The sequence below is a fragment of the Microcebus murinus genome, chromosome 21 (assembly GCF_040939455.1).
Source record: "Microcebus murinus isolate Inina chromosome 21, M.murinus_Inina_mat1.0, whole genome shotgun sequence".
Taxonomy (NCBI): domain Eukaryota; kingdom Metazoa; phylum Chordata; class Mammalia; order Primates; family Cheirogaleidae; genus Microcebus; species Microcebus murinus.
The window spans coordinates 35,167,846-35,239,154 of NC_134124.1; the positions used below are offsets into that span (position 1 = coordinate 35,167,846).

Sequence of the window (71,309 nt, forward strand, 5' to 3'; positions counted from 1 at the left end):
ATAATACAGTTTCTTACAATTAATGGCATTTTGAAGTTGATAAAATACACTATCTTACAGTCTTTCTGAGGATTTCAGCATCTGGGATTCTATGGGTCCATTTCTATGGTCTGTTGTTTCTAATTCATTGTCTCTTGTCTTCTTATAACTGACTTTTTCTGGACATTTTATTTTAAAAAAGATTTGTAGAAATAGTTTGAAGCCTAACATGACATTATTCTCCTTCAGAAAGGATTTTGGGACCTCTTAGCCTAAGTTTTAGGCTTCATGCTACAAAGCCAAAATGTAGTGTATTCCATGGCTGGCTTCCTTCTGATTTACCTTTATTTCTAGAAGGTGGCATGGCAGAGTCCCAGTCCAATGTGTGGGCTGGTTTACTAAGATCCTAGTCCTTGGTAGGTCCTGATTCTAAATTTTGTCCACTTAGTACTTTGAGGCTGACAAAAGGGCAATTCAGGCTCTCAACTGGTCAGATCGACAGATCCCTCCAGTGTAAATTTGGCCGTAAGTTTTTTGGTCACCAGTTAGGGCTCCTGGCCTTGGGACACAAATATCGTTAGATCTTTGGTGATTTGGGGAGATTTAAAAATAGTTTTCAGAGAGGTGGAGCAAGATGGCGGACGAGAAACACCGCCAGACACAGTGTCTCTGCAGAAAAGACAGATTCTAGGAGAAATTAGAAGAAAGAAGCAAGCAGACAAGCATACATCGGAGGAGGGTCGGAATGAGGGGTACCTGAGACCATGGGAGACTCCACAGGAGGAGGTTGGGAGGAGAACTGGAAGCAGAGACCTCCGGAGCAGCCTGGAGACCAGCGGCAAGGGTAGGTGGCGCAGGTAACTTTCCCCTCCCCTGCATCTCGGCCTGCTGGTGGCTCCCTAGCGGGTGGAGAGACCTGCGGACACCAGCCCAGAGACGGCCACCGCCAGTGAGCGGTAAGCCTGTAGCGGACACAGCACCAGGCTCCCAACTCCTGCAGGGCACCTCCCTGTGCACAGACCCCAGCCGCACGCTGGCGCCATATTGCCTCCTTCTCCCCTCTCCCGACCCTACCCGAGGCTGCCCAAAGAGACAATATAGCCCCCAGCCGGAGGCACCTGCAGGGAATGGGACCTTTCCTTTTGGGGCCCTATAGCTGACTGAGGAGTACTCAGATGCTGAGCTCCCTACCCGCCAGCCCTCCCAGGTGCTGCTGGCCTGGTGATGCCAGGAGAACGGGGCAGGCCCTGAGGCTGAGAGACATAGACCCAGCTTGGGCTCCCCGTGGGTGAATTAGGACTGGCACTCCTCTCCTTGGTGGGCTTAGGGATTGAACTCCGGGGCCCAGAGGTCAGACCTGCAGACCAGATCCCATGCACCCAGGTCTCGCATTGCCCAGGGCACAGAAGGGATATCCGTGAACAGCCTACTGAGGTGTGTGTGCCTTCAGGGGCAGATCAGTGACCTTGAGGCCAACCCTCCTCCCATAAGGGGGCCGTGTGCCCAGCCCAGGTTGTGATCCTGCGCTGGGAACCTCCCGGCCAGCATCACAGCCAGGGGAGGCCTGGTGGCGTGAGGTCTGGCCTGCTGGCAGAGGCCCAGGAGTAGCCGCGGAGTTGGGGAGGGTGGAAAGAAGCGAGGCCCTCTCCAGACTGCTGTCTCAGACAGCCCCACCCCCACACAAAGACTCTGACTGAGCGGGGGCCATTCCAGCCCCGCCCTGACAGCTTTTCCTGGAAGCAGAGAACAGAACTTTGACCCCTGATAATGGCATTGGTGGTGCCTGAGGGCAGGCTTACCCAATCCAGCTCCACCCAGACTCACTCCCAGACCAGCCCTCACTGAGGGAGAGAAAAGGACACACCTGGAAGTCCCAGGGCCTCACCGACCACCTGAGGCACTACAGTGCCTCTCCAGAGGAGCAAGAACTGGATACAAGACCCAAAAGCAACAGTGTAGCCTGTTCCTCCGAGCAAGCGCCACCTACTGACAGGGAGGACATTCTGCATACCCTTTTCACGGCACCTACCTACTCATCATACAGGGTGTGGTCGAATCTCACCTAGAAACACCACCTACCAACTCAGACACTAAACAGGGCGTGTCAATACCCAAACAAAAACCTAAAGGCAAGAAGCAACAACTGATCCAATGGGAAGAAATCAGCAAAGGAACTCCGGAAATATGAAGAACCAAACGGAAAGCACACCCCCAAAGAGGAGCACCAGCCTCTTAGAAATGAACACCAACCAAAATCAGGCCACCAAAATGACAGAAGAGGAATTTCGAATGTGGATCGTAAGAAAATTTAATGACTTGCAAGAACAACTGGATAACCAACACAAAGAAAACACAAAAAGACTCCAGGACCTAGAACAAAAATTCACTAAAGAAATTGAAACAATGAAGGAAAGTTTAATTAAACTCCTGGAAATGAAGAATCAATTCAGGAAACTACAAAACACAGTGGAAAGCCTCAAGAACAGGGTAGATCAAACAGAAGAAAGAATCTCAGAGATTGAAGATAACACTTTCCAATTAAATAAATCAGTCACAGAGATAGAGCAGAGAAACAAGAGAAAAGAGCAAAGCCTACAAGAGATGTGGGATTATGTGAAGAAACCTAATGTGAGGGTCGTAGGGTTACCAGAAGGGGAAGAAGAAAAACTCCAGGGTTGGACAAGCTACTTGAAGATATAATAGAGGAAAATTTCCCAGGCCTTGCTAAAAATCTCCAGATACAAGTTCAAGAAGTTCAAAGGACCCCTGCAAGATTCAGTGCAAACAGGAAGACATCATGACATGCAGTCATCAGACTGACCAAAGTATCAACTAAAGAGGCCCTTCTAAGAGCTGTAAGATGAAAGAAGCAAGTAACATACAAAGGAAAGCCAATCCAAATAACACCAGACTTCTCTACTGAGACTTTACAAGCAAGGAGAGACTGGGGCCTCGTTCTTACTCTTCTGAAACAGAACAATGCCCAGCCTAGAATCTTATTCCCTGGTAAACTAAGCTTTGTATATGAAGGAGAAATCAAGACATTCTCAGATAAGCAATGACTGAGGGAATTCAGCAAGACAAGACCAGCCCTTCAAGAAGTACTCAAAACAGTGTTACCCACGGATGAGCACAATAAACACTCACAAATGTAAATCTACTCAAAGCTAAAGATCAAAGCCCAGATACCACAATGGCTCAAGAGAGAAAACAAAGCAACAAAGTTCAACCCAACATAATGAACAGAAATCTGCCCCACCTATCAGTTATCTCAATAAATGTGAATGGCTTGAACTCTCCACTTAAGAGACAGGCTGGCTGAATGGATTAAAAAACACAAGCCAAGTATCTGCTGCCTTCAGGAAACACATCTAACCTGTAAGGATGCAGTTAGACTAAAGGTAAAGGGGTGGAGAACAATCTTTCAAGGAAACGGAAGCCAAAAGAAAGCTGGCGTGTCAGTACTGATTACAGATAACTTAGTTTTTATTTATTTATTTTTTTTAATTTTTTTTTTTTAAGACTACAAGAGTTAAAGTTTAATTCACACAGATTAGCTTTCTTTCAAAGGAAAACATTATGTGACAATTCACACTTGAACACCTGGTGTAACACAAACTTCCACTCTATCTGGCACAGACATATTCAACATGCTATATTAAGTATAATCTCCATTTTATTTTTTTCCAATGGGTAGTTTCTCTTCAGTCCTCAAGGACTCAACTCCTTACATAGGCTTTGGTGGAGGTCTTGGAGCAGCACCCGCAGGTCTAAATCTGGGTGGGGGTGTTCAGTCCTTGCGGGCTTCCTGAGAACGATTCCTGACTACCTTGCTGTGAATGGCACAACTCACACAGTAATGTAGCTTCACATACAGCTTGGGAAGCACATAGGCATCGAAGACACTCGCTTCAGATATGTCCCTGACAGCTGCAGCCTCCACTGTGTTCCGAATGACAAACTTCTTTATGGCCTTGTCTTTAGGCACGCGTCGGGCGCAGTTCGTGCAGCGAATAGGCTGCACATGGCCACGGCCCTTTTTGGCACGACCGTTGTTTCTTCTTTTCTTTGTCATCTTGGAAACGAGGATGCGAAAAAGGCTAACTTAGTTTTTAAATCAACAAAAGTAATAAAAGACAAAGAAGGTCACTATATAATGGTGAAGGGTACAGTTCAACAAGAAGACATAACAATTCTAAATATATATGCACCCAAACTTGGTGCACCCAGATTCATAAAGCAAACTCTACTTGATCTAAACAAATGGATAAACAGCAACACAATAATAGTCGGAGACTTTAACACCCCACTGACAGCACAGGACAGATCTTCCAAACAGAAAATCAACAAAGAAATAATGGACTTAAACAGAACTCTAGAACAAATGAGCCTGACTGACATTTATAGGACATTCTACCCCCAAACCACTGAATATATGTTCTTCTCATCAGCTCATGGGCCATTCTCTAAGATTGACCATATCCCAGGACACAAAGCATGTCTCAGACAATTTAAAAAATTAGAAATTATACCATGTATCTTTTCAGACCACAATGGAATAAATGTAGAAATCAATCCTAACAGGAGTTCTCATTGCTACACAAAGTCATGGAAACTAAACAACCTTCTGCTGAATGATCACTTCATAAACGAGGAAATCAAGATGGAAATCAAAAGATTCTTTGAACTAAATGACAAAGGAGGCACAAGTTACCAAAACCTGTGGGACATAGCTAAAGCAGTCCTGAGAGGAAAGTTTATTTCTATAAATGCCTATATCCAAAAGTCAAAAAGATCACAAATAGACAACCTAATGAATCATCTCAAAGAGCTGGAAAAAGAAAAACAGACTGACCCCAAACCCAGCAGAAGAAGTGAAATAATTAAGATCAAATCAGAACTAAACGAAATAGACAACAGGGAAATTATATGGAAGATTAATAAAACAAAAAGTTGGTTCTTTGAAAAAATAAACAAAATTGGCACACCATTGGCTAAACTAATGAAAAGCAGAAAAGAAAAATCTCTAATAAGCTCCATCAGGAACAATAAAGAAGAAATTACAACTGATGCCATGGAGATACAAGATATAATTTATGAATACTACAAAAACTTCTTTCACACAAAATGGAAAATGTGGAGGAAATGGACAATTTTTTAGAAACACACAGCCTCCCTAGGCTCAACCAGAAAGAAATAGAATTCCTGAACAGACCAATATCAAGTACTCAAATTGAAACAGCAATAAAAACCTTCCTAAAAAGAAAAGTCCTGGACCAGATGGTTTCACACCTGAATTTTACCACACCTACAAAGAAGAACTGGTGCCTATCCTGCAGAAATTATTCCACAACATCGAGAAGGATGGAATTCTCCCCAACACATTTTATGATGCGAACATAACTCTGATACCAAAACCAGGAAAGGATGCAACAAAAAAAGCAAACTATAGATCAATATCCCTTATGAATATAGATGCAAAAATTCTCAAGAAAATCCTAGCCAATCGAATCCAGGTGCTTGTCAAGAAAATAGTACATCACAACCAAGTGGGCTTCATCCCAGGGATGCAGGGATGGTTCAACATATGCAGATCTATAAATGTAATTCACTATATAAACAGAAGCAAAAATAAAGACCATATGATCCTCTCAATAGATGCGGAAAAAGCATTTGACAAAATTCAACACCCTTTTGTGATAAGAACGTTCAACAAAATAGGGTTAGATGGGGCTTACCTAAAAATGATACAAGCCATATATGACAAACCCACAGCCAATATCATACTGAATGGGGAAAAATTGAAAGCATTCCCACTTAGAACTGGAACAAGACAAGGTAGCCCACTATCTCCACTTCTATTCAACATAGTGCTGGAAGTCCTTGCTACAGCAATCAGACAAGAAAGCAGAATTAAGGGCATCCAAATGGGAGAAGAGATCAAATTCTCACTCTTTGCTGATGACATGATATTATACCTAGAAAACCCAAAGGATTCAACCAAGAGACTCCTTGAACTGATAAATGAATGTGGTAAAGTCTCAGGATACAAAATCAACACACAGAAATCAGAGGCACTCATATATGCCAACAACAGTACAAGTGGGAACCAAATCAAAGACTCAATTCTCTTCAAAATAGCAACAAAGAAAATAAAGTACGTAGGAATATATTTAACCAAGGAGGTAAAAGACCTCTACAGGGAGAACTATGAAACACTGAAGAAAGAAATAGCAGAGGATGTAAACAGGTGGAAGAATATACCATGCTTATGGGGTGGCAGAATCAACATTGTTAAAATGTCTATACTACCCAAAGTGACCTACAGAGTCAATGCAATCCCTATTAAAATACCATTATCATTTTACACAGATATAGAAAAAATAGTTTTACGCTTCGTATCGAACCAGAGAAGACCCCGTATAGCAAAATCAATCCTAGGCAATAAAAACAAAATAGGAGGTATCAATTTACCAGATTTCAAACTACATTACAAGGCTCTAGTAATTAAAATATCTTGTTATTGGCACAAGAACAGAGACATTGACCAGTGGAACAGAACAGAGAATCCAGATATAAAACCATCTTCATATAGCCAACTAATCTTCGACAAAGCAGACAAAAACATACACTGGGGAAAAGAATCCTTATTCAATAAATGGTCCTGGGAAAACTGGATAGCCACATGCAGAAGACTGAAACAGGACCCACACCTTTCACCTCTCACAAAAAACAACTCACGCTGGGTAACAGACTTGAACATTAGGTGTGAAACTATTAGAATCCTAGAGGAAAACGTTGGAAATACTCTTCTAGACATTGGCCTAGGCAAAGAATTTATGAAGAAGACCCCAAAGGCAATCACAGCAGCAACAAAAATAAATAAATGGGACCTGATCAAATTAAAAAGCTTCTGCACAGCCAAAGAACCTGTCAAGAGAGCAAACAGACAACCCACAGAACGGGAGAAAATTTTTGCAAGCTACACATCCGATAAAGGGCTGATAACTAGAATCTATTTAGAATTCAGAAAAATCAGCAAGAAAAAATCAAACAACCCTATCAAAAAATGGGCAAAGGACATGAACAGAAACTTCTCAAAATAAGGCAGAATAATGGCCAACAAACATATGAAAAAATGCTCAACATTTCTAATCATCAGGGAAATGCAAATCAAAACCACAATGAGATATCACTTATCTCCAGTGAGAATGGTCTTTATCAAAAAGTCCTAAAACAATAAATGTTGGCGTGGATGTGGAGAGATAGGAACACTCCTACACTGCTGGTGGGACTGCAAACTAGTTCAACCTCTGTGGAAAGCAATATGGAGACACCTTAAAGAGATACAAGTAGATCTACCATTTGATCCAGCAATTCCACTGCTGGGCATCTACCCAAAAGATCAAAAGTCACTTTATGAAAAAGACACCTGCACTCGAATGTTTATAGCAGCACAATTCACAATTGCAAAGTTGTGGAAACAACCCAAGTGCCCATCAATACATGAGTGGATTAATAAAATGTGGTATATGTATACCATGGAATACTCCTCAGCTTTAAGAAAGAATGGTGATATAGCACCTCTTGTATTTTCCTGGATAGAGCTGGAACCCATTCTACTAAGTGAAGTATCTCAAGAATGGAAAAATAAGCACCACATGTACTCACCAGCAAATTGGTATCAAGGGATCAACAGCTCAGTGGACATATAGGAACAACATTTATCAGGTGTTGGGCAGGTGGGGGGGGGCAGGAGGGGATGTGTATATACAAACACAATGAGTGAGATGTGCAACTTTGGGGGATGGTCACGCTTGAGGCTCTGACTCGAGGGGGTGGGGGGGGCATGGGCAATATACGTAACCTTAACACTTGTTTCCCCATAATACACTAAAATAAAAAAAATAAAAATAGTTTTCAGCCTTTTTGCTTGTCTTGTTATTAGCATATATCCTGCCATTAGTGTCGCATATGTACTTTTATTTATTTGGTTATTTAAACAGACACGGTTTTCACTTGGCCTGGGCCAGACACCTCTTAGCACGCTGCATGTAACAGCTCAGGCCTCACACGGGGCTGCGAGGTGCCCTGGCGGCTGTACTGTTCCTGTTCTTATTTCACAGACAAGGACACTGACGTACAGACAGCTTCTGTGACTCCCTCAAAGCTGGGAAGTAGCAGAACCGCGATGTGGACGCGGGCAGTCGCGCCCTTCTGTGGATGGCTGCCTACGGACATGTTCACGGCCCGTGCGGGTGCTGTGACGGGGTGTGGCGGCCAGTCCCTCTGCTGGCTGCCTGAGAGGGTCGTGCTTGAGTGGAGCACTGGTGGACACGTGGGACTGACCTAACCATGGGACTGGGTGGCAGACCGAGGAAACGGCACGCGCAAAGGTCCTGAGGTGGCAGCGTCAAGGAATGGCGAGAAGGCCATCAGGGAGAAGTGTGGCAGGAGGAAAGGTGGGAGGTGTGCGGTGGCTGTATCAGGCATTTTGGACTTTCTCCAAAGGTACCCAAGAAGCCTTTAGGGGATTTCTAAGGAGGTGAGTGACTTGGTTCCATGGCTGTGCCCACGCTGTGTGCGCCTAGGGCTTAGGGATGCACGAAACGCCTGGGGACAGAGGGGGTTTGTGGGCCTGAGTTGACCATTGCCCCAGGCCACACCAGAGAGAGCTCAGGATCACCGGGGATGAGGATTCCTCGGAAGAGAGTAGTCTGGGGAGTTAAATTCCCTTTTCTCTTCTCTCAGTTCTCTCCCCCCACCCGTCAGAGCAGAGAAGCGGTAGCCTCAGACCCCAGCGGCGCCCCAGGGTAGGTGCTCACTGCGGGAGTGTGCTGGTCCCAGGGCCACCGCGGCCCTCTGTGTCCTGGAAGGCGCCAGGCCTGTGGCCGGCCGGAGCAGCCCGTGGGGGCCCATAGGGGCAGAGCCACGAGCGGGGACCCAGAGGCAATGGCGTCCACTTCCAGAAGCTGCAGGCCAAAGCTCCAGCAGTTCCTTTGGGCCCAGCGTGTGCTGGGGAAGCGGCCGGGCCAGAGCCATCTCAGGCAGGCCGCTCCCGGCAGAGGGGTGGGGGCGGGGTGTGTGCCCGGTCACACCTGTTAGAAAGAGGCCGGGGGGTGGACCTCAGAGCAGGGTGTAAGGGGAATCATAGGGAAATGGGTGGCAGGGAACACTGGGAAAGGGCCTCAGTAGGGACAGGAGTCTGGGGAGGCCTTGCACAGTTGGGCGCCAGAGCAAGAGCTGCACGTCTGCCCGAGCAGGGGGGAGGCGGGGAGGGAGGCCTGAGTGGTTCTGAAGACAGGGGTGGGAGCCGAATGCGGTGGCTTCCTGCTTGTCCCCTACTGAGTCCAGCTCCTTCAGTGTTCAGGTGCAGCCAGCTCAAGCAGGGCAAGGAGCCAGCTGCTTCCCCCTTTCTCCTGGGAGTGAGTTTCCCGAGCTTGCTCCCTTGCACTTCTGCTCACTTACTGGGAGAGGGAGGGTCTCTGGGAAATTTCTGCTCAGCACCCCCAGAAATCTCTAACTAATTTTCCAATCTCATCTTCCATTAGAAACTTTCAGTTCAAGAATATTGAAATATCTTTACAGTCTGGATAAGTTTGTGATAAATTTAAGACATTGCCAACTATTTTGCAGAATAGCTATACCACTTTTCCACTCCCGCCAGCAATGCATGAGAAATCCAATTTCTTTACATCCTCACCAGCATTTGATATTGTCACTGTTTTTAATTTCATGTGTTCTAGTAGGTGTGTGTTGGTATTCCATTGCAGGATATGCCACAATGAACGTTTAGTCGTTCATAAGTTGATGGTCATTTGGGTTGTTTCCACCATTCAGTGATTATGAATAGTGCCATCATGAACGTTGTGTCTAAGTCTTCATTTGGACACCTGTTTTTAAGTCTTTAGGAGTGGAATTGCTGAGTCATATGGTCATTCTATGATTAACTTATTATTATTATTTTTTTGAGACAGAGTCTTGCTTTGTTGCCCAGGCTAGAGTGAGTGCCGTGGCGTCAGCCTAGCTCACAGCAACCTCCAACTCCTGGGCTCAAGCAATCCTGCTGCCTCAGCCTCCCAAGTAGCTGGGACTACAGGCATGTGCCACCATGCCCGGCTAATTTTTTTATATATATATGTATTAGTTGGCCAATTAATTTCTTTCTATTTATAGTAGAGACGGGGTCTCGCTCTTGCTCAGGCTGGTTTTGAACTCCTGACTTCGAGCAATCCACCTGCCTCAGCCTCCCAGAGTGCTAGGATTACAGGCGTGAGCCACCATGCCCGGCCATGATTAACTTATTGAGGAACCATCAAACTCTTTTCCATAGTGATTATACCATTTTACATTTTCAGCAGCAATGTTTAAGGGTTCCAGTTACTCCATATCCTTAATAATAATTCTTATTTCCTCTTTTTTTATTATGGCCATCCTAATGGGTATGGAGTTGGTATCTCATTGTGGTTTTTAATTTGCATTTCCCTAATGATTAATTATCTTGAGCATCTTTTCATGTGCTTATTGGCTATTTATATATCTTCTTTGAAGAAATATTTTTTTAATATCCTTTGCCCATTTTTGAATTGGGTTATTTGTCATTTTATTGTTGAATGTAAGGTTTCTTTATATAGTCCAGATACAAGTCTTTTATCAGGTTATGATTTCTAATTATTTTTTCACATTCTATGGGTTGCTTTTTCCATTTTCTTGATAGTGTCCTAGGAAGCATAAAAGATTTATTTATTTATTTTCTTTTTTCTTTGCCAGAAATCAGGCATGAAAGTTTTAAACTTTGATAAAACCCAACTTACCTATTTCTTCTTTGTTGCTACTTTTGGTGTCTTATCTAAGAATCCATTGCCAAATCCAAGGTCATGAAGACTTATACCTATGTTTTCTTCTAAGTGTTTTATAGTTTTACCTATTACATTTAGGTCTTTGATCCATTTTGAGTTAATTTTTGTATATGGTATGACGAAAGAGTCCAATTTCATTCATTTGCATGTGGCTATCCAGTTTTCTCAGTACCATTTGTTGAAAAGACCAGTGTTTTTGAGTGTATATCTTTGTATAGCTTATTTCAATGGTTTCTCTAGGTATATATATGTTATGTAACTTACTAAATCCTACTGGTGTCAACATTTTAGAAGTTCAACCAAAGTGTAAAGATCATATCTCCCTTCATGTTCCCTCCCCTCCCCCTATAGTCTTAAATATTAACTCTACATATATTGAGAATCATATTAGACAGTGTCATAATTTTTGCTTCACTGTCACACATAATTCATAAAACTCAAGAGGATAATGAAAGTCTATTGCACTTACCCACATTTTTGGTGTTTGCATGCCTTTCTTCTTTCCTGATGTTCCAAGATTGCTTCTTTTGTCATTTCCCATGTTTAGAAAGCTTCTTTTAGCCATTCTTTTTGGGTAGGTCTGCTGGTGACAAATTCTCTTAGTGTTCCTTCAGCTGAGAATGTCTTGATTTCCCCTTCATTCTTTTTTTTTTTGACACAGAATCTCACTCAGTTGCCCTGAGTGGAGTGCAATGGCATCATCATAGTTCACTGCAGCCTCAAATTCCTGAGCTCAAGCAATCCTCCTGCCTTGGCCTCCAGAGTGCTAGGATTATAGGTGTGAGCCACTGCTACTGGACCCCCTTCATTCTTGAAGGATATTTTTTGCTGGATATACAATTCTGGAATGGCAGTTTTCTTTTAGCACCTGAAAAGTGTTGTGCCATTTTCTTCTGGTCTCCATGGTTTCTGATGACAAATCTGCTGTCATTTGAATTGTTTTTTCCCTATTGGTTAATGTGTTGTTTCTCTCTGACTGCTTTTAAGACTTTGTTTTGAAAATTTGACTATGATGTATCTTCTCATGAATTTCTTTGGCTTTATCCTGTTTGGGGGTCTTCCAATTTCTTATATCTGTAGACTTTTTTTTCTTTTTTGCCAAATTTGGAAAAATTTCAAACCCTTTTCCAGCACCATCCCCTTTCTCTTTTTCTTTCCTTTCCTTTCACCTTTCCTTCCAGTGCTCCAGCAGCATGAATGTTAGATCTTTTGTTATAGTTACACATGCACCTCATTTTTCCCCGATATTTTTCCTCTCTGTTGTTCAGATTGGAAAATTTCTTCTGTTGCATCTTCAAATTCACTAATCCTTTCCTGTCCCATCCATTCTGGTGTTGAGCCATCCACTGAGTTTTTAATTTTGGTTATTGTATTCTTTTAGTGTCCAGATTTCCATTTGGTTCTTCTTCATATCTTCTGTTTCTTTGCTGAGACTTTTTATTTTATCATTCATTCTAAGAGTGTTCATAATTGTTTGTTAAAGCATTTTTATGATTCCTGCTTTAAAATCCCTGGCAGATAATTCTAACATCTCTTTCATCTCAGTGTTGGTGTCTGTTGATTGTATTTTCTCATTTTATTTGAGATCATCCTGGTTTTTGGTATGATGAGTGATTTTTGATTGAAACTGGGACATTTTGAGACATTATAAGACTCTAGATCTTATTTAAATCTTAGGTTTTAAGCAGAGGTTTTCTGACACTGCTGTGGGGGTCAGAAAAGGGCCCTTTCCTCATTATTGCCAGGTGAGGACCTGAAGCAGGGGCTTCCTGTTACTGCTGGGCGGGCCGGGAGTTCTAGTTTCCCATGTGGGAAACTGCCAGTGTGTGTGTGTGTGTGTGTGTGTGTGTGTGTGTGGCCTTGTTATTGCTGAGTGGTCGTGAGAGTCTTGACTCTACACAGGCCCCTGTGACTACACCCCGTGGGGGAGTGTGGGGGCGCCCTGTTGCCCTGTTACCCTGGGCTGGGGCTACAGAGTCTCCACTGACACAGCCGAGGGGGCCTCATGACACCCGCTTCCTCCTGGGTCTCTGTCGCCACCTGGTGGTGGGGTAGTGGAAGCTCGTTACAGCTTGGCCAGGGTGGAAGTCTTGGCCTTTGCTGGTGTGGACAGTTTTTTCTGTGCTGTTTGGCTGGAGCAAAGCAGTTAGTATCTAAAAGTTTTCTGTCTTGCCGAGTTTTCTCTCTCCTGGTTTTTTACTTAGATAGAGCAGGCTTTTCCTGAGGCCTTTTTAGTCTGCTCATTGCAATTTCTGGGTTGCTGGCTTCTCTAGCACCCGGTTTGGGATATGTAAAGCAAAACCAAGCAACCGACCAACAAACAACATCACAACCCAGGGGACCCACTGCCGTGTTGTTGCTTGGGCCCTGCAGGCCCCTGCTGGCTGCCTTCTCTCCACCTTTCAGAGTCTTCTGATGTTTGTGTTATATAAAATATGCAGGATTTTTAGTAGTATTTAGTGTGAAGAATAGGGAAAAGTATGTCTCCTCCAACTTCCTGGAAGTCCTAGAACAAGGGTATTTTCAGTTCTGTACCCATCAAAACCCTGAAATGCTTACTTCCCTGGGTTCTTGGGAGGATCAGGGACGAGGCATGTGAAACGTATAGCAAACAGTAGGTGCACAAGGGTTGGAGGAGGAGAAGATGCTGCAACTCGTATTCTTATTGTTTTGTTATTTCGGGAACACTTGCAGTTACTTTTCATTCAGGCTACTGCTAGATAACATTAGGTCTGAGATTTTTAATTATTGATTAGAAGTATTTTTTTCTTCCCTGAAATAAACTTGTTTGAGCTCTCTGATTTCTCCTCTGGTTCCCACCCCCATGTACGTGGTAGCTATTTTTGATTGAGCCCCTTCTGTGTGCCAAGTGTATACTAGATTCTTTATTTTCTCTCGCACACACACAGAAACCCTGAAAAGTGAGGAGCAGCTTGCGGGGCCGGGCGTGTTGGGGGATTGGGAGGGGTGTCCGGGCGGCGGCCGTGCTCTGGGCTGGGTGCTGGCAGAGAGCAGGGCCGGTCTGGCAGTCCAGCGATGCCCTTCATCTGGGAGGCAGGAGCAAAGGAGCACGAGTCCCTCAGCTGGGGCAGGAGCGGGTATTTGCTCATTTGTGGGGTTTCCCAGAGTCTGTCGGTGCTGGGGCCTGACTTAAGAGTGGTCTTTTTTTGTTCTGTCCCCTCACTGCGCAGAGCGCCATCCTCTGGCGTTGCTGTTCTGTGAAGTTGTGTACGTGCAGGACCCAACGGCAGGGCCTGGGGGGGTGGGGGCAGGAGGCCAGCTACCAGGCCGTTGGGGCTGCTTCCCTCCTTCCCACCCTCTCCTTCAAGCCCTGCTCTCCTCAGGGGACTCAGGTCTGAGAAGGAAAAGTCCTGCTTCAAATCTCTCAGGTGCAAGGAAGCCCAGAGCCTGCGACCTGCTTGAAGGTGGGGAGAGAAAGGGTGGCTGCCAGGAGCAAAGAGGGACTCAGACGGAGACACACGTTTCTGGTCCCGTGGGCTCCAGAGGGTTTCTGCTGTGTCTAACCGGGGTCCTAATGTCAGGAATGGGAGCCCCCAGTTTAGAGAACCTAGGTTCAGAGAAGGGAAATGTATGACCCAAAGTTTAGCTCGAGAGAGTCAACTTATGTTGAGAAAGAGGTACAATTTGCATTGATGCTATGAGTAATTTTTTTTTTTTTTATTGAGACAGGGTCTTGCTCAGGCTGGAGTGCAGTGGTGCAATCGTAGCTCACTGCAACCTCAAACTGCTGGGCTCGAGCAATCCTCCCACCTCAGCCTCCTGAATAGCTGGGATTACAGGCATGTGCCACTAAGCCTGGCTAATTAAAAAAAATTTTTTTTGTAGAAATGGAGTCTCACTATGTTGCCCAGGCTGTTCTCAAACTCCTGGCCTAAAGTGATCCACCCATCTCCCCCTCCCAAAGTGTTGGGATTGTAGGTGTATGCCACTGTGCCTGGCCCATAGGCCTGTATGTGCTGAAAAATAGTGCAACAAAATAGACAAAGCAGAAGAAAGAAATAGAAATAAGCCCAAGAGGGGAAGGGCATGCTAAACGCCCATCACATTCTTTAATAAATCAAATAGACAAAAGGCAAATACAAGCATGGAGCAATGGTTCTTGACCATTTCAGAGAACCTAACGAGCTCACTGAACCCTTCCCCAGAAGCGTACCTCTGCAGGTGCGTCAGTCTTCTGTACATACCCAGGCACTCGATACAGCCTCCGCAAGCTTCGTGAACCCTAAGCGAAGAGCCCCTGATATGGAGGACTTTAATCGTAAACTAGCCTGAGCTCAGGAATCAGACTTCAATTTCAATCCCAGCTCCACGCCTCTGGTTGTGTGACATCAGGCAATTTTGGAACCCTTTTAAGACTTAGTTTCCTTGTTAGTAAAATGAGGATTGTAAGAGACATTCCTTGCAGGGTCCTGGGGACTGAGTGAGGAAGTTCATGGGAGGGCTCGGCACAGACCTGGCACGCGGCGCCGTCGGTGGGTGGTGCTGTCACCTCATTACTATTAGGACTGTTGGGCGGAGTTAGAGGATGCACAATTTCGTGCTTTGCACATGACAAATATATCTTCTTTATGGTGCCCATGGACCAAGCACAAGAATGAATCCTATCTGAAGCCACTAAGAACAGTTAAACACAAAAGACAGAAAGCGTAGTATCCTTACCTGCTGACCACAACACAATACAATCAAGACATGAATAACACAAGTTTAACTTGTGTTAAAGAAAAAAAATCCCAATCTACTTAGAAATGGAGAAAAAACAAAACAAAAGCCCTTCTCCTAAGGAGATCCTGGACCCAAGAGAGAATCAGCAGATGTACCCTATTGTGATTAGGCCACTGTTGGGCTTTCTGCCGTGCGTCCCAGGGCCGGGGTTCCTTGGTTTTCTGGTGTCTGGCCACCCTGGGCCATCTTCATCTCTCAGCAGCATTAAGGCCAGACTTGGAGGTTTCCGCAGGCAGGGAGGGCAGGAGGGTCTGGGGACAAGGCCAGGGTAGAAGAGCTGCCCAGGCGTGAAGCCAGGACCATGATGACTTTGACTGTGGCAATGGGCCCTCATTGTGACATTAATCATAAGGAAAATGGATGCAGGGAGATAGAAGCTTGACAGATGGATGCATTAAGTGGAACTCGGGATAATTGGGAAGTCTTAAACGGAAATGGAGATCAATATTTTTTGCTTTGAATTGAATAGGCCAGGAGCCCAGAGACTAGAATCGGACATAGAACATCCAGTTATAGAATGGAAAGCAAGTAAAATAATAGAGACAGTGGAAGAAGGATGAAAATGATATAGAGTAAGAAAGGAAAAGGAATGATTTAATTAGAGCAAGATTAATAATTATGCTTATTTAAAAGCAAGCTAGCACAGGAAAGGGCTGGAAAAATGGAATGAAGAGTAGAAAGATGATGACTATGAATTAAAAGGTCATAAGTAATGAGGAGGCGGGGCTGCCTGCTCTCCTTAGGTTTTCTCACTGGCAGGAGGCATCTGGGGCAGGTCTGCGTCAGTGTCCTTTGTGAATGAGTAGACTGAACGAGAGGGGACCGCAGGCACTGAAGGCCACGGTGACAGGCGATTGAGATGCGTTTGTAACTCGGGTCCAGGTGGGGACCCCGGGGCAGCAGAGAGCGTGCAGGAGGAAGAATGAGACGTGATCATGGACCACGGCGAATGGAGTTTTGCAGGAACGCTGAACGATGGGAGCGAAGACCTTTTTATTTTTCAGGAAAGACCTGTGAGATTACATTTGAAATGAATCATTGTGGGCCAAAGAGAACCACCAATATAAGGACATGATATTTACAAGAGAATTATGGGGAAATCCTGCTTGTCGTGAGGATTGTAAGTGGTCCTTTTAAATCTTGCACGTGCAGTTGCTGTTGTAGCAGTCATTTATTGGCCAACATTAACTGCATGCCTGGTACGGTGGTCACCATAATGACAGGGGGTACGTAATGAGTGCCTGCTGAGCTCTGATGGAAGCTCTGTACATGCATTAGCTTATTCAGTCCTCACCACACTGTGAGGGAGGTGTTCCTGCTCCTCCCATTTTACAGATGGAGAAACTGAGGCACAAAGGAGTTACATAATTGTACAAGACTGAGCTGGAACCAAGGTTAGCCTAGTGAGCCACTTATCTCAGATGCAAAATTTAAGGGGGGTGCCCCCAAACTCTAATCAAGATAAATAATTATGCAATGTGTTTTAAAAATCAAAATTAATACAAAAACTCTATGATGAGCAAGTTATCAGAATTTTAAATAAAAAGGGGATCAACAAGGTCACACAGCTTGTAAGTGACAGAGCCAGGACCCTAACCCAGGCAGCCTGCCTGCAGAGCCCATGCTATTAACCAGTCCCGCCAACGTCATTCAAACTCGGCCAGCAGGGCCACATCTGTCTGTCTCCGCTTTATCCTGAGCGCCAGCCCAGGGCCCGGCACATAGTAGGCCTGTCGTTGATGTTTGTTGAAAGAGTGCTGAATGAAGACGTGGGCCCTGTCCTCAAGAGTGTTTGTGCGCAGCCAGCAGGCACCCGCCCCAGGGTTGTGCTGAGGGTTTGTTGTGTCTCACAACTCTACACACGTCTCATATTATTCCATGCCGTGATAGCCATCATCTATCTATCTATCTATCTATCTATCTATCTATCTATCTATCTATCTATCTATCATCTATCTATCCTCTATCTATCTGTCTGTCTATCTGTCTGTCTATCTATCTTTCTATTTATCCAGGCTGTAGTGAAAGATAAGCCATGGCATTGGGAGCCCAGAGGTAGAAGGATGACTTCAATGTCGCAACACTGTGACGAGCTTTAAGAAGGGGTGCATTTGAGCCAGACCTCAAAGGGTGCCCAGGATTTCTCAGGCAGGAACGGGGAGACGCTACCTAGCAACACGGCTGAACCCCCACGCACTGTTGCGTACAGAGAGCTTGCGTGCAGGATGATTTTATGACGTGATGCCATCTACGTACAGAAACCTCCTACTACGCACAGAGGTCTGTACTTGCATAAGGGAAGGTCTGGAGCAAGAAGACCCATCTCTGGGAGGCTGCGGGGGGCGGCAGGAGGCTGGTCGGTGGTGAGGGAAGCCTTCAGCCTTGTTTGCAATGTTCAACCTTTAAAAGACAAAGACGAGGCTTGGGCATTGCAAAGGCAATATATGTAACCAAAATGTTTGTACCTCCATAATATTCTGAAATTAAGAAAACAAACACAAGGCCGGGTGTGGTGGCTCACACTCGTAATCCTAGCACTCTGGGAGGCCGAGACAGGTGGATTGCTTGAGGTCAGGAGTTCAAAACCAGCCTGAGCAAGAGTGAGACCCTGTCTCTAGTATAAATAGAAAGAAATTAATTGGCCAATTAATTTTATATATATATATATATATATATATATATATATATATATATATATATATATATAATATATAGAAAAAATTAGCCGGGCATGGTGGCGCATGCCTGTAGTCCCAGCTACTCGGGAGGCTGAGGCAGGAGGATCGCTTGAACCCAGGAGATTGAGGTTGCTGTGAGCTAGGCTGACGCCACGCACTCACTCTAGCCTGGGCAACAGAGCGAGACTCTGTCTCAAAAAAACCCAAAAAACAAAAGAACACAAAAAAACCCCAAAGATGAAAGTTGTGCTTACTTGTGTAATTAAAACTTAATTTTAAAAGTAGGTTGAGGAGGATGTCTATGATCTGATACAGAGTAGTTTCCAAAATGTATCCTTAAGTACAAAAAAATTTCAGTATTTTTTAAATAAAAGTGGAACATGGAAGAGTAAACTGGAAAAAATGAACATGACTCTCTATGGGAGTAATGAATGGGGAGAAAACATAGGAGCAGAAGAGTCACTATCTTTTTATAGTTTTTGAGTTTGGAGCCATGAAAATGGTATACCAAATTAAAAAAATTTTTTAACTAAAATTTGTTTTTTAATTAAAAAAATTTTTTTAAATTTTTAATTAATATTTTTTTTTTTTTTTGAGACAGAGTCTCACTTTGTTGCCCAGGCTAGAGTGAGTGCCGTGGCATCAGCCTAGCTCACAGCAACCTCAAACTCCTGGGCTCGAGCGATCCTTCTGCCTCAGCCTCCCGAGTAGCTGGGACTACAGGCATGAGCCACCATGCCCGGCTAATTTTTTTTTTTTTTTATATATATATCAGTTGGCCAATTAATTTCTTTCTATTTATAGTAGAGACGGGGTCTTGCTCTTGCTCAGGCTGGTTTCGAACTCCTGACCTCGAGCAATCTGCCCGCCTCGGCCTCCCAGAGTGCTAGGATTACAGGCGTGAGCCACCGCGCCCGGCCTAATTAAAATTTTTTTAATTAAAAAATTTTTTAAATTAAATAAAAAATGGTAGGAAAAGTACCCCTAAACTTGAATAATACAAAGGGAAATAAATGGACGGGCCTGTCAGATTGGTAACAACCACACAGACGGGGGAAGTAATTCCAGGGCTGTGACTACACACCCTTAGTAGGACGTATTTGAAAGAGGAAGAGAACCGCAGCTAAATCCTGACTGAGTAGAGCTTTTGCTGTTGGTGGTGGCCCTGGAGCAGCCCTTGGTGGCACTGTGGCATGGAGTTGACGCGCGGACGTTGCTGCCAGCCAGCGTTCTCACCGTGGGAGAAGAGGGGTGCAGATGCGGAATGGGGAGACGCTTGTGTTGTGGAGTTGGAGCCGGAACAGTCGTCATGGGCGACCACTAAGGTGGAACTAAGATAGCAGTGAGGAGCCCTGTCCGCAGACCGTGGTTTCTGGAAGTCATTCCTCACCAGCTCCTTGAGGAAACAGGCAGGCACGGACAAGGTGTGCGCGCGGAAGGGCAGAGACTGGTGGGCATGAGCTGAAAGGACAGAAAGGACGCCGGGTCTGCTGGAAGAGTTTTCCCAGGGTCAACTCGGGGACCAAGGAAGTATCAGCAGAGTGATGGCACTGGGTTGTCAGGTGTTGAACGAAAAGCCCCGGGAGTTTCTAATGACACTAAAAAGGGGAAGGGAGCTGTCTCTCAGAGTCCAATGCCAAGTAGTAAATGTAGAAGCGGTGAAAGAATCAGGAAGTCACCAATTTGCAACCCATGGCTGACATGGACAAAGGCCATCGGTGAACGCTAAAACCGATAGACAAAAGGCTGCTGGAGCACAGAGTGTTCACGCGGCCTCGCACCCCGCCCACCAGTCACAGCAGGCAGTGGAGTGCGCTGGCGGACGCCACCTCCGCCAAGTGTGACGGCCATCAAGTGCCCGGTCAGCGCTCCCTTCCCGAGGACCCACCGTGGGGAGTCTGTCTGACGGACAGACCTTTGGATGCGGCGGGGTCCTCTCTGACGTCGCGCTCGACCCGGCCGGGACTGGGCACGCTGGGGTGCTAGAACCAGGCCGCTCCCGTCCTGACTGGGATCCGCCCGGGGCACTTGGCTTGGGCTCCCCGTGTCAGCCTGGCCACAACTTCGCCCAGGGCCAGGCCGCTCTCTGGGGCTCTTCCCGCACCCCCATTTCTCCCCCAGGTCTGCGGGGCACCGCGAAGGCGCCCCGGCCTCCTCCTTCCCTCTGACCTTCACGGCGCCCCCGACGAGTCTCTTGCACTTCCAGCCCCATCGTGGCATCTGCTCCGGCAGGGCCTGAACTGGCACAGCAAGTGACCACACGGCGTTGCCAGCAACTTCCGCCTGCCGACCTGTCCCTCACCCGTGCAGGCTCTGGTCCTGGGGGGTCACTTATTTCCCTGTGCCTCGTCTGTAAATTGGGAATAGGGATAGGACTTGCTCCCCAGGGTTGTCGTGAGGCCTAACTGCAGGAGGTGGCTTGGGTCGCATCCTTAGCGCGTAGTGCATGTGGCTCGCAGTGAGCACGTGGTGAGCGTCGGGGGCTCTTACCGCAGGGAGCCGCCACCTGGTGTCCTATCTGCGTGGACTGCCACAACGCACTTCCACAGGCTGAGCGGCTTAAAGAACAGACATTTATTTCTCCAAGTTCTGCAGGCGAAGTCCCAGGCTGAGGTGCTGGCAATCCGGACCCTGGGGAGGACTCTCTTCCTGGCTTGCAGACGGCCACCTGCTCTCCGCGCCCTTCTCTTGTGTCTCTTCTTATAAGGGCGTTAACCCACCACGAGGGCCCATCTCATGACGTCACCTAACCCTACTGCCTCCCAAAGGCCCATCTCCAAATGCCATCACACTGGGGGGTAGGGCTTCAACGTTTGAATTGTGGGGGCCGCCATTCAGTCCGTAGAAGTGGACACAGATGATGCTCGATAAATGTTACTCTTTTCCTTCTTTTCCTCCCTCCTTCCCATCCAGCAAACACGGCTGGGGCTTTGGGACCCTGGGTTTGATCCTAGTTCTGCTGCGGAGTAATTGAGTGACCTTGGCCAGAGCAGTAAACGTCTTGGGACCTTAGTTTTCTCTTCTGTAGAATGAGGCCTTGTGGCATGATTGTGAGGATCAAATGAGATGGCAACAGCATATGAAAAGACCCTGGCACATAGTAGGTGCTCATTAAACCTACTAATATGTGAGCTTGGGGCTGTTGTCACTCCCCTGGGCTCTCTAATCAGGAGTCCTACATTCCAGACTCCCGCCAGATGGGGGCACTCACTGCTTTCTTATTCCTCCCATGCTCAGGGGGCCATCCCTGGAAAGCAGGCCGACTCACCACCAGAGGGCTTGGTCACCTCTCTCCAAAGTGTCCTCAAGCCGACAGACAGAGAGGGATCCCGGATGAATGGCAAACCCATCAGCTTCTAATTTGTTTCTCAATCAGTTGCTCCCTCACGCGACATGAAGGGCAGACGCTGGTCTTTCCGACTCCCTACGGCCGGCTCTGCCACCCCTGTTCCAGGCCTCCTGCTGGGGACCCAGTCTTCCAAAGAGCATGCTCTGGGTGCACGAGTGAGCCCCTGCTGTATACCCCATGTAAAAGGGAAGCCGTCTGGCGCAGTGCAGTGCCCGAAGATGCTGGTGCTGCCGAAATCGCAATGCAACCGGCCCGTTCATCGCCTTCCGCTCCGGGAGCCCCACGGGGCCGCAGGTGCAGGGAGTGTTCAGCCCCAGCCTCGGCAGGCCAGTTTTCACTCAGCCACAATGCACGATGGTTTCGCACGGGGCCCGGACTGCCGTGGCTCTGCAAGGCCTGCTTCTGCGCAAGGGGGGCGGCAGGACTTGGGGAGTGGTGAGGAATCGGCTCCTCCGCGAGGAGTCCCGCCTGCCGGCAGTGTGAGAGCCCTGCCAGGGCCAGGGCAGGAGGCGACCTGCTCAGGGGCACACAGCTGGAAGGGGCAAGCTGGATTTGAACCCAGGCCGTCGGGCCCCAAGGAACCACAGGGTACCCCCGCACGCCCCCACCCCGTCCCAGACTGGCCGCCTTCGTGGCGTGCCCGTGCTGTGCCCAGGCCAGCGAGGGGCCCGTGGGAGGCGCAGGGAGCAGCCAGCCTTGCTGGCAAGGCAGGACACAGCACTGCGGTTCCCGCGTTATTTCCGCCCGCCCTCTGAAACCCCGATCCTAAGAGAGAAAGAGGCCGAGGGAAGGAGGATGGGGAAAGGAGCAGAGCTTCTTTTTTTCTTCCCAAATGGATGATTGAAAGAAAATACGGTTTCCTTCAATTTACATTTCAGTTTGGGCCTCTTAAAACTGTTCTTTTTCAGTGGTTTGACTAAATATATCTTTCTGTGAACATTTGCACAGATTTTTGGCTGCCTCGTAATCTTTTCCCTAATGACGGGTGCTGTGGACAGAGTCTGGGTTCTGGAGTCATGTTGACCTGGGCCTGAATTCTGAGTCTGTTGCCAGACGAGCTGTGTGACCTTGGACAAGTAACTTAACCTCTCTGAGTTTCATCTTCTTCATCTGTGAAATGGAAATGAGAGTCTTTCTCACGTGGTTCCTTGGACAGCTTTTAAAAGAATGCTTTTTGTTATGAAAAATTTCGAACATAAATAAAAACATAGAGACTAATACAGTCTGAAATCCCATGGGCACATCTCGCAGCCACGTCTTCCACCTCTGGCCACTCTAGTTGCATTAATTCTCTCACCCACGTTATCCTCTTCACAGCAGATTATTTTGAAGCAAATCATCATGCCGTTTGATTTGTAAATGTTGCAACATGTATCTCTAAAAGATAAGCTCTCTGTCTTATAAGAGAGAGGCTTTATAGGGCCTATTTTCTGTGGCCAGGATTTTTAATAAAACTTGTGGATGTGTTGAGAGCTTATGTGCCGTGCCGCCAGAGCCTTCAAGAATAATTATAATAAGCATTCCGGATGCTTTTACTGACTGTTGCTGCTGGGTTATTTGAGTGCTGCCGTGTGCAGGACTGACCACGAGACTGCCGCGTTCCTACTGGTTGCAGTTATAGCCCCGAGGACCATTGGCGGAGGACCTACTGTGTGCCGGACTGTGTTTTTATAGCCCTTTGAGGTAACATTGAGTGTCTGCATCTGTAGGCAAGGAAAGGAGGCACAGAGAGGTTGGGGGCTTTCCCAGGTCGCACAGTGGCCGCAGCGGCGGGAGTTTGATACGAAAGGCCGCCCGGCTGCGGAGCCCGTGCCCTCCTCTGTCCTGCGCTGCCGTCCACGGAGACCTGCGCGGCTTCTCTGTTTCGGTTATACATTCCTCGGGGTCAGGCCTCCACCTGAGCCTTCTGCACTTCCGCAGTCCTCAGCTGTCGGATGGTTATCCGAGGAAAGAACCTGCAAGTTGGTGTGCGGGGACAAAGCTTGTCATCATCATCGCGGTTTGCACGACCGGCAGGTGCATCTGCACGACCGGCAGGTGCGTCTACATGTCTGTACACGGGACCGTACTCAGCCCCTGTGGGGTGTGAAAGGCACAGTCTCTGCGCTCGGAGCTGCTGCTTGCACAATCTAGAGATCAACTCAGCCATAGCAGCAAGAAGGCGGGAAAGCAGATGGTGTCTCACTGCCTGTGAGGCCGATCCCTCCTCGCCCTGGGCGGCCTCCTGTTCCACATGAAGACAGAGATGCGGTACGAGCGGAAGAGCTATTTCTCTGTCCCCACTACTGTGCCATGAATGGTACTAGGTCTGGGAATATTGTGGGAAAGACGACGTGGGGCCTTTGAGGCCAGGACAGGAATTTGGATTTTACTGTCAGTGTGATGGGAAACCAGTGGACGATTTTAAAGCGTGATGTGATCCGACCTTGCCACCTTCTAGCAAGCAGAACCCTCCTCCGAGCCCCTTGCGTGGTGAGGGCTAGCACACCCAGCCGGGACCCTGGTGCCGCCAGGGCGCGCGCCCCTCCACGGCGAGCCACCCTTCTGGCAGGGGACGGGTCCAAACACGAGGCGAGGCTGGCTCTCCTGCTTCTGTTCTGCCCCCCAGCCTCCTCTGCAAGGGGGACAGGGGTCTTTCCAGAAAGCTAGACCACGGCCCTCCCTGTGGCTCCCATCGCCTTCTGGATAAAGTCTGGCCACTTTAGCGTGACCGACGGGGCCCCCATGAGCCGGGCTCTGCGCCCCCCCCCCAGCATCGCGTCCTACCTCTGCTGCTCACTCTCATGCGTCACATGCTCCGGAACACGGGGCCCTGCTCTTTCAGACCTCAGGGCCTCTGTCATGTCTTTCCCACTGTCTGCAATGCTTTCTCCCTCTGGCTGACCTCGTGAACTCTAATTATCCACTGAGGCCCAACTTAAAGGCAGATCCTGCCCCGATTTCCCAATGCTTGGCGAGGTGCCTGGTATGTAAGGGAGCACTCAACTAAAAAAAGTTGAAGCAATGAGAAACTTATCATTGTCGTTGAACAAGGATTCTGAAGGTAGGACAGTTCAGTACTGGTTGATTCATGTGGTTTAGGTCTGTCCTCTTTGTCATCTCCCTGCTGGTGATGACGCCCCTCATGGTTGCAAAATGGCTGCCACAGCTCCAGGCAAATCTTCACATGACATCCAGAGAGGAAGGGGTCATTTTGTTCCCTTAGTAGGAGGAAAGGTTTCTCAGGAGCCCCACTGCAGACTTCCCTCCAGGTTTCTATGGCCAGGATCGGGTCATCTGCACATTCTAAACTAATTCCAGATAAGGAATATGGGATTCCTCAAATCAATATGATTCACTCAAATCAATCAGATTCTCTCTTTGGAGCTAGGGAGGGATCCTCAGATGGAAATTAGGGTTTTATTAGCAAGGGAGGAGGGGAAAGGTTATTAGTTTGTGGCAGTCAGTCTCCAAGATGGTCCCCAGCAATCGCGCCTGCTGGTATTCACGCTCTGTGTTGCCCCCTCCCACCTGGGCTGGTTCGTGTAACCAGTGGCACAGGGCAGAAGTGCTGGTGTGTCATTTCTGGGATTATGTTATAAAAACTGGTTTCCATCTTGGCTGTTCTCCTGCTCACTTGTGTGCTCTCTCTTCCTCTTGGATCCCTCACCCTGGGGAAAGCCGTGTCGTGAGCTGCCCTGTGGGGAGGCCCACGTGCCCAGGGGCCAAAGCCTCCAGCCAGCAGCCACATGAGCATGCTGGAAGCAGATCCTCCAGCCCCTGCCGCGACCGGCCCTGGCTTAACTGCCATCCCCGAGAGACCGTGAGCCAGAACCACCCTACAGAGCTGCTCCTGGCTTCTTGACCCTTGGAAACCACGCAAGATAACACGTGCCTGTTGTTTTAGGCTGCTAAGTTTCGGGGGTGATCTGTTATGTGGAGTAGACAATGCATACAGCCGGCAGACGACAGTGGCTGGCATGGTGCCCCAGCAGCGCCTGTGTTGCCATCAGGGCATCACTTCACAACCTGCGTCTGTCTGTCCCTCCCCAAGCTTGTGAGTGCCTTGGTTCTTCCCTTGCTGTGCACAGGGTCTGCAGAATGTGTGTGCATGTGCGTGCATGCATGCGTGTGCATGTGTGTACGTATGTGTGCGTGCATGTGTACGTGCTGTGTGTGGAGTCAAGTCCACTGTTACTTTCAAGGCTCCTCCCTGCTGGGCTCTCCCTGGACTTGGGACAGTGCCTCATTTCCTCTGTGTCGCCGGGGCCTGGCACATGGCTTGGCACGGAATGGCCTCAGAGAATATGGAGAGAATCAATGAAATGAACGGGATGCTGGGGCGGAGGAACATGCTGACTGCCATGGCAACCACGGCGTGGAGAACTCACAGCAGCCGGCCCTGCTGAGGACCTGGAGGTCTTGCGGCAGCTGTATTGTGCGGTGGCTGAGGGAGTGGCAGGCAGTTTCCGTTCTCACCGTCCTGGAAAGATGGCCCCATGCGCAGCCAGAAGCAGGGGCAGGGCGGGGGAGGCGGGAGCTCCCAGGAGCAGAGCGCCCCTCCCCTGTCCTCAGCTGCCCCTCACCAGAGCTCCTCCCGGCTGCCTTTCGTTCGCCCAAGACCTACTGCGTGCCGGTCTCTCGGCTGAGCACGTCTGCCCAGCTCCGGTCAATAAGCCTCACGAGGGCACACAGAAGGTGCATAATCCACATTTCGTGAGTGAGTGCATGAATGAATGAATGAGTGAGTGACTCGCTGACTCCTCACATAAAAGATAAAAGGAGGTCAGCCATGGGAGAGCTAGGCAAAGGGAGGACAGGCAGAAGGGTGGGCAGGGTGGGAAGAATGTTCCGGGCACAGAAACAGCATATGCAAAGGTCCTGGGGTGAGAAAAAGCTTGCAGTTGGAACCCATGCCTCCCTGGCTCCATAAGTGGCTGGTCCACAAGGACGACCCCCTGTCCTCTGGGGTAAATCCACCTATTACTGCCTCTCTCGACATGAAAGGGACGGGGTTATGGGCCTGTATAGTATAGTGGATCGGAGCGCAGGCTGCCTGGGCCTGGGCGTGGCTGTGCCACTAAACAGCCACCTCCCCCAGACGTCTCACAATAACATTGCCACAAGACCTCTCAGGTCCTCAGCAGGGCCCACGCTGCTCTGAGTTCTCCACGGTGTGCTTGCCATGGGTGATCTGGGGCACTTGCCTCAGTCTTCTCATCTGCCAAATGGGGATAACAGCAGAACCTACCTGATGGGGTTTTTGTGTCATTAAATGGGCTCCCAGGTGCAAAGTACTTAGAAAAAGTACTTAGAATATGTCCGGTGTTACTATCTTGTAGGAAACAGGGTAGAGCAGAGTCACATCCAAACTGGGTGCTGGGGAAGGCAGCCCTGCTAGGGGCAGAAGGGCAGGGGAGCGCTGGCATGCCCTGCTGGAGGTGGCAGCGCGGCCAGGCCTGTTCCAGCCTCCCTCTGCCAGGTACCCCACCCCTCTGCACTGAGCGGAAGGGACCTTGGTGCAAAGATTTGTCCTTACACGGGCCCTGGGCTCTGAGTGCTGGTGACGGTGACGGTGTGCCAGGCCTATTGTTCCCATTTCCAGACAGTTCCGGGCCACGCCGAGCGAGGCTGTGTCAGAGGAGCTGGGGAGAGAGACAAAGCTGCTATTTTAAGGCAGCAGCGGGAGCTCCGAGGGTGCCGCCTGTGTTCTCTGTCACAGGCTTGTCACGGGAGCAGAGCAGGCTGGGAGCTCGGCAGCTGGGGAGGGGACGGGCCACAGGAGGAGGGCAGGGGCCCTGGGCTGACTCACAGGCGGACTCGGGAAAGCCCGGTCCGAGAGGAAACCAGACGCAGGGGGCCTCAGTGGGGCGTCTGTGTAGGGCAGGGAAAAAATGGTTAAAATCACAGGCTGGGCAAATGCCCTTAGAGATCATTTAGGCTAGTGGCTCCATTACACAGATGAGCAAACTGAGGTGGAGAGATGTATGTGCGGTCGAGGTGCAGGGGTTCCTTTCTTTGTAAAGCAGTAGGAGTGTTTTGTTCTGTTTTAAATAACCACCATATTAAATAGTTAAATAACAGATGGCACATTAATACTATGGCCCTCTGTAGTATTTAAAAAGAACAATTATCAGGAAAAAAGTGCCCTGAAAAAAAAAAAAAAAAAGAATAAAAAGAACAAAATAGTCCTGTGTGAACCCGCTTAGGTTCTAAGACGTGTTAAGAGAAAGTTGCAGAAGAATGTGTACAGCATGTACTTGTTAAAAAACAAAGGCAAACCAAGATTTCATATTTTAGTGGTCCGTGTGTGTATATCAAGGCTTTGAGAAAGTTCTGGAAGGATGTTTGCCAATGGAGGAGGGCGGTCACCTTCCAGGGGTTGGACAAGGAGTGTCAGGCAGAGGGACCTTGACTTCAAAGGGACTGTTTGAATTGTTAAGAGAATTTTGTCATGTCTTCCTTTCGTAATTAAAACTCAGGATACATAAAAATTTAAAAAAATAATTGTTGTCAAAAGGCGTGTTTGGCCCTGGGGTTGGATTTGGCCGGAAAACATTTCTCTCCTGGGTATCAAACCCAGAGAAGCCCTGACCTCTCCTCGCCGAGGCCTCGCCCCGCTCCCACTCCCCCGCCATGTGACGGGTTTCATAAAATACGGAAAAATGATGAAAATGCTAATTAAGAGACATCCACTCGACTCCTTTTGCCCGAAGGAAGGCCGTGGGAAGAAGCTTTTTCTCATGATGCCTCGGGCTTCCTGGAAACTCCCGGGGCCTGGGGGCAAGGCCTGCGGGGTGACCAGCTCCCAGAGAGGTGGCGGGAGGTGGAGGGGCCCCACTTCCTCCTCTAGACGGGTCTGTCTCTCCCTCGTCTACCCTTCGCCTGAGGCAGGCACCTGGGCGCTGCCTTCCCGGAAAGGTGCGCCGCGGCCGTTACTGGGGCGTGCTCACCCATCTGCTAGTGTCTCAGAGTTAACTGTCAGGAGCGCGCACAGCAGCACACTCCCCTTGCAGGGAGGCGGGGGAGATGAGGAGGCTGAGGAGTCACTGTGGAGGAGGCTGGAGTCCCTTGAACGGCCCGGTCTCCAGACGTAGCCGCTGTTACTGGCCTGGTGTGGATCCTTCCAGACCTTTCCCTACGCATGAACACCTGGTCATTTGCACTCACACGGCTCCGTTGTGTTGCTGTTGCTGTGTGTGGAGGGTTGTTACGTGGGACCCCAGCCGGCAGGCCGGACCTGTCGGGCGATTATTCGACATCGTATTGACAGTGCGACATCCTTGCACTGAGAGCCCGGGGGTGGCGCCGCCTCTGCCCGGCCCTCCTGGCCGGCCGCCGGGCGCACGGGAGGTGCGGCGGGGCTCCCTCCCCGGCTGCCGTCTCCAGCACCGCCTGGGCCTCGCACGTGGACGCCATGTGAGACGCACGAGGAGGCTGGTCTGATCCTAGCGGTGCCTTGGAAGGGAGGCTGGGGCCAGCAGAGAGGGAGGGACCCGCCAGGGCCGCTCGGGCGGTAGGGGAGGCAGCCAGGAGGGCAGAGCCGGGCGGGTAGGGGAGGCAGCCAGGAGGGCAGAGCCTTGTCCGTGGCCTCCGCTGGAGAGGTGAGAGGGAGGAGCAGGCAGAGGGGAGGCCGGGACTCTGGAACGCGCCCTTGGAGGAAGCGGCAAGTTTTGACCTGAGGGCGCAGGCCCTCGAGGGCCCTGAGCGGGGAGGCCCGTGTCGGGGCCTGGTCCCGGCCTCCGGAGGCTGCGTGTCCCCTCGCACGACAGCCAACCCGGTCCCGCCTGCGCTGAGAAAGGACAGCTGTGGCCAGTCTGGAGGCCGCGTCCGCGAGGGAAAAGAGGCCCCTTAGGCAGCAGTGGGCCTCCCGGCCCGCCGGAAGCAGGAAGCCCGCTTACCCGGCTTCCGTGGAGCGAGCGTTGAGCGCGGGCCACGTCCTGGCCGGCCACTTCCCACGTGGCGTCTGTGGGCACGGCCCCTCTGGAGCTTCGCCTGGCAGCCCTAGGCTGTGTCCCGGGCGAACGTGGGCTCAGCCAGCCCTGGGCCATCAGGTCTTCAAACCCGGGCCCGCCCTGTGCAGGGCGGTGGCGCTGGTCTCTGCAGGAGCCTTCTGTTTGACGCACGTTCAGGGATGGCTGGGCGCCAGTGTCGGTTAGGGTTCTTCGGTTGTAAGCGACAGAAGCCCCTGCCACTCCACGGTCCAAGGGCCGTGTGCTCTGGGACCTCCTGGCTCTGTCACTTCGTGGGTTGGCTCCTTGGCGAGGCCTCTCGCCGGGCACCCTTCCCTCTGCGGTCCCACCACGGCAGCCAGCTGCGCCCACAGTGACATCTTCCTCCCTGCAGGGGGACTGGGAAGGACAGACGTCTCTCCGGCGTTTCCGCGAAGCCCCGAGTTCCATTCTGATGTGTGTCTTGAGTCTCGGGGCCTCGCGAGTGGGCAGGGTCAGCCAGGCCCCGGGCACTGTGAGTGGCCAGGCCGGTCGCGGGTCAGCCCGGAGCGGGGTCATCAACTGCCCTGACTGCCACACGGCTTGAGGGTTGCAAAGGAGAGTGGGCAGCCAAACCCTGTGTCCTCGAGCCATAGGAGCATGGCGGCCCCACCCCCACCCCCGCGCCCGCGCGGCTGGAGACGCGGTGAGTTTCGGCAGAGCGCCGTGAGGACGGGGCTCCCCTGCCCACACGCACAGCAGCGCTGGGCTGCCTGTCCTGGAAAACGGGGTGCAACCGTCACAGCGCTTTAGCAGTTGTCCTGTGGGGACCGGAGCTCCTAGAACCTGGATTTCCCAAGAGAGGACAGTATCTGTCACTTCATGAAGGCAGACACAGGAAAGTCATGGCTTGCCTAAGTCACAGGCGGCTCCATGGCCGAGCTGACGGCAGAACTCAGGACTTCCGACTCCTAGGGGGGCTCTCGCCCAGGAGAACACCTGTCAGGCGTGTGATGCATTGCACTGAAGGTCACACCTGTGTGTAGGGTGAATAAACACTCTGAAGGGAGGTGACTGGAGTGTGGGCCACAGGGGTCACCCCCAGACGTCTCTTCTGTCCTGCAGGCTGGTGGGGGGTGCCAGGGTGGGAGGTGCCAGTGGCACCTGCCAGTCGGGTGTGCTCCCGGCCCTGGCCCGGCAGCCTGGGCAATCCCAAATGCCCCTAAATGTGCAGTGTTGTCTCTGTGGTGTCACAGAAAGAGTGTGGGCGCAGAGCCAGGCTACCGGCCCCTTGCTAGCCGTGTGACCTGTGGCAGGTTGCTCCTGTCCATTGCCTCCTCGGCTGTGTAGTGAGACCCGTGGCCACCCTGCTCTCTAGGAGGGTGTGGGGAAGGAATGTGATGAGACAGGAATGTGTGCCGTGTCCAGCATGGAGCCTGTCCCTGGTTAGGGACAGCTGTGCGTGGCTCCCAGGGGGACATGGTGCAACCCTGGGCACATGTTTGCCTTCGGGGTAATTCCAGGCTTTAGTCTCAGGTCTGAGGAGTTCTGGGAAGGAACGAGGAATCTGCTTTGTGTCTCCAGGTGAGCTGGAATTGCTTCTAGAATGATCCGAGCCAGCCCGGGCATGCTGTCCCTGGGGCCAGATCTGCCCAGTGGCCACCCACGCTCCTGGGAGGCTGGTGCCCAGCCCTGCCTCTGGGCTCACTGGGGAGGCCTCTGGGCCGCCCGCTGAGATCAGCTGCAGGATTAGGACCTGGTGACTCATCCCCAGAGAGGGAGGCCAAGTCTAGGGCCCAAGACAATGCAGAGAAAGACTTCTTTTTATCCCAGCGATCATGAGAAGATCCGAAGGGACCCACGCATCATCAATTATTCATGGGCCTGAAGGAACCCGCGCAGAACGCCAGCTGGGGAGCAGGGCGGGCGGTGGGGCGGGAGGCGGGAGACGCCTCGGCCCAGGGCAGCTGCAGTTCCCTCCCTGAGCCTGGGACGAGCTGGGCGAAAGCATTCTGAGGTGACATGTGCCACCCCTTCCTAGAGGACTTGCACTGAAGGGAGGACGAGCCGTGGCAGGCCCGCTGAGCACCTTCTCCGCACAGCTGCGTTGTGGCCATGGCACCGCACGGTGCAAAGGTTGGTTAGCCCCACTGTATGGATGAGAAAACTGAGGGATGGAGAGGAGAAGTGACTTGCACAAGGTCACACTGGTATGACCTGGCCAAGCTGGGAAAGAAAGAAAGGGAATTTGGTTATCCAAAGGGGACTCGATATTTGCTGAGCATCTGTGACGTGCCAGGCTCTGCTCTGGGAGGGTGGGTACAGCCGTGAGCAAAGCCAAGGCTCCGCCTTTGTGGGGCTTATGTCATGTTTCGCTTGTGACGCGGCAGATGACAAACAAGCAGATAAACAGTGTGTGAAATAATTTTAAGTAAGGGTAAGTGCTATGAAGAAAAACACATGGGCTTAGGGACCGGAGAGAGTGAGAGACAGGATGGCACACAGGGACGGGCTGCTGTGCACAGGGGGTGGCCAGGAAGGGCCTCTCTGCAGAGGTGACATTTGAGGTAGGCCTGACTGCAGCCAGGGACTGGGCTCTGCGAGGACCCAGGAGGAGCCTTCCCGGCGGGGCTGGAGCGCAGAGGCGGGAGGCGCAGGCACTCGTGTGCTCGAAGCACTGCGGTGGGGAGGCTGGGGGAGGCTGGCCTGGGCGGGAGCGGAAGGGTAGGACGGGGGCTTGGAGAGGGGCCAGGGCCACAGGTGGGGCCCTCGGGGGCCAGAGCCAGGAAAGAACCTTGTGGAGGAAGACGAGGTGCTGTGGCCCGGGCGTGGGTTCGTGCCGCGGTCTGCTGTTCCCTGGGCCAGGCCGGTCCGGGCTTCCTGGCCTCCTTCCCTCCTGCAGAGAAAGGACAGAGCCCCCAAGCCTGCCTTCGCTCAGCTGGAGAGCTGCTGCCACTGTGCCCCTTCTTCTGTCATTTCTGCAGCGTGCTGTCCTGTGCCCGGCCTGGGAATAGGCGCCTGATCTCTGTCCGCCCTCGGCAACCCTGGGAGGAGGCGCGGACGCTGTCATCTCTACATGAGAGACGAGAACACTGGGGCTCAGCCAGGACGGACTTACTCAAGATCACAGAGCTGGAAGTGGAGCCAATCTGAGCCCAGGCATTGGGACAATGCTCTTAACCCAGGGAAGGTCTTTGGGGACTGTGACACATCTGCTGGGACCCCACCCAGACCGCGGGGAGGCAGAAGTGCACTGTATTCCTGGATGCAATTCGCTTTATCAGCCTCTGATGGGGACCCACGACCCTGCCGACCAGGGAGTCTTGGTGAGAAATTCCATCCCGGGACTTCTGACCCACAGCTAGACAAGAAGCCGTGAGAGTGGAAAAGGGGATTCTTTAAAAAAGTGAGAGTGAGGGTGGAGCCATTTAGAAGTAAGTGTCAGAAGCCTTCAAATGTTCCTGTAACCTTTGGCCCACCCAGCAATTCCACTTTTTGAAATTAATCCAGGGGAAATCACAAGATGTGTGCAAAGATAAATGTCCACACAGTAGGGACATGAAGCGTAGTGACACCAATTGTTCATGACCCCTGCTCATTCTGACTGGTTGGTGCCCAAGCCCAGACCGTACTGGCCGTTACATATTTTGAAAGTCACTCCTGCATGTAAGGTTATTTATTGCATCCCTAACATCAATGAGGGGAACTGGAAACAACTTAAATATCCAATAAGAGGGGATGGGATAAATTATGGTGCATCCATTGATATACTACTGTGTAACAACTACAAATTATGCTCCTGTTTTATTCCTAAGTTCTGCTTGGAAAAAAATTATGCTCCTGAAGAACATACAAAATTCTGGGAAAATAACCATAGTCCATTGTTAAGTGAAAAAGGGTTACAAAACAGCATGCTCCCAATTTGAGGAATCAATATAAAGTGTTCTGATTCTGGCAACATGACAAGCTGAGCTTACACTTCTCCTTCCTCAACTCAACTAAAGAGAACATCTAGAAGTTTTGGGTAAAATAAAACCATTAAAAACATGTAGCTGAACTTAGGACAAATAAAGGGTAGTCTCCTTTGGGACAGGAGACATGGCTCTGATGTGTGTGTGGTGGCCAGGTAGAGCTGAAATGCCTAAATGAAGCAGGGACCTCGGCAAGGCATTTCCCTTGTAGAGTTGCTCATTGTTCACCAAATACTTTGAGAGCATTTAAATGCCTGTGCATGTTGTCCAGACTGAGAACGTTCAAGAGAATGGCTGTTCTATCAGCTTGGGTCCCCAAAGGAGGACACATGGGACAGAGTTCTCAACTGATCCCTGGCGGACATAGAGTATAAGTAAGAAATAAATCTTGGTGGTTATGTTAAGGCACTGAGAGTTTGGGCTTGTTTGTTACTGCAGCACAACTTCACTTATCCTGACTGCCACAGTCTTCCATGGAAGGGGGGCTAGAGAAACACCACGCAAAATGTTATCTTACATTTGGGCTCTGAGTAGAAATTTTAAAAATATCCTTTGAGAATCTGAAATCACAAGCCTGAACCATGTGAGTGAATAGAGTTTGAATCTACACTATCCAACTGTTACGGGGAGCCTGAACCAAGAAAACATCATAAAAATTGGTCTTGACTAGTAGAAGCTCAGGAGCACCAGCAGGAGCAAATGCAAAACTGATTTGAAAACACACAATTGATTGCCTTGTGTAGTTTATAGTTTTTTTACTGTAACCTCATCTTGCCCCAGGGCTGTGACTCCTCTGGCAGTCTCACGTGCCCTGGGTTGGGAAATGTGTTTTCAAATCAGTTAGAGGAGAGGAGAGAAGCGGGTTCACTCAGGTTTCTAGACCAGAGACCTCTGTTTGTTTCTGGGGTTCTCTGGGGAATGGGTAGTTAGTGACCCAAAGTGGGAAAATTGCTTGAAAAGTCCCACACCTCCTGAATGTTTCCTTATAAACAGAAGGTTGGGGAACCGCTGGATACATCATGATGCTTTTTGAGGATTATCTAGCTTATTTAGAAAAAAAAATCAAGCAAAACAAATGTATTGTAGAAAATGTGGAAATTAACAAAAAAGGTCAAGAAGACACTAAGAATGGCTGAGGTTGGCGTCACCCAGAGACTCCAGTGTTGTTCAATTTCCAAATGTGTGCAGGGTGCCTCACCCTATGCCGGCACAAGGAAACCTTTAAGAGAGTGTGAGATAAGGTCTGAGCCTCGAGGATCTGTCATCAGCTTGGCATAAGCTTCAGCACAAAGGAATGTGCTGGAAGACTATGGTGTGGCTCCCAGATGCCACAGAGAAGCCAGACTTCAGAAAGGGCAGGGCGCTGCCCACAAAGCACAGGCAGTCAAAGCAAAATTGGACAAATGGGATCACATCAAGCTAAAAATATCTGCACTGCAAAGGAGACAGTCAACAAAATGAAGAGACAACCCACAGAATGGGAGAAAATATTTGCAAGCTGCCCATCTGACAAAGGATTAATAACTGGAATATATAAGGAGCTCCAACAACTCAATAGGAAAAAATCAAATAATCCAGTTAAAAAATGGGCAAAGTATCTGAATAGACATTTCTCAAAAGAAGACATACAAATGTCCAACCGTACATGAAAAAATGCTCAATACCATTAATCATCAGAGAAATGCCAATCAAAACTACAGTGAGATGTTATCTCACCCTAGTTAAAATGATTTGTATCAAAAAAGCAAGAATGCATGCTGGTGAGGACGTGGAGAAAAGGGAACCTTTGCACACTGTCGTCGGTGGGAATGTAAATTCGTGCAACCACTATGGAGAACAGTATGGAGGTTCCTCCAAAAAACTGAAAATAGAACTACCATATGACCCAGCAATCCCGCTGCTGGGTATATATCCAAGAGAGGAGAATTCAGTATATCAAAAAGGGATCTGCACTTCCCTGTTTACTGCAGCTCTGTTCACAATAGCCAAGATGTGGAATCAACCTAAGTGTTCATCAATGGAGGAATGGATAAAGAAATTGTGTGTTCTACACAGTAATATTGTGTAGCTACAAAAAGGAATGCAATCCTGCCATTTGCAACAATATGGATGGAAGGGGAGAGCATCATGTTAAGTGACATGTGCCAAGTGCAGAAAGACAATCTCACATGTTTTCACTCTTGTGTGGGAGCTCAATATTAAAAACAATTGATCTCACGATGACAAGAGAGTAGAATGATGGTTCCCAGAGGCTGGGAAGGGTAAAGTGGGGATAAGATGGGTGCAAAAGTATAGCTAGATAGTTAGGTTGAATGAACAATATTTGATAGCACGACAAAGTGAGTATAATCAACAATAAGTTAGGTTTATTTTAAAATAACTAAAACAGTGGAATTGAAATGTTCCTAATGCAAGGAAATGATAAATGCTTGGGTGATGGATACCCCAATTACCCTGATTTGATTAATTCACATTGTATGCCTGTATCAAAACATCACATGTACCCTATAAAGATATACAACTATCATGTACCCACACTAATCAAAAAGAAAAGAAAGAAAAAAGAGGGCAGGGAGCTCTGGGGATCCAGGCAGCAGGGGTAAATGGCCACTCTCCCAGGCGACAAATCAACAACTGTCATAGTGTGGTGTCCCTATTAGGGCCAAGGGTGAGTGGCCAGGCTGGGTTAGGGAAGGCAAGGCACCTTGATCAACAATGCCCTGGGCCGCATGCAGGGCTCTGTGTGGCGCTGGACCGCGTGCTGGGGCCGTGTGTGTGTGTGTGTGTGTGTGTGTGTGTGTGTGTGTATGTGTGTGTGTGGTGCTGGACCACCTGTAGGGGCCGTGTGTGTGTATGTGTGTGTGTGTGGCGCTGGACCGTGTGCTGGGGTCCTGAGTGTGTGTGTGTGTGTGTGTGGCGCTGGACCGCGTGCTGGGGTCGTATGTGTGTGTATGTGTGTGTGTGTGTGTGTGTGTGTGGTGCTGGACCACATGTAGGGGCTATGTGTGTGTGTGTGTGTGTGTGGTGCTGGACCACGTGTAGGGGCCGTGTGTGTGTGTGTGTGTGTGTGTGTGTGTGGTGCTGGACCACATGTAGGGGCCGTGTGTGTGTGTGTGTGTGTGTGTGTGGCGCTGGACCGCGTGCTGGGGCAGACCCATGGCTCTTCCCACCTGCGTCTGAGCCCAGGCTCTGTCTCTCAGTGTCTGCATGGCACACGTGGCCCAGCCCCTGATCCTCCGTGTTCTTCTCTCTGGCATGGGAGCGGCGCCCCAGCTTTGCGGGAGGGGCTGCGGCCAGGGGTGAAGGAAGGAGAGTTGAGCAGTCTGTCAACGCGCTGAGCAGCAAGAGCAGCCGCACGCTTGGGTGCTAGACCTCCTGGGAGAAGCCCTAAACCAGTGCTCACTTTCAAACTAGGGGTCCGAGGACCACCCCTGCCTCACGGCCTTGCTGCCTCTCGGCTTTGGGGGCTCCGGCAAGTCACATTCCCTCCTTTGGCCTCAGTTTCCACGTCTAGAACACAATGAAAATCCGCCCTGCCTGCCTCACAGGCGGCAGTGAGGCCCCAAAGAGAAGAAAGACGTCGCAGATGGACAAGATGGGGGTGGCATGTTCCCGGAGAGGAGGGAGAAGGATGTGCGTGGTCGGGCCCGGCAGGAGCAAGGCAGAGGAGGGGCCGCACCAGCTACTCCCCCAGGCTGGTGGGCACCGACATTCTACTAACAGCGCCCATTTCTAGGGCTCTGATCCTGTGCCAGGCCCTGTAGGAGGTGCTGGGGGCCACAGGTGCAACAGAAGGGACATAGCTCCAGGCCACGAGAGCCTAGGGACAGGGACTGGAATACAAATAATCAAAGCAGTGCCTGACAAGGCGCTTGTTTCTGGAGCGGTAACAGGGACCTGAGCCAGTCTGAGGTCAGGGAGGGCTTCCCGGAGGGGGTGACCCTGAACTGAGAGCCGAGCATGAGGGAGGTCACTGGGCCAGCAGGTGGAGGACAAGCACTCTGAGCAGCAGGGACAGCACTGCAGAAACGCTTTGGCAGGAGGGAGAGGGGCGAGCTGGGGAACCTGGCACAGCATGGAAAAGTGCATGCGGAGACTGCCGGGCAGTGCGGCCCACTCAGAAGCAGGGACACTGCTGCCTCTGGTCATTTTCTTGTTAGGGCCCCAGGAAAAACCAATGACATAGGGATTCTTGCCCTCCTGGGGCTCTGGGGCCCAGAGAGCTTGAGTGCCTTGCCCAAGCACATTCCGCCTATTGCACAGGCAAGGGGGTTCCGGTTTAGGGTAGGTGGCTGTGAGAACACCTCGAGAGCGACGAGAATGCAGTCGGGCGCTGGGCGGATGTGCTCCTTTGGGCCAGGGAGCCATAGAGGACTTGGAGTGTAGCAGGCTTCTGGTACTTGTGGCAGCGATTAGGCTTCAGTGTCAGAAGGCTCAGGATAGTTTCAGGGGACCGCATGCCATGGCCCGCCATGCCGCTTGCCGCTTCTAGTGATGGTCAGCAGCAAACCTCAGCCCTCTCCCAAGGCGGTAGGGGACTGGGGATGGCGTCTGAGTTTAACTGCAGGTTGCTGCGGCCGCTGCTCTGCCCTTGGAGGCAGAAGGCGGGTTCCCCCCGGGGTGCCCCTTCCTGGGAGCGGGACGGGAGAGGAGCTGACATTTCTGTTCCCAAGAACCAGCCAGGAGTCAGGAAGGGGCAGGACGGGCACCCAGGCAGGTCAGTGAAAGCGCATCTTTAACACCTTTTAACACTCACTTGCAGCGCAGAGCCCCATTTTCGGCTTCTCTGCACTCATTTTCACGCTTACCTTCTATTTGTGGTGGATATGCCTGGTTTCCTATTATGGTAGTGATAGAAACTTTGAATAAATTTGAATGATAAATCGTGGTCCGTTTGAAGGTGGAATATCATTAGAAAACAACGCAGGGGAGAGGAGGGGGTGCCAAAGCCGGCCTGCAGTGCAGGGAGGGTGGAGGCTCGGGAAGCGTCTCTCCTGGGGTCCTGCCACAGCTGTGCCTTGGGCCTGCCGTCCCACGTGACAGCTGCGATTGCTGAGTCCCCGAGAAAGTAACTTGCCCCCTGCCCAAGCCAGGTCTGGACCCGGGGTGTCTCCCGCCCCCCGCACCCCGCCCCAGCTCGGCAGTGTCTGAGCTTCCAGGCGCTCCTTGGCAGGTCAGAACGTTCCTGACGCCAGGGGTTCGGTCGGTCCAGTCCTGGCGGCCCTGTGCGCTCACCTGTGGCTGCGGGCAATTGTGTGACGCCGTGCCTGGGAACTCGCCTTAGAACGGGAACAATGTCTGTGTCTCGGAGGACTACCGAAAGGGTTTAATGAGATGGTGTTCGCTATGGTCCCCGACGTAAAAGTGAGACAATGGAATCCCAGAGCCGGGCAGCCGCTGGCCCAGGGTCACGCAGGTGGAAAGAGGAGGCAGAGGCCAGTGCAGGTAGGTCCCGCAGGCTCCGACCCATGTTGCTACCTCCCTCCTACAGAAAGCCGCCTGGTGCCGGGCGGGAGCAGAGGCTGGTTTGCAGGCCACGGGTAGAAAAGAGCTGCGCGGTGTCCGTGGGGAGAGGACTCGCTTTGCTTTAGGCAGGAGCCGGTGGACTCCGCCGAGATCTCCAGAAGCAGCGGGGTCCTCAGGGTAGGGTGGGGTGGGGGGTGGGGAGGGTGGGGGTGGGGGGCACTTTCCTGTGGGAAAATGTGGGGCGTTTCTGCTTACAGCCTGATAATTGGGCCCCACCGGGTCTGGAGTTCAGATGATGTCACTCATTTTCTGCGGCCTTCGGGGCTCAGGAAGCCTCTGGGGAAGGAGCAGAGGGGAGGGAGGCGGGAGAGTAGCGATCTGGAGAGAATGGCAGATAAAGCAGGAGTCAGGGTGTGGGCAGGCGTGGACGGGCGCCAGGGGACATTCGCCACCAGACAGCCCCCGGCAGGAAATGCTCGTGGACTCCAGGCCAGGCTCGGACGGCTGCGGGCGGATGGGGGCTGCAGGAGTGGATGAGCCGGAGCCTGAGCGACCGGGCGGCCCAGCGCAGTGCCGAGGAGCCAGACTGATGCCCGGAGGGCCAGTGAGTCCGGGGAGCGGGGTGCATGCGACGTTGCACAGAACTCAAATCCCGGCCAGGCGCTGTGGCTCACGCCTGTAATCCTAGCTCTTGGGAGGCCGAGGCGGGCGGATTGCTCAAGGTCAGGAGTTCAAAACCAGCCTGAGCAAGAGCGAGACCCCGTCTCTACTATAAATAGAAAGAAATTAATTGGCCAACTGATATATATATATATAAAATTAGCCGGGCATAGTGGCGCATGCCTGTAGTCCCAGCTACTCGGGAGGCTGAGGCAGAAGGATCACTGCAGCCCAGGAGTTTGAGGTTGCTGTGAGCTAGGCTGACGCCACGGCACTCACTCTAGCCTGGACAACAAAGCGAGACTCTGTCTCAAAAAAAAAAAAAAAAAAAAAGAACTCAAATCCCAGTTGTCATCTATTGGCTGTGTCGCTTGGAGCTAATATCTTGACCTCTCTGAGCATCTATGTGGCAGACACTGTCGATTTTCAACCCGATGGCTGTTTCCCAAGTCATCCTTGCAAACAGAGCCTGATCCTGCTCAGATGGTGACAGGGTCAGCTCAGGCCTTCCTCACAGCAAGGGGTGGCCTGGCTGAAATGAAAACGACCACAGCCTCTTTGCAGGGCTCAGGGGCGCAGTTAGCCCCGCACAGGCCAGATGAACACTGCCCAGCACCATGTCGGCCCCGAGGCGGGTCTAGACCTGTCTCTAGCACGCCTGTCTCCAACTGTTCCCGCCCCACTCGGTTGTCCCATTGCTTCAAGTTCAACACATCAACCCGCACCAGCCATCCTGGCACCCCCGTGTTCACCCCCAACTCCCTGCCACCCCCGTAGGCTCTGGAGCCAGTGGTCTGGACTTGAGTCTCGAGCCACCACTCCAGCTCTGTGTGACTTCACAATTCCCCAACCAGGGGTGTGGCTCGCACCCACCTCCTGTGACAGCGGTGAGGGGACACATCAGTAGTGCCTGCAACGTGCCTGCAACGTGCGTGCTCCTGTCGGCCGTCGCTGCTCTGGGCAGGACGGCCAACTCCTCGGCGTGGCCACCATGCCCGTGTGACAGTGTTCCGGCGCCCTCTTCTGCCCCTCCCTTGGTGGCCCCCACCTCACACAGGCTCCCCACCTCGCTCACACCTCTGTGGCTTTGTGCCTGCTGGGCCACCCTACAGACCTTCAATTACCAGCCCCACAATCAGGTGGGCTGATTTGCTGTAACAGACACATATCCCCATATATGGCCTCCTGTTGGTTCTGTTTCTCTGGATAACCTTGGCTAATGCAACTTTCATCCCCATTTTACAGATGGAGAAGCTGAGGCTCAGAGAAGTTATGTCTCAAGGCCAGAGTCACACACCACTCAGTGACAGAACCACCTCCCCAGGACCAGCAGCGCTGACCACCCAGCCAATGCGGGGACCCAGGCTTCGGCACCTCCTTCGGGTGTTTCCTGGGGCCTGGAGCCAGCTCCTTAGCCGGGAGCTGATCGGCGGAGCAGACCCTTCCCAAAGAGCCAGGACACTTGACAGCCCTTCTTTACACTGCGTTTCCCAGAGAGACCTGGGGAAGCTTCTGTGGCGTGAAAAGAGAAGAGAGGAGAGGACCCGGGACCAAGCCCTTCCTCCCACTCCCTGGCTGTGCGCCCGTTAGCAAGTGTCTTCCCCTCTCCGGGCTTTGGTTCTTACGAGCTAAAATCCCGTTCATAGCAGAGTGGTTTGGACACGTCACCATTCCCTCGGAGAGTGGGACAAAGTCAGGAGATTCCCTGCGTGTTGATCTAGAAAGATCTTTAGGGTAGAATGTAGAGTGAACAGGGCCAAGTGTGGGACAGTGTGGTGTGCATCCCTTCTGTGTCGGAAAGCGGGATTTAAGAACACGCGCTGCTGCTGACACAAACTCTGGAGGGCCTGCCAGCAACCGGAGCGGGACCGCCTGAGGGAGGAGCGTGGGGAAGCGATGGGGGAGCATCCTCACTGTGTGTCTCTCACGTTTGAAGCGTGTCAATAAACTACCTAGTAAAGAATAACTATTAATGTTTTTAAAGGGAGATAATAGGAGAATCTTCTTCAAAGAGTTGTAGAAAACAGACATAAAATGCCAAGCACACAGTAGGCACTCAACAATGGCCGCTGGGCATCTTGTCATTGTGAGCCTTCAGGGTGTCCCCCGGAAAGGGAGAGATGGTGGTAATACTACCTCCACCCCCCGTGCGAGCACCCACTATGCGCTTCCTGCTGACCTGGGCCCTGGGGCGGCGGAGGGCGTGTCTCCGCAGGCCCCAACTGGCAAGGGTTTAGTAATCCACCGCGTGCACAGCCAGGGCCGTGCTCACCGTTTGTTCACTAAAGATTCGAAGGGAGCGAAGGGTGGCTGCGGGGTGAGGGCAGGGGGCTTTACGGGATGGGAACGAACTTTGTCGAGCTGTCTCAGGCCTTCTTACACAGACGCCTCCTGCAATCCTCGTATCAACCCTGGGAAGAATGGTGATTGTGTCCATTTCGCATAGGAGGAAACTGAGGCTCACAGAGTTGAGCTAATCTGTGCAAGAACACACAGCTAGAAATCGGCAGAGGCAGACTCTGACCTCCTGTCTCCCCAGGTGCAAAGCCCCTTGTCTTCCCCTACACTGTGATGCCTGGCTAGGGTTTAAAAGGATCTGTTGGGTCAACTAAGTGACGTGGGGTAGGTGGTGGATGAGAGAGTAGAAGCAGTAGCAGCACGTGAGTGACCCCTTTCAAACTTGCCTACAACCCTACTAGACACATGGAAGATGTAGTGTTATATTCCTGCATCCCTTCACTTTTTCATTCATTCCCTCATGTCTCCATTTAGCCAGTCATTAACATTTTAGTGAGAACTAGCCCTTCCTAGGCCTTATGCTGGGACCTAGGGACATCAAAATGAATGGGTCATAGTGTCTGCATTCAATTAGCTCACAGCCCAGCAAGAGAAAAGCCCCACAAACTGATGTAGGCAATTGAATACCGAGATGGAGGGTGAATATAGAGTAGTCAGAGCCCAGATCGCAGAGGAGGTGACATTGCAGGGCTGGGGGTGTCTTGGGATATGTATAGGAATCTTCCATGGATATGTGACTGAAAGTGACAGCACACGGTGAGGACCATGTGGAGGACAGTGCATTGGGTTTGGATTTCAGCTCAGGGCTCAGCGTGACTGAGGCGTGTCTGGGGTGTAGGTGGGAGGAGGACAGAGATGGAGAGATGCTTTGGGAAGAGGTCAGGCCACCATGCATTGTGACGGAGACTGGACACCATCCTGCAGGGCAGTGGAACAGTCAGGCAGACCTGGACTTTGGAACAACCCTCTGAGGGCATGGGAGGCAGGGCAGGGACGCGAGACTGAGGCCCTGGGTTCATCCTGGGGCATCCTCCAGTGCTTTGGGGTCCTCCAGGGTCTCTTCTTTGCCATTCCCCCCTTTACGATTGAAATTTTTATTGAGACAATTGTAGATTCACATGCAATTAAAGAAATGATTCAGAGAGATCCCTTGTATGGTGTGCTCACCTCTCCCCGATGGTGACGTTTTGCAAAGTGATTCCTTTACCACTTTTGAGACGAGGATGGATATTGTGATGGGCACCAGTGTGTCGGAGGCCAGAGGCCCAGAGAGCTCTGTGACGGGTGCCTCCTTCCCATCGCCTTCCCGCCTCCGCGAGCCACGGCCGTTTCACAGGTACGTGCAAAGAGTTTGGGAAGGAAGGGCCTGTGTCTCAGGGCCACCACTGGAGGAAAGCCAACTAGCAGAGCCACGAGCCGGGAACACAAGCACTGGACTTGTATGAGGGAGAGATAAACATGCACAGCGGTCTCAAGCACGCAAAGAGGTAGAGAGCATAGTACGGTACCTGACCGTCGCCATCTGTCACAAGCTTAAAAAGGTATCAACATTTCCCCATCTTCTTCATTTTCCACTCCCATCCCACATTTTAAATTGATTCCTGGAGTATTTTAAAGTAATTCCCAGACATCATGCACAAAAACAAACAAAACCAGAATCCAAACATGCTTTGTTGTGCTAAGCCACCGAGATGAGGGGCCGTTTGTCACAGCAGCGAGGCAGCCCTCACTACTGTCGTGGACACTCAGAACCTGGCTGTGGGGTTAAACATACCTGGCCTCTTTTTCTAGGCTGTGCAGTGTGCAGAGGAATGCGTCAGCGCCAAACCAGCAAGCAGAAGGAGAGCTGATGGAGGAGAAGAAGCTATTGGAGGAGGAGACACTGTTGGAGGAGGAGGAGGAGACGCTGTTGGAGGAGGAGAAGCTGTTGGAGAAGAAACTGTTGGAGGAGAAAACGCTGTTGGAGGAGGAGAAGCTGTTGGAGAAGAAACTGTTGGAGGAGAAAACGCTGTTGGAGGAGGAGAAGCTGTTGGAGAAGAAACTGTTGGAGGAGGAGACGCTGTTGGAGGAGGAGAAGCTGTTGGAAGAGGAGAAGCTGTTGGAAGAGGAGAAGCTGTTGGAGGAGGAGAAGCTGTTGGAGGAGGAGAAACTGTAGGAGGAGGAGAAGCTGTTGGAGGGGGAGGCGCTGTTGGAGGAGGAGACGCTGTTGGAGGAGGAGACGCTGTTGGAGGAGAAGCTGTTGGAGGAGGAGAAGCTGTTGGAGAAGAAACTGTTGGAGGAGAAAACGCTGTTGGAGGAGGAGAAGCTGTTGGAGAAGAAACTGTTGGAGGAGGAGACGCTGTTGGAGGAGGAGAAGCTGTTGGAAGAGGAGAAGCTGTTGGAAGAGGAGAAGCTGTTGGAGGAGGAGAAGCTGTTGGAGGAGGAGAAGCTGTAGGAGGAGGAGAAGCTGTTGGAGGGGGAGGTGCTGTTGGAGGAGGAGACGCTGTTGGAGGAGGAGACGCTGTTGGAGGAGAAGCTGTTGGAGGAGGAGAAGCTGTTGGAGGAGGAGACGCTGTTGGAGGAGAAGCTGTTGGAGGAGGAGACGCTGTTGGAGGAGAAGTTGTTGGAGGAGGAGACGCTGTTGGAGGGGGAGAAGCTGTTGGAGGAGAAGCTGTTGGAGGAGGAGAAGCTGTTGGAGGAGGAGACGCTGTTGGAGAAGAAACTGTTGGAGGAGGAGACGCTGTTGGAGGAGGAGAAGCTGTTGGAGGGGGAGACGCTGCTGGAGGAGGAGAAGCTGTTGGAGGAGGAGACGCTGTTGGAGGAGGAGACGCTGTTGGAGGAGAAGCTGTTGGAGGAGGAGAAGCTGTTGGAGGAGGAGACGCTGTTGGAGAAGAAACTGTTGGAGGAGGAGACGCTGTTGGAGGAGGAGAAGCTGTTGGAGGAGGAGAAGCTGTTGGAGGAGGAGACGCTGTTGGAGGGGGAGACGCTGTTGGAGGAGGAGAAGCTGTTGGAGGGGGAGAAGCTGTTGGAGGGGGAGAAGCTGTTGGAGGAGGAGAAGCTGTTGGAGGGGGAGAAGCTGTTGGAGGAGGAGAAGCTGTTGGAGGAGGAGAAGCTGTTGGAGGGGGAGATGCTGTTGGAGGAGGAGAAGCTGTTGGAGGAGGAGAAGCTGTTGGAGGGGGAGAAGCTGTTGGAGGGGGAGATGCTGTTGGACGGGGAGATGCTGTTGGAGGGGGAGACGCTGTTGGAGGAGGAGACACTGTTGGAGGGGGAGAAGCTGTTGGAGGGGGAGAAGCTGTTGGAGGGGGAGAAGCTGTTGGAGGAGGAGACACTGTTGGAGGGGGAGAAGCTGTTGGAGGAGGAGACACTGTTGGAGGGGGAGAAGCTGTTGGAGGAGGAGACACTGTTGGAGGGGGAGGCGCTGTTGGAGGAGGAGAAGCTGTTGGAGGGGGAGAAGCTGTTGGAGGAGGAGACGCTGTTGGAGGAGGAGAAGCTGTTGTAGGGGGAGACACTGTTGGAGGGGGAGACACTGTTGGAGGGGGAGGCGCTGTTGGAGGGGGAGACGCTGTTGGATGGGGAGACGCTGTTGGAGGGGGAGAAGCTGTTGGAGGAGGAGACACTGTTGGAGGGGGAGGCATTGTTGGAGGGGGAGAAGCTGTTGGAGGGGGAGACGCTGTTGGAGGGGGAGACGCTGTTGGAGGGGGAGAAGCTGTTGGAGGGGGAGACGCTGTTGGAGGGGGAGAAGCTGTTGGAGGGGGAGACGCTGTTGGAGGAGGAGAAGCTGTTGGAGGGGGAGACGCTGTTGGAGGGGGAGACACTGTTGGAGGGGGAGGCGCTGTTGGAGGGGGAGACGCTGTTGGATGGGGAGACGCTGTTGGAGGGGGAGAAGCTGTTGGAGGAGGAGACACTGTTGGAGGGGGAGGCATTGTTGGAGGGGGAGAAGCTGTTGGAGGGGGAGACGCTGTTGGAGGGGGAGACGCTGTTGGAGGGGGAGAAGCTGTTGGAGGGGGAGACGCTGTTGGAGGGGGAGACGCTGTTGGAGGGGGAGATGCTGTTGGAGGGGGAGGCGCTGTTGGAGGGGGAGACGCTGTTGGAGGGGGAGAAGCTGTTGGAGGGGGAGACGCTGTTGGAGGGGGAGAAGCTGTTGGAGGGGGAGACGCTGTTGGAGGAGGAGAAGCTGTTGGAGGGGGAGACGCTGTTGGAGGGGGAGAAGCTGTTGGAAGGGGAGAAGCTGTTGGAGGGGGAGATGCTGTTGGAGGGGGAGAAGCTGTTGGAGGGGGAGAAGCTGTTGGAGGGGGAGACGCTGTTGGAGGAGGAGAAGCTGTTGGAGGGGGAGACGCTGTTGGAGGAGGAGACACTGTTGGAGGAGGAGACACTATTGGAGGGGGAGACACTGTTGGAGGGGGAGGCGCTGTTGGAGGAGGAGAAGCTGTTGGAGGGGGAGAAGCTGTTGGAGGGGGAGACGCTGTTGGAGGGGGAGAAGCTGTTGGCGGGGGAGACGCTGTTGGAGGAGTTCTCTGTTCTTCTGGCCAAGCTGCACCCAGCCGCACCCACCGCCCCACTACCCTATCCCCTACTCCTTCCTCCCCCGGCGCGGCTGCGGGGAGAGAAGCAGGCCGGGGGTGGGCGCGGAGTGTCTCGGGCTGTGCTGGGCTGGGCTGGGCTGGGCTGGGCGCGGTGGCGAGGCTGTGCTGGAGCAGAGGCGGGCAGGGACGCAGGCTGGAAACCCGAGCCCACCGCATCCGGGGAGCAGAGCCCTTTGTGCCTTTCCGCTTGGCCCGTGTTCATGACTGTGAACCCGGAGGCGGGATGAAGCTTTGCGGTCAGAGCCTCCAGCGCACTTGAGTCTATTCAGAACGCCATGACTGAGCACCGGGGGCAGCCCCATGCCTGGCACTGGACGCGCCGTGTCTGGATCTTGGCTTAGCTCCCTCCTGGCTTGGTGGCCCCAGGCAGGTGCCTGCAGCTTGGGAGCCGTGGCTGCCCACACGGAAAGGGAGGGTGGGAGCCTCAGCTCTGAGGGGCTCGGGGGACAGCAGACCTGGTGCCTGGGGAGAGCCTGGCACCTCGATGGCGATGGCTGTTGCTATGGATCTCTGCCATCACCAGCGACAGGCGCAGCGGCGTGAGCGGGCACCGCCCAGCGGGCCGTCAGGGCCCCACCGCCTGGGCGCAGTTCTCAGAGGAGGACCGCGGAATGCAGGGAGCCACGCGGCCTTCTCTGGGCGCGGTGGGGCTAGTCCTGCGTGCCAGAGAGGGTGGGCGGAATCCTGCAACCCAGGGGCGCTTTCCTGGAAGGGGCTGGCTTGGCAACAAAATGCTCCTTCCCTTGGAGAGGAGCCTCGCAGCTGTCAGGAAAAAACAGCTGCACGGCTTCCCTTCGAAGACGTGAGACCTCAGGCCTGCGGTGGAAAACAGGAACTCCCCCAGTTTCTCCAGCAGCGGCGGGGTGGGTTCAAGGCCAGCTCTGCTGCTAGCCGCTGTGTGACCTTGGGCAAGTCGCTTCTGCTCCCTGAGCCTTAGTAACGCCATGTTTTTTTTTTGTTTTTTTTTGAGACAGAGTCTCACTTTGTTGTCCAGGCTAGAGTGAGTGCCGTGGCGTCAGCCTAGCTCACAGCAACCTCAAACTCCTGGGCTCAAGCGATTCTGCTGCCTCAGCCTCCCGAGTAGCTGGGACTACAGGCATGCGCCACCATGCCCGGCTAATTTTTTCTATATATATTAGTTGGCCAATTAATTTCTTTCTGTTTATAGTAGAGACGGGGTCTCACTCTTGCTCAGGCTGGTTTCGAACTCCTGACCTTGAGCAATCCGCCCGCCTCGGCCTCCCAGAGAGCTAGGATTACAGGCGTGAGCCACAGCGCCCGGCCTTAACGCCATGTTTTAAGCGGGCATCTCACAGGCCATGATGAGAGGAAAAGACGATACTCTGGCATGCCTTGCGGTGCCTGCACCCAGGCAGCACTCAAGAAATGGTCCTAGGAAATCGCTCACCCCTAGGGCTTGAAATGAAACCCCCTTTCTTTTTTCAAGGGACTTCTGAATATTGGAGGCTGCGTCGCCTCTTCTCGCCCTGGATGGGCTTGTCTGCTTCCAGCTCTGGAGGTGGCCCGGAAGTCACGGTGGTGCTTTGCTGCGGCTGGCATGGACTCTTCATATCCCCTGAGCCGTCCCCCCCCTCCAAGCCTGTCCCAGCCCGGGAAGGGGCCTCCATCCAGCTGAAGCCCGAGATCATTTTCTCCCCCTCGGTCCCCAGTGCCACCCGCCACTGATGGCTCCACCCTCGGCATCATCTCAAACCGCCCCCTCCCCACCTGCCCTGCCACCCAGCTCCCTCCCCGCGCCTGCGCCCCCACAGCCCGCTGTCCACACGGCAGCCTCGCTGTATTCTTCTAACTTTTTATTTTGACATAAACCCTAGACTTACAGAAACATTGCAAGAGTAGTACAAAGACTTTCCACACAGGCTTTGCTCAATTCCTCGCATGTGCTTTCCCGTCTCTCCGTGAATATACACATTTTCCCTAACACGTTAGCGTATGTTACAGACCTGGTGCCCCTTTAGCCCTAAATGCCCCTAAATAGGCACCATGTTGGCCTAAAGGAAGAAGCTCAGGCAAAGTCCAGTGGGACTTTCCTACAGTCAGGGACACTCTGTCACGCAACTGCTGTGCGATGACCAAAAACAGCGCCAGCAGTGCCGTACTGGCAGGTGACCTGCAGGCCTTGTCCACGTCTGCCTGGTGTCCCCAAATAGAAGTCTGGCTCATGCACTGCGTTCAGTCGTCCTGCCCCTTTAGTTCCTCTACCTGGGAACAGTTCCTTGGTTTGTCTTCACCTGCCATGACCTTGGCATTTTTGGGAAGTGCAGTCTACTTATTTTGTGGCATGTCCCTCAATTTGGGCTTGTCTGATATTTCCGCACACGGCGAGCTGCTTTCAAATGTATAGGAGATGTCCTCACGCACCCCTGCTCTCAGCCCTGCAGTGGCTGTCCGTCGCACCCACAGAAAATGCCAACTCCCCTCCAGGGCCCCACCCTGCAGTCTGTCCCTCTGCCCTCTCCACGCCAGCACACTGACCTTTGTCCTCAGCACCCTGGCACTCTTCTCTGGGGTATGACGGGGGTTTGGGGACTCCCTGCCTTCTCATTTTTCACTGACCATTGGCCCATACGAGTACCCTCCTTTTCCAATAAAGCTGTGTCATGTGCTGTTGTAGAATATGTCTTGAGCCCTGCTACTGACAGGGGAGACCTAGGAGGGACCCTTTGCATGACACAGACAGACCTGATATAATGCCCTGGCGATACTTCCTAGCTGTGTGGTCTTGGACAAGTTACTTAACATCTCTGGTCCTCTATTTCCTCACCCAGAAAGAGGAAATAGGAATACTGAGCTTGGTGAGATGCTGGGTGAAGAATGGAGACAGTGAATGTAGAAGTGCCTGACACATAACAGTTTCCTCTTCCCTACTTCTCTCTAGTTTTGGTAAAATAATGAGACCCCTACATTTTCAGGAGAAATTGGTAGGGGGCTATAGTGAGTTGAATGGTCTCCCCCTGCCTCCTTGCAAAGATATGTCCATATCCCAATCCCTGGAACCTGGGAATGTGACCTTATTGGAAAAAGCATCTTTGCCAATGCAATTAAGTTAAGGATCTTGGGATGAGATCATCCTATTGTCAGGGTGAAACCTAAATCCAGTGACAAATGTCTTTATAAGAGACACACGGAGAAGACAGATACACAGAGGACAGAGCTGTGTGAAGATACAGACAGGGATTGGAGTGATGCCGCCACAAGCCGAGAAACGCCAGGATTGCTGGCAGCCCCAGGAGCTGGCAGAGAGGCATGGAATGAATTCTCAGAGCTTCCCGCAGGAGCCCGGCCCTGCCGACGCCGCGGTTTTGGACTTCCAGCCTCCAGAACTGTGGTAGCCCAAATTTCTGTTGCTTGAAGCCATCACGTTGGTGGTAATTTGTCACAACAGCCCTAGGAAAGTAATGCAGGAGTGAACTTTGGCAAAACAGCAGGTGGAAGGTGCGTGTCCACCTGGACCGTTTCCGGACAGCGCTGTCCACACCTGGGCTTCATTCCGTCTCCAGCACGGGCAGGCAGTGCGGCTCCCCGATGGGGCAGATGAGGCCTGAGGACCGACAGTGGGAAGTGGCCCCGAGGAAAGCATTCTGAGCCAGGGGTCTCCCAAAGTCCCCTCCTTCTTTCCCCTGCGGGGAGGGTCTCCCTTTGAAAGGACAAACACAGGGAGCAGGCCAATCCCTGGGGAATCACAGGCTACCTGGATCCAGGTAGGGTGTAGTTGGGTGCTGGCTGTTGGCAGAGGTTATCTGGGGATGCTGACTGCCAGCACCCAGGGTCCTTGGGCACCTCGGGGCCAGTGGGGTGTCACAGTTCCCGTGCCATGGTGACGGGAAGAGGGAGCCATTGGCCTATGAGAGCAGGCTGGTGCCCTCGTAGCTCACTGCTCAGATGACACAGGACAAGATTCTGGGGCCCTTTCCAGACTGTTCTGCTCACTACACCCGTCTGTCTCCAAATCCACACTGTTTCCCCCACGTCTCACATGTCCCTGGAGAACCTGAGTCTGACGCTTGGCGGCATGACTACTGCCGTGGCTCGGTGATTTCCGTGATAGCTGCAGGAAGCAGGTGCGGGCTGCACAGAGTCCACAGACGCAGGTCCTCGTGTGACCCGCTGCCCGGGCTCGTGTTTACTCTCAAACAGAGACATCCCTAGAGTCTCCGCTGCTCCCCAAAGGAGGCCGCAGCCCTCGGAGCAGATCGCGGCCACGGCGGTGCCGGAGACACGCTTCCTGGCACCCTCGCCGCCTGAGCTTTCTAAACCCTGGCTGGTCGGGGTCAGCTGGGCCAGAGGGTGGGCCGGGGCGCCACGCCAGCCTCAGGCTCTCCCCACTGCACCCCGGCTCTATCACGGCCAGCTCTGGGGCTGCTAATGGATTCTCCTGCCTGGCTCACTCAGCAGTCAGGAAGGGGAAAGCTGCGCTGGGAACAGCAGACTCGGGAGCCAGGACCACAGAGAGGCTCGCGGGGGAGGCAGCGGAGGCGGCTGTTTCACGCCCTGTCACAATGGAGGTAGCAGTTTCCTTTTGGGGGACTGGAAATGTGACCTACTTCCTTGTAACGAGGATGCTGCCTCAGCACTTGGATGGAAAACGCAGGTGAAGGACGTGCTCCTCCCCGGCGGAGCAAGACAGAAACGGCCCTGGTCTGCCGCACACATTGTTCTCCCTGCCTGCCCCCCTGCTCGCCGTTTCCATCTGCAAAACCCCGCTTTGTGCTTCCTAAGCCGGCTCTGGGGACTTCCCTAGGGCAGCCTTCAGCGATCCGTCCCTGCCAAGCTGCACCTGCTGGGGGGCGTTGCAGTCTTTTGAGGCAGATACTGGGCCATGTAGGCCGCAGAGGAAGGGGCCGTGTCTGGTCCGAGCGTGGCCCCAGCCCCAGCCCCAGCACAGACGCTGGCACTCAGTGGGTGCTCGGTCATGTTTGCTTATCAACTGTGGGCTGTGGGCAAGTGGACTCAACTCCCTGAGCCTCGGCGTCTTAGCCTGGCAACAGGGCGAGTGCACAATGGTGCCCTGACCGGCCCTTAACGCTGGCAAATTTAGGTGGTAGGTGCTATCCTTAGCCGCATTATGTAAGATGTGAAATAACTTACCTAAGTTCTCACGGCTGATCAGTGACCAGTATACCTCTCTCTATATCTTTTGAGCATCAAATGTATATACGTGCATGTGTGTGTGCGTGTGTATCTATCTCAGATCAGTCAGTGTCTGGCACATTATAATTGCCCAATAAATGGGAGTTGCTTTGTTTATTATCACTGCTATCCTGCTACTGCTCCCAGCACCTCCCAGGCACTAATCGCACCATGTCATGCAATCCACGTCCAATTCTTCTCCTTGAGACAGGAGCTCTCTGTGCATAGGCCTGCCCAGAGTAGATGCTAATTAAATGCTAAATGCATAAGTCCATTCAGCTCCTAAACCAAAAATGTAGATCCTAGGGAGTCACAAAGCCATTTCTACAAAAGGCTTTGGAGAGTAAAATTTCCTTGTAATCATCTCTGCAGTGTGCAAAGAATTTTCCACAGTGGAAAACCCTTTCACAACTGTAATCTCATTTGGTCTACCCAGGCAAGTAGTGCAGAAGTACACTGTACCCTTCTGCAGGTGTGGTTGGCACCTGTTTTGTAAAGGAGGTGGGACAGGAACCTTTGGCTTATAGATGTCCAATCCATGTTCTGTGACATCCTCTGTGCGATCTGGCACAAGTCACTTCTCTATGCTGAGTCTTGGTTTCTACAGCAACAAAATGTAAATAATCCTAGGCACCCATGTTGGCCTAAAGGAAGAAACTCATGCAAAATTAATACAAGTAGCGAGTTTAACGGGGCCAAATCTGAAGACTGCAACCTTGGAAACACCTCCGAGTTACCTTGGGAAATGCTCCAGAGAACAAAGGAGAAGCTTCAACACTTAAAGAAAAAAGTATGAATCAGGAGAAGGGGTTGATTATAAAAATTGTTTTTCAGGAATTCTGATTGGTTTATAGAAATAACATCGATTATTTATTTATTTATTTTTGAGACAGAGTCTCATTTTGTTGCCCAGGCTAGAGTGAGTGCCGTGGCATCAGCCTAGCTCACAGCAACCTCAAACTCCTAGGCTCAAGGGATCCTTCTGCCTCAGCCTCCCGAGTAGCTGGGACTACAGGCATGTGCTACCATGCCCGGGTAAGTTTTTGTATATATATTTTTAGATGGTCAATTAATTTCTTTCTATTTTTAGTAGAGACGGGGTCTCGCTCAGGCTGGTTTTGAACTCCTGACCTCAAGCAATTAGCTCGCCTCGGCCTCCCAGAGTGCTAAGATTACAGGTGTGAGCCACCACGCCCGGCCTAGCATTGATTATTAATAGGCAACACATTGTTGAACTATAGGATGTGAGCTCTGGTGTCCAAGCACAGCACTGTCAGGTTAATTTATAGCTCCTTGGGGCGTCAGTCAGTCTAGAGTCCAAATAGCAAGCGACTTCAGGAAATGATTACTTAGCTCAAGGGACAGGGGTGGGATGTGACTGCTGTCCCATTCCAATGCCTCTCTGGGCCTGATAATTTAAAGGGAGCTTGCATTCCTTAGATAAAAAGTCTCTTTTCTTTCTCACCCAACAGAATTGCTATGAAGCTTGCATGAGACACTGTATAGGGAAACATTTAATTAGGACCAAATCATCCAAAGAAGACAAGGGAAAAACTATATGGAATATAAAAACATCTTGAAGGCATCAAACACCTAATAAGAGAATAAAGAATTATCTGACTAAAATCTAGTAAAAAAATTGATAACCCAGAAAAGTAAGCCTAGCATGCAAAGCTGAATTTTCCCTAAGGGTATTTACTAATCCAGAAGAAACAGCTATGATTTTGGTCTCAGGACAAAATTTAAGGCCCAGAGGCTACCAAAAGTGAGGCCTGTGGTAAATGCTTCTCTCTTTCAGCTGGGATTCCATATGGGTTCTCTGAAAGTTATGATGAGTCATAAATAAACTAACTCTCTCCCAGACTGACAGGGCCTAGTAATCTGGGTGATCCAGGGAACCATAGCCTTGAACTTGAATTAAGGTGATTCCATATTGATAGAATTCCTAGACTGCTGGCAGAAACAAACAAAAATTTCTTTCTGGAGAAAAGTAGGATTATTTTAGGTAAAAAATGATTCTTCAAATACTTTTTCAAATGAAATGTCCAGCACACAGTGGAAAATAATCAGGCACTTGAGGAAATAAGAAAGCTTAATGAGAACTAGCAGAAACCACATTCAATAGAAGCATGTATTAGACACAGACTATAAGGTAATTAGAATTATTAGACATAGACTATAAGGTAAAAATATGTACTATGCTTAAAGAAATATGGGGGACAAGATACTAGAAGAAAAAACATTGCAGATTTGAAAAGGAGCAAAATAAACTTTAAGAACTGAAAAATAAAAAAAATAAGAACTCAAAGTCAGTTTAATGGTATATTAGATACAGCTGAAGAGAAAATTAATGAACTGGAAGACATCAGAAGAGAGTGTCCAGAATGCAGCCTGAGAGACAAAAAAAAAAAAAGGCTAAAAATATTGAAGAAAGAGTGAGAAAATACAGTGAAAACATCTAACATATGTGCAATTGGAGTGGAGTTCTAGATAAAAAGAGAAATATAAAGAGATAATGGCTGACAATTTTCAGGTCTGTTGAAAGATACCAATTCCAATATTCATGAATCTAAGAAGCCCAAGTAGGTTACAAAAAAATTATCCATATTTAGATACATCATAGTGAATCTGAAGAAAACCACAAAGAAAAAAATCTTAAAAGAAGATAGGGAAAAGGGTTAATATCTTCAAAGGAGTGACAGAAGGACAACTGACTTCTCAACCCCAACAATGAAAGCTAGAAGGCAGTGAAAGAATATAATTAATGTGCTGGAAAAAAATTCCTCCAACTTAATATTGTATACCTAGGAAAATATCCTTTAAGAATGGAAGTAAGCTAAATGCAATTTTTGACCAAGAAAATTCCAGATAATTGGTCACCAGTAGGCACTCACTAAAGGTATTTTTCAGAAGGATATGATCCCAGACAGGAGATAAGAAATGAAAGAAAATGAGCAACAAAAGAAAACAATGGATACATTGGATATCATAAAAGTAAAAAAAATTATGCTTTAAAGAACACCATTGAGAAAATAAAAAGACAACCCACAGAATAGGAGAAAATATTTGCAAATTACATATCTTATAAAAAATGTGAATCTAGAATATATAAAAACCCCTTATGACTTAATTAGAAGAAGACAAATAATTCAATTGAAAAATGGGCAAAGGATATGAATGACTATTTCTTCAAAGAAGAATGCAAGTGGCTAATAAGCAAATGAAAGCATGTACAACTTCATTAGTCATCAGGAAATACAAAGAAATGCAAATCAAAACCACTCAGATGCAACCTCATACTAACTAGAATGGCTAAAATAAAGTAAAGCAATGAGTGCTGGTGAGGAGGGTGTGGAGAAATGAAAACCCTCATGCGCTGCTAGTGGGAAAGTAAAATGGCACAGCCACTTTGGGAAAAGCCTAGCAATTCCTCAATGGTTAGCCATAGAGTTACCCCATGACCCAGCAATTCTACTCCTAGGTAATGTCTAAGAAATAAAAATGTATGTCCTCCCCAAAACTTGTGCACAGATGTTTATGGCACCATTATTAGACAAAAGATGGAAACAACCGAAGTGTCCAGTACTGGATGAGCGGATAAACAAGTGTGGTGTGCCCATACAATGGCATACTGTTTGGCCATAAAAAGGAAGGAAGGGACTTCTGGCTTCCAGTCCACCATGTAAGGATCTTTGAAGTTGCCACTCTGTCTTAGCAAGTAAAAGGCTGAATGAACTGAAAAACCAACAGCTCCTCTTGGATCTGGGAGAGAAGTGAGGTCACAGGCCAAACTGCTGCCCCCACATTGGAGACACAGGAAGGAAAATGCAGAGGATTATAACTTCCCAGAGCAGAAACCCACAAGCAGAAACCTCTGTGACCTGTGCCGGGACAGGGAGCCTACACTGTTTAACCAATAAACTGCTGGATGCTTAACGTGAGAGTTACAAACTGCAGAGAGTTTGAGTTAGAGTATGAGAGTCACAAACTCCAGGCTTTGGGAGTTTCATCTCCAGGAGCGTTAGTAGGTCCTCACAGCGACCACCAGAGAAAAATCCCCTCCTGCCTCCGGCAGGGAGAAGGGGAAAGCACCATCCTGAAACACCCCGAGCAGTGTGTTCTCAACAAGGCTTGCCCTCAGGAGAGACTGCTTTGCCAGACCCTAATCTGCTGGGGTTTATTAGAACCTGACTGGCCTGGGGAAAGGGAATACCCAACTTCAGCCCTGATCTTCCACATGGAGGAAGAGAAATACCCAATTCCAATTCCAGCCAGCCTGGCCATCCTGTCATATCGAAGGGAGAGAAGACAAAAGAAAACGGAGACGCACTGGTGCAGCCCACGGCCCAGAGGCACAGGCTCACCAAAGGCCGAGACCCAGTCACAGGACTGCAGGATGCTCCGCTGACACGCACCTGACGAATACTTTACCAGAGGCTGATTTACTGAAGTTTCTTTCACTCAGTACATCACTGCCACCTTTGAGCAAGGAATTATAAGGTGTACTAACAAGCAAAAAGCACAGTCTGAAGGGACTAGATAAGCCACAGCACTAGAGTCAGATATGGCAAGAATATTAAAATTATCAGACATGGGATTTTAGAAAACTATGATGAGTATGCTAAAAGCTCTAATGAAAAAGGTAGAAAACATGCAAGAACAAGTCAAGAATGTAAGCAGAGAGATGGAAATTCTAAGGAAAAAACAAAAAGAAATACTAGACATCAAAAACTGTGTAATGTGAATGAAGACTGCCTCCGATGGGCTTAGGTAGCAGATGCGACATGGCAGAGGAAAGCATCTCTGAGCTGAGGAGATGACATGAGAAACTTAGAAAACTGAAAGGCAAAGAGAAAAAAGCAGAAAAAAACCAAAACAGAAAGTCCCAGAACTGTGGGGCAAAAGGGTGTAACATACGTGTCATGGGAATACCAGAGGGAGGAGAGAGAGAGGCAGGAACAAAAGCAAAGTTTTAAACAGTAACTGAAAATTTCCCCAAAGTAATGTAAGATACCAAACTGCAGATCCACAAAGGTCAGCGAACACCAAGCAGAATAAATGCCAGAAAAACTACACCCAGGCATACCGTATTCAAACCTCAGAAAATCAAAGATAAAGAAAAAATCTTGAAAGAAGCCAGAGGGAAGAAACCACCTTACCTATAGAGGATCAAAGGTAGGAATTACATATGACTTCTCAGAAACCATGAAAGTGAAAGAGTGGAGTGACAAAAAGTGTTAAGAAGGCCGGGCGCCGTGGCTCACGCCTGTAATCCTAGCACTTTGGGAGGCCGAGGCGGGCGGATTGCTCAAGGTCAGGAGTTCGAAACCAGCCTGAGCGAGACCCCATCTCTACCAAAAATAGAAAGATATTAATTGACCAACTAAAAATATATATACAAAAAATTGGCCGGGCATGGTGGCACATGCCTGTAGTCCCAGCTACTCGGGAGGCTGAGGCAGGAGGATCCCTTGAGCCCAGGAGATTGAGGTTGCTGTGAGCAAGGCTGACGCCATGGCACTCACTCTAGCCTGGGCAACAAAGTGAGACTCTGTCTCAAAAAAAAAAAAAAAAGTGTTAAGAGAAAAAAAACCTAGGGAAAAAAACCACCAACTTAGAATTTTGTACTATATGAAATTATTCTTCAAAGGTGAAAAAAAATTTAAAAACTTTCTCAGACAAACAAAAGTTGTGGGAGTTTATTGCCAGTAGATCTGCTTTGCAAGAAACCTTAAAAGAAGTTCTTCAGAGAGAAGGAAAATGACACAGGCCAGAAACTTGGATCTATATAAAGAAGAGCATTGGAGAATGAATAAGGAATAAAATAAAAGCTTTGATTTTTCTTATTCATAATTGATCTAACAGATAACAGTGTGTCCAAAATAATAATGGCAATATTGTACTCATGTGTGTGTGCTTAAGTACAAGTGAAATGAATGACAGCAACAATAAGATGGAAGGGAAGAATTAGGAATATTTTATTGTCATGTGGTACTTGCACTACTCATGATGCAGCATATTGTTATTTGAATCTAGACTTGGATCAGTGGTAAGTATATATTGCAAACTCTAGGGCATCCACTAAAAGGGGTAAACAAAAATGTGTAATTGATATGCTAAGAAAGGAGAAAAAAGGGAATCATATAAAATGCTCCATTAAAATCACAAAAGGCAGAAAAAGAGTACAAGACTAAACTAGGAACAAAAACGAGCAACACATAGAAAACAGTAACAAATGCGGTAGATATAATCCAACTAGATCAATAATTATTAATACTTTAAACATCAATGCAATGAATACATCAAAAGACAAAGATTGTCAGAGTGGATCAAAAACAAGACCTAATATATCTTGTTTACAAGAAAACCACTTTAAATATAAATACGCATATAGTTTAAAAGTAAAGTGATGGAGAAAGATATACCATGCTAACATTAATCAAAAGAATGCAGGAGTAGTTTATAATTTCAGTCAGAGCAGACTTCAGAGCAAGGAATGTTATTAGCGATAAAGAAAGAAATTACATAAGGATAAAAAGTGTCAGCACTTCAGGAAGATATAGGAATTCCTAGTGTGTACAACAGCACCTAACAGCAACATCAAAATACGTGAGGCACAGACTGACAGACTATGAAGGGAAATAGATGAATCTCCGATTATAGTTGGAGACTTTAACACCCCTCCATCAGAAATGGACAGGTTCATCAGGCAGAAAATCAGTGAGGACATACTTGAACTCAACAGCACTGTCAATCAAGGGGATGTGATTGACATCTCTAGACTACTTCATCCCACAATAGCAGATTACATGTTCTCAAGCTCACATGGAACATTTACCAAGATAGACTACATTTGGGCCATCAAACACATCTTAACACATTTAAAAGAACAGAAATCATACAATGTCTTTTCTGAGACCACAATGGAATTAAACCAGAAATTCATAACAGAAAGATAGCTAGAAAACGGCCCCCAAAACTTGGAGATTAAACAACACACTTCTAAATAACACATGAGTCAAAGAATACATTTTAAAAATATTTTGAACTAAATGAAAATGGATATACAACTCAATCAAAACTTGTGGGCTGCAGTGAAAGCTTAGAGGGAAATTATTGCATTGAATGCCTATATTAGAAAAGCAGAAAGATCTGAACTCAATAATCTAAGCTTTCACCTTAGAAACTCGAAGAAGAGCAAATTAAATTCAAAGCAAGCAGATGAAATAATAAAAATTAAGTAGAAATCAATGAAATTGAAAACAGAAAAATCGAGAAAATCAAAACCAAAAAAGCTGGTTCTTCGAAAAGATCAATAAAATTGATAGGCCTCTACAAATTGTTCTGGAACAACTGAACATCCACATGCTACAAAATGAATCTAAATGTAGACCTTACACCCCTCACAAAAACTAATTGAAAACGGTTTATTGGCTTAAATATAACATGCAAAACTATAAACTCCTAGAAAATAACATAGGAGAAAATCTAGGTGATTTCTGGATATGATGATGATTTTTTAGATAAACCACATGAATCATGAAAGAAAAAATTGATAAATTGATGTTATTAAAATTAAAAAATTCTACTCTGCAAAAGACACTGCCAAGAGAATGAGAAGACAAGCCACAAATTGGGAAAAGATATCTGATAAAAGACTTATTCAATATATACCAAGAACTCTTAAAAATCATCAATAAAATATAACCCAATTTTAAAATGGGCAAAAACCTAAACAGAAATCTCAACAAAGAAGAAGTGCAGATGTCATGTAAGCAGATGAAAACGTCCTACCTCACATGTTATTAGGAAAATGTACATTAAAACAACAATCAGATATCACTACACGCCTATTAGAATGGCCAAAATCCAAAACACTGACAGCAGCAAATGCTGACAAGGATGTGGAGCAACAGGAACTCACTCACTGCCGGTGGGAATGCAAAATGGTACAGACACTTTTGGAAGACAGTTTGGCAGTTTCTCACAGAGCTGAACTTACTCTTGCAGTACAGTCCAGCAACCACACTCCTTGGTGCTCCCACAATGAACTGAAAACTTATGTCCACCCAAACCCTGCACAGGGAAATTTATGGCAGCTTTACTTATAATTGCTAGTTAGGAGGCCTTGGACGACTTTCTTTGCTGCTCCATGCCTCAGTTTCCCCATCTGTAACATGGGGAGTGGTCACGACGTCCCTCACAGGTTTGCCATGAGGATTAAACAAGCAACACGTTTAAAAGGTCTCTGAACAGTGCGCGGCATGCAGTCACAATCGTAGCAAGCGTTAGTCGTTTTTATTCTCCAGAGGCCCATCGTGGACACAAAGCCCGGACCAGCTCCAGCGCTTCGTTCCGGCCGGAGACCCGTGACGACTGAGGAGTGGCGGGCTCGGAGTTGAGAAAGGCCCAAGCCAGCTGTTCAGAGGCTGTGTGGCAGCCCCAAACCGGTTCCCTGCCGGGGCGAGGCCAGAGCCCTCCGCAGGTGTCGCCAGCTCTCAGCTGAGTTCCCGCGGGGCCTGCTCCTCACCGGCGCCTGCAGTATCCGCTTGGCCTCACTGCGCTTTTCCATGGCACATCCCGTCTCGCTCAGGATTTTGAACTCCACGGGGGACTTGAGGGGCCGTAGAGTCAAGCCCCATCTGGCTCTCTGCCTCCTTACTCAGCCCCCCCCAGCCCAGGCACCCCCGGTTCTCTCCTGGCTGGCGGCGGGCAATGTCTCCCTCTCCAAGTCTTCTCTGGGGAGCGCTCTGTGACCCAGCCTTCTTCCCCTTCCACGAGGACACTGGTTCTCAATGGGGATGACTGTCACAGTGGGGTGGGGGAGAGGGGGGTGCTAGTGGCATTTGCAGATAGAAATCAGGGATGCTGCTAAACGTCCTACAATGCAAAGGACAGTCTCCCCCAGCAAGCATTTTCTAGCCCAACAAGGAATTTTCCAAGGCTGAGAAACTCTAGGAATTCTGCTGGTTAAAATGGTCTACATCTGATTGCATCCTGAGAGTATAAAGAAGAAAGCAAAACTCCCCCACCCTTCTCACCACCCGGAGACAAGCAGTCTGCATTTTGCTATCGTCCCTCCAGCTTCCCTCTCTGCATATTCACAAGTAGATTTATAAGATATGTGTAATTTGACAGAAACATGCTCATGCTTATATGTGCTATTTTGCAATCCACTTTTTCTTTCACTCGACAACATACCACGGGCATCTTTCCACTGTCAACAAACGTAGATTTGCAACATCCTTTTTAGAAGTCTGCATGGTATTCCATAGTAGGGCTGTAGCACTTTATTTAGACAATCCCTTATTGATGGATATTTAGATCATTTCTAGTATTTTGCTATTATAAACAACACTGTGATGAATGTCTTTGTATATACATCTTAGTGCACTTGTCTGAGTAAATCCTTAAGATAAATTCTAAAAGTGGAATTGCTGGCCAAAGAATAACATGCCTCTTTTGGACTTTTGATACTTGATGTCGAACCACCACTTGGAAAAGCATATTAATTTACACAACATCCACCAGTGCCCAGGAGGGCCCATCTCTCTGCCCCTTCCCCCACGCCGGACATGATCAATCACCTTAATCTACAAAGCAATGTTTAAAGCACTAGCAGAGCAGAGCTGGGAATGCTCAAAGCTAAGTGTCTACGTTTCTCTTTGGCAGTTGAATCCTGGGAGTTGAGGCAGCCCTACTGGAGCCGATTTTCTGTCACCCATCCCTAAGCCCCCTCCTTCTCCCTCTCTCTGTAGCCGCTCTGCCCCCCGAACTGAAGGACTCGGGAGTGTGTTCCCGTTAGGACCATCTCTATCCGTGTCTCTAACCTGAAGCCACCTGCTCCTTCAGCTCTACCTGGGAGTGTTATGTGAGGACTTGAATCGCAGTAGCTCCTATGGACACAGTGGTTTCTGGTTTAGAGTGTGTGGGGTTTCTTTTGTTTGGGGTTTCCATGATTCCTCCCAACAACTACATGAAGTGGTTACTATAATTTTCACCCTTATTTTCCTTGATGCAACAACTGAGGCTTGGAAATAGGAAACGATTGGCCTGAGTCCCACCGCTGGTGAGCAGTAAGGCAGGTGGGATCTGAACTTGGGCCTTCTGTTTTAAAATGTACCTGGCATTTGTTTTAATCAGCTGAGGGATGACGTGCAGCCACAGAGGTGGCTCTCACGAGGGGGAAGTTTCTGTGCTCACAGCTCCCTAGGGACAGGAGGCTCTGCCTGCCATGCAGGGCCACACGGGGAGGCCTAGGCAGTCAGGAGCGAGGGGGAGGCCTGGGCAAGAGCGTTTATTGTGGGAAGAAATGCGTGAGGCAGGGGGAGCAGATTTAGGGTTAGCTGGTTGGAATAACCTCAGTGGGCTCCAGGGCGTAGGGACTGCCCCTGGCTGTCTGCCACCGGGCCTGGGGTGATTAGGGCCGGAGGACGGAGGCTTCACGCGTGAGAATTTGATGGAAGTAGGTGGAGGATCTGGGCTGGACTGGTTGGTTTGCATATGAGCAGCTAGCAAGGGAGGCCTTTTGCCAGCTCTAAAAATTGGCTAGCCCAGGGAGGGGCAGTCTCTCCCCGCTCAGCGAGGCCCCAGATGCCAGAGCATCAAGAATGCAGAAAATAAGAACATACTGTTAATGCATCTTCTGACTCCCTGTTGCTGAGCTGAGGCAATCTCAGCTCCAGCTAGGTGCTCTTTTCTGCTTCCCCTTCTGCGTGTCTGGGGTAGTTTTCCCAGGGACAAGCCCTTCCCTCCAAATGGCTGCCACGTGGCCAGAGCCTCCTGGGGTGTGCTCGCCCATGTGCTATTTTGCATCATTCTTGTGGCGACCCTGGAAGGAGAGTCATTGTCCTTGTTCTTCAGGTGAGTGCTGAAGAGGGGACGTGGCGGGCTTCGGCACACAGCTGAGCTGGACCAGGTGTCCTGACTCCAGGGCTTGTGCTCAAAGAGAAGGGGCTTGTGACAAAGGCCTGTTTCACGTGCAGTCGGAAAGAGGGGAAGAAACTGAGGGAAGTTACCCAGTGCATTAGCCAAACCTGCCGGTAGAGGAGCTGCTCTTAGCAGAGGGGACCTCTTCTTGCTGGTTGGCTTTGAGGCTCTCACACACAACAGCGTGTGGAGAGCTGCTTGGCTTGTGCCTGGTCTCACCCACGCCCCTCTCCTGTGGGCACCCCCAGCCCTGTCCTCCTCAAGCCCACGCCTGGCATCTGAGCCTCCCCGAACCTATCTGTCCACGGTCCTGCCATCTCAGGAGCCTGCTTTCTATCCATTCATGGATAATCGCCACGGTGCCAGTGGGGGCCAAGTGATGGATGGTAAGACTGCTTGCGAAGGACAGAAACCAAATTCAAAAGGGATTGAGCCAGAAAGAAAGCTCTTCACAGCCAATTGCGCACCACTCTCTTCTCTGTCTTTCACTCTGGCTCTGGCTCTGGGCTTGCTGGGTTCACATCCTTCCTGCTCCATGGCCCAAGGGGCAAGAAGAGTTTCTCCAGAGAATCCTGTCAGAAAATCCCAGAGAAGAACCCTGATTGGTCTGCTTTGGGTCACATGTCTTCTCTGGACCGCTCAGTAGCCAGGGGAATGGACTACTGTGATTGGTCCAGGCAGAGTCACGTGCCTATCCCTATGGTGAACAGGGGTAAGATCTGTTATCAGATGTTCCTGGGGGAATATTCTGGACAATCGAAGACAATATCCTTCATACTCTCTTATCAAGTAACATGTTCACACTTTCAAAAGGGACTTCTGGGGATAGAATGCCCTAATGTGAGGAGATGGAATGGTGGGAATTTCAGGCACTATGACAGGAAACTATTTTTGGCTTGGGAGGAACTTGGCTTCTAAGCTGAAAATGACTCCATCTTTTTTGCCGGCAGTGCTTCACCAGCAAATTCCAAGAGTGAAACTTTAGCATGTATATACTGTATTTTAGAATGGTGTGGGAGTTTATGTTTCTGAAATTAGAATGCATCTTATAATTGAAGTGCATATTTAATGTGTTACCAGGCAATAAAGTGTATTAGTTAAAAATGAGAGATTTTCCTTGGATGACTTTAGATCAAATCTTGGTTCTACCAGTACCTAGCTGTATGATCAAATAACTTTGCAGCAACATCCGTTTCCTGTATGCAAAATGGTGCCACTAATAATTCTACCTCACCTAGTTGTTGTGAGAAATAAATAAGGAAACAGAGATGATTAAACATGTGCCAGACACACAGAAAAGTCTCAATAAATATTAGCCAGTATTGTTATTTGTAAACCTCCAAAGCTGAAATCAAATTAATGGTTATAGAGTAGGGGTTCTTGATTGGAAGCCAAAGAAATGGACTTTCAAAGAGAAAGGGGACTTGTGTGTAGCGGGGAGTGGTACCAGGGCCCCTCAGGGTTGACGGGAGGCTGGAGACTCAGGCTTAATAACTGGGCAGAACACAAAATCTGCCCATTTGTTCATTAGGAAAAGAAACAGGAAGCACAATCATCGTCAGAATCAGAAACCACTCTAGATATTTCAGACAGTAGCTATTTAATACAGCAAAGTGCTTACAAAGGTGTTGGAGGGCTGAAGAGCAAGAGGGAAAAGGAGCAAAAGGGAGAACAGGACTGTCATCTACAGGACAGGAAGCTGCTAGCATCCAGAGCTGCCGGAGGTGCTGCTGCTTTGGCTGTGAGACCCTCATCACTGCAGCTGGGCGGGGGCCCAGGGCCACACCCGTGCAGACTCGGCTGAAACGCTCCCCCACGCTGCTGGAGCCTCCTGCAGTCAGGCTCAGTTGCTCGCTGCTGCTAAACACCATCGCCGGAAACCCCAAAGAAACGGCTTCCCTCTTCTTCCGCCTTCTGATTTCCTGGGGGTGTGCCCCACTGGCAGACTCTAATAGAGACGCATCACAGGCGAGACTGGGAGATGCAGTCTGCAGACTCCCACCGTGATGGCGCAGAGGAGGCGCCGTGGCTGGCTGGAGGTGAGAGGGGTGGGCGCTATCTGGCTTTTGTCCTTATCAGGCAGAGAGGAGCCTGACTAGGGTGTCCCTCTGGCATTTGGTGGTTTAAATGCCAAGCTCCATTTAGGAGCACCTGACAGGCCCTGGTCAGTGGCGAGAGGGAGAATAGAGCCTCCGTAGCTTCTGAGGAGGGATGGGGACCATGGCTCTTCTAGGCGTGTGCACAGTCGGAGGTTTCTCAAATAAAAATGGTGGGCCAGGTGCTGGGACACCTCGAAAAAGACAAATGTTCAACTTGATAAGGCATTTTCGAATCGACAGAGAATTAAAACAAAGAGAACACTAGAGATGGGCTGCCATTTTACTGGAAGGGCAAACTAGTGACAAGACATTGACTGTCAAGAGGCTAGAGACCCCTCAGGAAAGTGGTGAAGACGGAACAGCCAATTCAAAGTCCTTCGAATTTGCATCTGGGTTCTTCGTATCTCCGAGTCCTGAAGGAGGCGCCTGAGGCGCTTGGCCCTGCTCCTGCCTGCCGTGGGGCCCGGGCTGACCCACCACGCGCAGCCGCGGCCCAGCCAAGGCCTTGGCGGGCCCAACACCGTACACTATCCGTTAGGTAATCCTCACAGCAACGCTTCAGGCACACACTGCTTTCATCCTCATTTTACAGACGAGGAAACTGAGGGACAGAGAGGTAAAATAAGTTATCTAAAATCACACAGCGGATAGGTGGAGGAGCCAGCAACCCACTGCCGGCCTGTGGGATCGCAGAGCCCGTTCACTCATTCTAAGGCCTGGGGAGGTTCAGAGCCCCCCTTGCGGCTCTTTAGCCCACGGTGGTGAACACGCACGCCTTTGCCAGGGCCCCATGTTCAGCCCACCGTCCTCAAAAGTGATGCTGAGTCATGTTTTCATTCAAGCAATGGGAAGTGGAATTGGAAATTTCAGATGAAGCCTCGTGGCACAAGCAATACAGGAATCCAAATACCCGGTGAGACAGAGCCCCGGCACTGGCAAACCACCTGTCCGGCCCCTGGCTACCTGACCCCCAGCCCCTGCTCAGGCTGAGGGTGTGGAGGGGGACGGAGCTGGGGCCGGAGCCCCACACTGTCCCAAGCGAGGTTTCTCTTGTGCTTCAGGAGAGGGCGATTTCAACAGACCGCTCCGCAGGCTTGATGCTTGCCCGGAAAATCTGCACAGAGAGGCTGCCTTGCCCAGCTTGCTGGCTGCCCCAGCAGCAGGCACGAGAGAGGCCGGCGCCGCACTGGGGTTGCCCGGATTGCCCGGCCTCGGGTTTCTCGGGGAAGGCACACACGGACGTTTCTGTGGACTAATGGGGCAAAAGGACTCCCTGGAAGGAGGTGTGCTCTTAGCAGCTGGAAGCCGGAGGGGACAACTGGTTCCAAAGGGCTAAGGAGCGAGGGAGCAATGAGCCTCAGACAATGACATCACCCACACTGTGGGACTAGTATCGGGGGTCTCTGAAGAACTCACAGAAGCACCCCAAGCAGCTTTCCACAGGCCCGTAGAGGACAGCTTAAGGCAGTCCCCACCAAGTGAAACCTTCCTGCTCCCTCTTCCCTCCCCTCTGTGCTCTCCCGTCGGAGCCCAGAACAGTCAGTAACGGCAGCGCGAGTGAGCCAGGGGCTGAGTGAGGAGGAAAGACCGGCCTACCTGCCCTCCGCACAGAAGGCAGGCAGCTCGCCGCAGCAAGCAGTGGCTTCCGCCCAAGCTTCCCACGAGCACTGCCAGAGCACCCACTCGGTATCAGGTGTTGGACGTGGTAGGGTTATGGGCAAAAGTGAAATGAAGGTGAGACCAGCAGAGCCCCTGCCGCCTAGAAGTAAGAGGCTGGCACATGGAAGGCGATTACAAAATGGGGCCGTGCACGCAATGATACAGACGTCTTCGCTGAGCACCCACCTGCGTGCTAGGCACCTGCCTGAATGGCCTCACTTACTGCTCCTAGCAGCCTCATAAGAGGGGGACTGCTATGCCCATTTTATACACGAAGACGTTAGAGTTCAAAGAGGTTCAGCGGATTCGAGGGCCGTCCTTTCTGACTCCCCATGCACGTTCTCAACCACGCTGCTGTTTAATCGTGCGCAGAGGAGGCAGCCAGGGTGGGCGAGGTGTGGAGGAATGGGTTTGAGAGGATGTGCCCATGAGAGGGAGAAGTGCCTTCCAGAAGAGTGAGCTGGCATTTTCAAAGGCTGTACACTTGAGTGGGTGCAAGACGTTGCCTGTGTAGCTGCTAATTAGCAGCGGTTGGGCTCTTACCGCGTTTCAGGCACCCTACATGCACTTGGCCCCACAGCTTGCTGCACCTCTTCCCCACATGTTTGTAAAGGAGGGATCTGAGGCTCGGGGGGTGTGGCCCAGAGACCCACAGACGGCAAAGGGGAGAAGCCAGAACCAGAGCCCGGTCAGCCTCAGACGGAAGGTTTCCTTCCCACTACACCGGCCTGTGGCTGCAATAACACCAGTGGGAAGGGGCAGGCACAGCAGAGCGGGCTTTTGGGGGTGTTCTCGCTGCCGCATCCATCCCGTTTTATTTTTTTATTTTTATTTTTTTTAATTTTTTTGAGACAGAGTCTTGCTTTGTTGCCCAGGCTAGAGTGAGTGCCATGGCATCAGCCTAGTTCACAGCAACCTCAAACTCCTGGGTTCGAGCAATCCTCCTGCCTCAGCCTCCCGAGTAGCTGGGACTACAGGCATGTGCCACCATGCCCGGCTAATTTTTTTTTCTTTATATATTAGTCAGCCAATTAATTTCTCTCTATTTATAGTAGAGACGGAGTCTCACTCTTGCTCAGGCTGGTTTAGAACTCCTGATCTCGAGCAATCCTCCCACCTCGGCCTCCCAGAGTGCCAGGATTACAGGCGTGAGCCACCGCGCCCGGCCCATCTCCTGTTTAAGAACTAGCCGCCCGATTTCCTTTTAGGAAACCACGGCTCCCCAACCCTCCATCCACTAGCCTGGAGGGACCCACCCCTCTTCCCGACCTGTCCTCTGGCTCCCACTGGCCACAGCGATGGGGTCAGAGCCATGCACGTGACCTGAACCAGTCCAATCGGAGGACGCTCTGGGCTTGCAAAGGCGCCACTGGGCGGACGCTCTTTGTGCCCGCCCTGCAGTGGCAGGGCTGGCGCTGGCGCTCTGTTTCGTGCTCTTTCCGGTTTACGTACATTTGTTTTACTCCGTTCACACTGTACAATTGTTATACAACCTACAAAAAGTACAAAAGCCGAATCCATTTTCCAGCGCTAGGTCAGAGCCAAAAAAAGAAAGCGCAGTTGGTAGTGAGAAGCGCAGGTGCCGGAGCCCGGCCACCCTGCCTGTCACGTGAGATATTTAAAGCTGAAACAGCGTCACGGGGGAAGCTCTCGTCTCTGCAGCGACCACGCAGTTCCTGTGGGCGAGGCCCCCGAGGCCAGCCGAGCAGGTGAGGATGGGTCCGGCGGTCCGGCTGCAGGGCTGGGGTGCAGCCCAGCCGGTGTGAGGAACAAGGGAGGGGGCTGGGGTGCAGTCCTGGTCCCTAACTTGGGCATCTGGTGGCCAGCAGTGCCGCCGACCGAACGCGGCAGGCAGAGCCATTGTCGGGAGACCACGTGTTCTCTTTAAGCCGGAGACCATGCCATAAACGAACCTGGGAGAGGCAGGGACTGCCTGTTCTCTCGCTAATAGCCGCCCACCAAAGACTCGCAGTCGCAGTGTGTCCCAGGTGGCTCATCCGGTAACTACATTTCATGTCACAGTAATAAATAGAAGATTGAGATTACAGTAAAAAACCAGTCTGGACGTTCTGTGGGATGGCGCGGTGCCTATCCCTCTGAATAATGAGGCATTGTTTCAGTGTCTCAAACGTGCCAGGTTCCCGCCCGCCGGCGGCTGTGGCGCACCCAAGTTTTGCCTGACATGCTCTTCCAGTCCCGTCACCTGGCCACCTCACCGTCCGGCTCTCAGCACGAGTGCTGCTTTTCCCCAAGCCCGCCTGGCGCCCTGAGGCTGCCCCCTGCTTCTCGCCTCCCAAGCACAGGTCAGCCTGCCTTGTAGCTAGGCCGTGAGCTTCCCAAGAGCCGGGGCGCCTCCCCTAGTGGCCTCTCCTCTGTCCCAGTGCCTAAGAGACACATGCCTGTGGCCTGGATACAGAAACAGGGCAGGAATTGGCTGATTCATCCCTGGGTGGGTGGGCTTCACCCAGAGCTGGCTTCATGGGCTTGTGACCATTGCTGTCACTCAAGGCCCCATGCTCAGAAAGAAGGGCCCTGTACTTGGTCACCATGTGTACCATCACCATCACCGTCTTGAGATTCTTAATGTTTTATCTTTGAATTGTGTTTGTGGGTGAAGTGCAGTGGGACGACAGAGCACGATCCGGGGACTTGGAGCCTCGTCTCACCCACAGTCCTTCCTTCCCTCACCGCCCCAGGATGGGTTGTCAGACACCCAGTCCTTCCCCCTAGCCTCCCCTCCCCACTCCTGCCCCATGATGGCTGCTGCCCTCCTTCCCAAGCTGGCACGCAGAGGGCTAGGGTCAGGCCTCCAGGCTGGTGGCATCTTGCAGTGGGGCATGGTCCCCACCCAGGCCTAGGCACCACAGTGTTCAGGAGGGCGGCCAGCTGGAGGCTGTGTCTCAACAAGGTCTAGCCCCGATCCAGGTTCCTGGTGCACGACAGCACGGAGTGGGAAAGATCCTCAAGGACCCCTTTCTGCCGGGGGCCGGGGAACAGGCTGCGGGAAGAGGGTGCCTGGCTCGGTTTCCCCAGACCCCTGCCCTGGCCGTCGTGGCCGTCCAGTCACTGACTGAGGAAGAACCTGGCAGCTCTCTGACTCAAACAGGCACATGTGTCCCATGTCACAGGGTGAGGCCCTGGGCACCAGTGAGCATCTGTCCTTCCCCTGCTAGAGTAACGCTGTCCCCGGGGTTGCTCCAGGAGCTGTCTCTGTGCCTGGTGTGTGTGTGTGCGTGTGTCTCTCTCTTCCTCCCTTCAGCCCTCCTGTGTCTGGCCTGTCTCCTGTGGCCACCTGAGGCACCCTCCTAGAGGAGCTGCATAACACACACTGTGTAATCTCAGTGATTTTGCTCATGCATTAAATGCTCTGGCATTTGCATTTCAAACCCCAATTGCACAATATAAAGATGAACAGTAAATTCATGCTAATAAGAAAAAATTTTAATTTTTCTTTACTTAGGGTAACATCAAATAGCAAATGAAACATCACGAGAACTCACGAGAGAGACCGTGGAAGAGAGAAGCCGCTTTCTCTGTACCTTTAAGAGCACTTTTCCCTGCTCATTGAACAAGGAGGTCCGAATTGTCATTTGGCACTAGCCCTGTCCCAGCTCACGTTTGCTGAATAAAAGAATAAATAAATAAATGCATATTTACTGAAAAATGGGACATGCTCATTATTTTGTATTTCCTGATAATACTGTATATAATCAGGCTTGCAGGCATGTTATAAAATAAAAGAATATCTGAATACTGAAATTACTCTGGAGTCACATATGCTAATCGGTGGAGTTATTTGCCGTTTCTCCAAGGTCAACACTGTTTTCTCAGCATCAACGTTCTTGTCTTTCCCCAGTCCCAGTTCTGGTCTTAGAGGAGTAGGTTGTATCAGACTAAGCCTCTAACAGACAACAATTGTAAACTCTGGACACAATTTTGAAACAGCTGTGTTAAGATGCAGAGAGCAAGCAAAAACAGACAAATTAAAGGGACTTCAACCCACGAAAACAGTAAACATCCCCACCGGGACACACGTGTACATATACACGTTACAGAGGGACATGAGCTCTGCAGGAGGAAGACCCTTATCCATCTTGTAGATGGCGCATAGGAGATGCTCAATACATTTTTGTTGCAAAATGAATGTTTTGTTTGGTAGACTTCTTTTGTTGCCGTTTAAAAATCAGGCTTATTGAGTGAGGCGTAATTCTCAATTTGCTTGCAAAAAAGCAAAATTCACACTTTTCAATTGTACCATTTTATCAGTTTGACATACAGTTGTGTACCTGCCACTATGATAAAAAGCTAGAGTATTTCCATCCACAGAAAGTTCCTTCATGCCCCCTGCAGTCCATCCCCTCCCCGACCCCAGCCCTGGCAGTCGCTGACCTGGATTCTGTCCCTGCAGCTTTGCCTTCTCAGAATGTCAAGTAAATGGAATCGTCCTGAAGGCAGCCTTTTGTGTCCGGCTTCTTTCACTTCCCTAATGCTCTTGCGGTTCACCCATGTTGCTGCATGTGCCAGTGAATCATTTCTGTTATGGCTGAGCAGCGTTCGGTTGTGTGGGTAGGTCTCACGTGGATATTTGTGTCATCATTTACCTATAGTGAATAAAGCTGCTGTAAGTATTTGCATGTGGGTCTTGGTGTGAGTATGTCTTCATTTCTAGGGGTGCGATTGCTGGGTCCCATGGGCAAGTGGACATTTAACTGCGTAAGACACTGCCGAACTTTTCCAAAGCAGCTGCACCAGCTCACCAGCGCCCGGTGTTGCCAGTGTTTAAAGTAATTTCTAGCCATTCTAATAGGTATGTTGTGTTATCTCGTTGTGGGTTTAACGTACATTTACCTAATAATTCATCATGTTGAGCATTATTTTTTTCATGTCCTTATTCACATCTCTTCTTTGATGAGGTATGTGTTCAACTCTTTTGCTCATTTAAAAACCTAGATTGTTTATTTTCTTATTTACTGAATGGTATATATTTGGGATATGA

General features: G+C 50.4%; 1 long non-coding RNA gene and 1 pseudogene across 1 annotated transcript; one reads left to right on the top strand and one right to left on the bottom strand.

Annotated features, from left to right (window-relative positions):
* Window positions 1-3,517: 3,517 nt before the first annotated feature.
* LOC142863048 (small ribosomal subunit protein eS26 pseudogene) lies at window positions 3,518-13,662 on the bottom strand (annotated as a pseudogene).
* An 18,320-nt stretch (window positions 13,663-31,982) lies between these two features.
* Window positions 31,983-33,570, top strand: LOC142863049 (uncharacterized). Its single transcript, XR_012913934.1, has 3 exons — window positions 31,983-32,085; window positions 32,503-32,844; window positions 33,334-33,570. It is a non-coding gene; the product is annotated as an uncharacterized LOC142863049 (long non-coding RNA).
* The last annotated feature ends 37,739 nt before the right edge of the window (window positions 33,571-71,309 follow it).